Raw genomic sequence first — 71,320 nt, 5'->3', positions numbered from 1 at the left:
ATATCTACTTATATGTTGTAATATCTAAATGTTACCTGATAGGCATTCAACGTCCACATTTGGCTGCTTAACTTCCGCATTTGACTAAGGTTTTAAAAAACTATAATTGCCTGCTGAGTCCATATATGATTTTACTTCCGCCCCATATTTAACGTTGCTGTCAACATTTCGCCCTTTTATGTTATTATACTGTAATAAGATTTTTTCTATATCGTCGTTGTTGATTTTAAACAACTCTAAAATTAAAAAAAAAGGCTCTTTGATTGTTCGTAATACATTCTTCGACCGAAAACTTATTTTTTTTAATTTCTAAGTTTTATGTGCATTTCAAAATCGTCTGCAAAAATGTCTCATTCGACATCGGGCGTAATAGTTTTGGATTTAAGTTAGTGAATTAAATATAAATTGCACAAATTCCAGCTTTAAAAAAAATGAATAATGCTAAGTCAGCCCAAAAAAGGATAGATTTCCGGCTGTTTGATATTTTTTCAGGCTGAAGCAATTTTTAAAAGGATAGATCTATCCGGAAAAAGGCTAAAATGGCAACACTGACGCTGTACGAGTTTGTTTTATTTTTATGATTTTTCCCCCACTTCCCCCCTATGGGGGATTTTCTAGATTTTCCATTAGTATAATCGGCTATATGTCGGAGACTATAAGACCTAGGGACCCGAATTTTAGTCCCACATGCCTTATGTCAATACGCAGAAAATGTGTATTTTGGAATTTCCCTCCCTCCTCCCTCTCCCACGCAAATCGCAACTCTCGTAATTCTTGGAATTTCGAACTCAAATTTGGCAAGTACCTCCAGTTAGTGATTATCCGTATGCCAAGTTTCATTATGATAGACCGATTTAACAAGAAGTTATAGCCATAAATATATTTGCTGCTCAAGCGCTGCTTTTGTTTATGTTGCTGTTTGGTTGACTGCAAACATGCTCACACAGACACGAATAGACGCGCATAGACATTATTCATACACTCACATAGACACAAGACATTCCAGACAAATTTGTAACACTGTCAAGCAAGTCCTGTTTTGAAAATCTATCGTTAAGGGAAATAGTGCGTGTTAAAAGTATGTCGATTTCTCCCTTGTCGAAGAGTTCCAAAGTGTATATGATTTTATGAGTGTGGTCCTGAGAATAGTATTTTTGTTTTAATATTTCATTTAAATAAATTGAACTTTCAATTATCTTACCCGTATTTGTTTTGAAACAGCAGAGCAAATTCGTGACTTTTTTCATATTCGGCATCTATGGATGAATTTAAAAAATGTTCTTTAGCTCGAATTTTATTTCGCAAATTTCGAAAAATATGCTATTTAAAACACAAATTTAACGTCAATGATTTAAAAATAATACAAACATAAAATAAAATGTATGTATGTTCTGACGCAAGACTAATTGGACTAACAGATGAAAAAATGTGTAAACTCTACAAACATTTGGACACGCTGCGTTGAACATGCAAATCCTAAGAATTATTATTTATTCAAATAATAGTTTGCTTTGCCTTGCATTTCTTAAGAAGACTAAGCAACAAAACTCATTTTTAACAAATTAAGCCTGTGTCCAGGTTTTAGTTCTATTTAAACAGCGTCTTAAGAAGAATGAGCTTCGTAAAAGGAATACTCCTTAGTGAAGAAAACTCCTTTTAAGAAAACAAGAGAGAATGCTACAGTCGAGTAAGCCCTACAGTGAAATACCCTGTACCCAGACAAACTTCCGGCTCTGAGTTACAAGTATATACGCCCATAGCAGAAGCAAAAAGTAGAAGACCGAAGTTCATGCCGCAGCTTGTGGGAGTAGTACCGGAGTGAAATAATCTTGCTAATAACTTTTCTTAGAATTGCCCGAGTTGGATAAAATTTGAAACAAAAGTATATAATTGTACCAAGTTTGGTTTATGTAGCTTTGGATATGTGGTCAGTATTAACGAAATTCTGTAGCGGAGGAAGGGGAGAGAATACATTTTTGGGCGGCCAGCCTTATTCCCAGCATCAAAATGACCATTAATTACAACAACCATGTTAGAAGCAAGCCATTTTTTTGAATCTCTCTAGAATTCGATTACAACGTGGCACGTGCGTTTTGATATATTTGGCGAAGGGTTTGACTTTTCCCGATGTCAACATAGTATTACATTAATCTAAGATTTAAACGTTAATTTACTGCAATACATACTGCTTAATTGTATCTTCTGAGCCTTTGTAGCTGCATCCAGTATCATCAAGTTCTGCATGCTCTTATACAAGTTTTGCTGTAATAAACGCGGTTTTTTCTAAACTAGGCTTTCCATTTAAAACGTTTTGCAACGATGTGTCATGCACAAGTTCTTTATGAAACACACACTTGTTAGGGTTAATTACACACAAGGAAAACGCAACACAATTGAACAAAAACACACAGCAATGACAAAATTGTTATCAAACTGTAATTTGTAATACTTGGACTAACGTTATCAATTAAAACACTTTTTATTTAGCTTTTAATTTGTACAGCACACGCACTTAATGTTAGAAAATATTTCCCGCCAATTTAGCAAAACCATATGACACATAATTGACAGAATTTAAATGCGCGCTAACATACCAGTCTTGCTACAAATGTTTTACTTAATAATTTGACTGATCTGGGAGCCACTACATGAAGTCCTCTCTTTTGGCTTCAGGAAGAATTGGCAGCCCTGATTTGGAAGTGTTACCATGAAAATACGAATTAATAATGCTACCAAGTAATTTTTAAAGCAATTTGCCGATAGCCTAATGGCGGTCAAATATTTTGGCAAAGGTCATCGAAAATAAATGTAAGAGGAATCGATAGGCACTGAATAATTTCTTTTTCTTCCTGCAGTTTGTTTTGATGTCAACAGGCGAGCGACAGCGATTCTGGAGTTTCGGATCAGTCCTTTCAAATGATTGGGGAAGAATATCGGTGGTGTGTAAAAAATATTTTATAAAAATAACTTGCTGGAGTGAAATATACATCGATATTTAATTATTTCCATATTTATCAACAGTTCTAGCTTGAATAGAAATGAACACCGCTAAATTGCAAAGTACCGGGGTACTTAAATTGGCTTCCACAGTATGCGACTTGGAACGTACGTTGCTTGGTGGTCAAAGCTTTCGGTACGTATAAAAGACATAGTCAAACGTTATTAATTAAAACTAATATTTGCAGCTGGCGGAAATTGTGCGATGCTCCCCAACCCAAATACTGCGGAGTTGCTCTAAACACCTACTGGGTGCTAGAACCGTCATCTGAACACATAACTTATGAAGCTTATGCGTATCCAACAACAGTATGCGATTACCATACACTATTGTATACTTATCTGCGCGCCGACTTTAATTTGGCAGAGCAACAGCGCAAGTGGGTGAGTTTGGATGCAAACTTTTCTAAATTCGTCAGTAAACCGGTGCGTGTACTTAATCAAGAGCCGTTAGAAAATATCATAAGCTTTTTGTGCAGTCAAAACAATAATATAAAAAGGTATGTAGTACCGGCTTTTTTTTTCGTAAGTGATCCCACCTCTTTTTTGTACCGTAGAATCTCGTCCATGATACAATGGCTTTGCAAAGAGTATGGAATGAAGCTTGGACATTTTCACGGTCAGGATGAATACACATTTCCCACACTCAATGCATTCGAAAATGTTTCGTATGACAAGTTAGCTACTCAGCTACGCTCGGCCAAATTCGGTTACCGTGCTGAATTCCTATCGCGGACGTTGATGTACATCCAGGCACATGATGGCGAGGCTTGGATCGACAAGTTGCGAACAATGCCATATTTTAAGGCACGTGATACTTTATTGCAACTTCCTGGAATTGGTTACAAAGTCGCCGATTGCATTTGTCTGATGTCCTTAAATCATTTAGAGTCAGTACCTGTTGATACTCACATCTATAAGATAGCACAGCAACACTACTTGCCTCAATTGGCAGGCTTCAAGAGCATAACTACTAAGATCTACACAGAGGTTGCGGAATATTTTCGGCAATTATATGGAAAATATGCTGGCTGGGCACAATCGGTTTGTTGATTATGTGGTGAGTGCTAAAATAGTCACGATCATTTTGTTTATCCATAGGTGCTCTTCTGTGCTGACTTGTTGCAGTTCCAGGTAACGGATGCGAAAGTAAATTCAGTGTGCAAGCGTAAAACACCAGGAAATTTAGAAAAGAGCCATACCTTAGGTATGTTTTCATTAGTGAATATTTTTAATTTCAATTTACGTTTTTAGAGTTTATTACCTTTCTTTATTATATAAAATACACAGATTTATCACCACCAAGCACAAACCACGCCCTAAAGCCTTCAAAGACTAAAATTCGAAAAACTCAACCCAAAACTGCATAACATTTGATGTTTGAGTCCAAATAGTAGTGAACGCCTCTGGACATGGTGCCTACTATCCTAATATACAATATCAAATTTGTTATTCATTATAAAGACCGTGTTGATTAGCGTACCAGTCAAAAGTATTCAAATGCATTTTCAGATTATATATATACGTTTATATATACATATATACATTTTTGTTTCCTTGTGCCTTCAATGTTTTTGTGTTTCAATGGATCCAACTTTGAAAAATTAAAGAAACGGAAAGATTTAGGATTGCCTCTAAGAGAAACCCCATAACAAATAACAACATGCTGTTTTTGGTCATCCGGAATCTCAGTGGGAGAGTACCTACCATAGTTATATTCACACTCTCTTCCAGGTTCGCATCATTGGTTTCATGTAAATATACCCAACCTTCATTTTTAGGAATTTCACGTCATACCCTGGCTTTTTGTCTATAATGTTCACGTTAATTACAGAAGACCTTGAACAATCGTAAGTGAAGCTGAATCTCACATCGACTTTTAAAAGCAAAACTTTCCTGATTAGTGGAACTATCTTAAAAATCTATTAAATGGTCTATGATTAAACGTTTAAACAGCTTGTCCCACGAAAAATTTTAATCGATCCGTATTGACTCCTCGAATTGCGATATCCTTCTAGTGTATGTAACTTGGCGTGTTCGCCATCCATATATCCTGTTAATTTTCTTGAAATTAAAACAAACTTCAAACACCAATGTCAGGGATTCTAAATATAATGTTTAGAGTGGACGAAATAAACCCTATTGTCTAGTCAGCAAAAATACGTCCACAACGGACTACAACAGCGGTGTGCCACGAGTTTCGCTTACTTGAACGCCGTCTAAATCTAGTCTAAACTGATCTAGTGTTTCCATCATGAAGTTAGGTAGATAAGCTACCATATCCTCTTTGATCACCAGAAACACTATCTGGAGGCATTTGCCAAACCTGAGTACAAAATTCCAAAAAATTTGGGAAAAAACGAATTGCAGGGGACTGGAGGGTGTGTCAGAATAAAAAATACAAACTTGACCTGCATAGGTCTTGGTCAGATCTGGAGTAACCATGAAAATCCGTTTGCAAATCTTAGCTCAGCGACTCGGCCAAACAGAAGGAAACAGCAGCTGTTAGTATCGGTTAAAAAAAATGAGTTCTGATGCTTATCATAGTATATACGAATACAATGCAGGTAAGTGTATAAGAATACGCTTATGTATGTATGTATAAGTGGTCCAGAAGAATACACTACAAATATATATATTCTTAAATGATCAGCAGAAGACGAATTCAAGTTGTCGTGTCCATATACATATTTGTTCTAAATACTCCTCTCTCGGTCACAAATAGGTTGAGACCGCACAGGTCAGATAATATACATGTTGAGAATGTTGTTGTCTGCCAATAGTTCATCATTTGTGGATCGTGGTAGAGTCTATGAATGAAGAAATGGTTTATATGTGCTGCTCGGATTATAAATAATATATTAAACACATAAGCCCCCCTAACCTTTATCAATGCCAGGAAACTAGTTAGAATAGTTAAGACTCGGTATTTATGTACATATGTGTTCCGGTTTCATTTATTTAATTTTCAACAATTGTATGACATTTCGCTTAATTAGCAATATTAATTGATTAACATTATTGTAGCAGTTTACATTCGAATTGTATGGCTAAAAAGTGTATTTCTGATTCATATGTTTGTACTTTTTACAAAGCGTTTTTGAAAAATTGTATACATTGCCATAGTAGTTGTATATTGAATACTACTCGAATTGGGTGTTTGTTAAACAATACCAAAAAAAAATACTGAACAAAAAATATAAATTATTATAATTACTTTTTATATCATAGAAATAATTATTCAATGTCAAAAATAAGGCATATGCCAAACTATTTTTTACAAATAATAAAGCACATCAACATAAATACTTTGGGTGCTTGTTTTGGAGTTATGAATCATAAACAGAAAAGTGCTCGCACAGTAAACAAAACAAAAAAATAGCTGAAAATCTGCGTCTATTTTAGGAGTGTTGTGTTTCTGCTATTGCTGTTGTTATTTGGTTCTCTTATTTTTGGGATTGAGTTTCTCTTAGTCAGAATGAGTTGACGATGTTGTTGTTACCATTTTAGAGGCCACTATCGAACACAAATTTTGTTGTTGTGACTGGGTTTTGCAATCGATTTAGCTGTTCTTAGTCTTGCAAAAATAAAGCATTTACAACTTTGCGCAGATCTCATTCGTAAACTCTGAGCATTTTGCGCGGCCACCCAAGTCACCTGTGAGGTATTTACCCTCTTTAATGGTTTCGAACGCAGCACGTTCAATGTTATTGGCATGTTCATTAAGCTCCATATGGCGCAACATCATCACTGCAGAAAGCAGTAGTGCAGTCGGGTTGGCTAGATCCTTGCCAGCGATATCTGGTGCAGTGCCGTGCACAGACTCAAAAAGTGCGCCGTTAAGCCCCATGTTGCCTGATGGCGTTAGGCCCAGACCACCGACCAGTCCAGCACACATGTCTGATAAAATATCACCATACAGATTGGGCATCACCTGTTACACAGAGAAACCCTTAAAATATGAGCTGAAATAACTAATGAACAAGTCAACAGTTTCACATACAAGAACATCGTATTTTCCTGGATTTTGGACCATGTTTAGGCATACGGTATCCAAGTAGCGCTCTTCAAACTGTATCTCCGGATATTTCTGCGCTGTGTCACGCGCGCATCGCAGGAAAAGACCGTCCGACATACGCCTTTATAATCAGAGAAACGATATAATCATTATCCAAAAGGCTACACATATAACATTCCTAAATTACATAATGTTCGCCTTGTGCACCACGGTCACCTTTTTGCGATTGTTATTTTTAGCATACTGGAAGGCATACTCAGCGACTCGCATAGACGCCTCCTCCGTAATAAGCTTGATACTTTGAACCACACCGTCAACAATCTCGTGCTCAATGCCAGAGTACTCGCCCTCGGTGTTTTCACGAATTGTGACTACGTCCACGTCATCATACAGTGTTTTATATCCCTCTAGACTGCGACAAGGGCGCACATTGGCATACAAATTGAACTCCTTGCGCAAGGCAAGATTCAATGATCGATGTCCCTTACCAACAGGCGTCATCAATGGGCCCTTCAGGCCAATCTTATTGGTGTTAACTGAATCTATGGCTGCCTGTGGTATGCCAAATTTCCCGTCGGGGCCCTGCATAATGAAAATTAGAATAAAGATGTAAGTGATAATGATTATGTCTGTTTCTCGAGCTATCTTTAGAATGGATTCCAATTATTTATAAATATGAATTTTGTTGGTCAAATATGAACTAAATTTTCCTCCCAATTGTATGTGCAATCTTTGGGGGGGGGGGGGGGGGGGGGGGGCGTCTCCTATAATAAACAAAAAGCCCCTTACTCTTCCCACATAAAAATATACCGATTCATGCTTCTCAAGTGTACAAAAGCACATTTACATAATATAAATGTACATGTGTACTTAATAATTATAAGAATTATATATCCTTAGCTAAGCAATCTATTGTTCGTTGGATAGATAGTCTCAAAGGAAAAGGAGTAACCGATTATATTCGTCCGATACAAAAAAGTACTTACAAAGTTTTCATATTAGGTAGGATAGATAGGAAAACGATGTTTTTTGTTATCATTGTACACATAGGCTTTGTATGTTTAACGAGTCAAGCGCGAAAATCCCGTAAACCGACTTTTGATTAATTGAAACTTTGTTGTGCCAATCATCGCAGATATGTATAAGATATAGTGCACCGATTTGGTTAATACTTCAGATTATTTTCGCATGATCTCATAAGTTTACATAAGATATTGTTATAAACTAAAAGGGGTATTACAAAGATGGTTTCTACACCGATCGTTCCTATGGCAGCCGCCACGATATATAATAACTGCCCCGATTTTGATGAGACCTAAGAAGATCGTGGCGCATTATAATTTATCTTAAAAATACACAAGTTTCTTAAAAGAATAAACAAAAAGTTATATTGCTAAGAGTCATTTCTCCTCCGATCGGTCTAATGGGAGAAGTATAAAATAATGATGCCATAAACTTGAAATAAACTTGTTCTGCCTGTGGATAGACATGTTTGGTACCTCTAGCTGTTATGATTCAAAAGTTATCGGTGCTCATATGAACGAATATGTTTTTATCGATTTGTCTCGTTGTGATCATATACATATGTACGTTTGTAAGAATGTACCTATATACAAATGTATGACATGTGTGCCTCGCCTCCTAGAACTTGTAATAAACAGACTTGTAAGCCGCTAACGCCTCCGTTATGGTTAACCAATCAAAACACAAATATAAATATACAATTCTGAGTTGTATTTTAATATATTTCGATTGGCATATTGCGCAACTTCTCTGATGCAGCTAATATCAATTCAAATACGAGTTGTATATCAGGGTTGCCAGGTTGTACCTATATGTACGGACGACAGTTCATATATACATACATACATACATATGTAGTGAAGAGGCTGTGCTCGTGCTACTTACTCGACAAGTGTCACTATCATACTCACACGGACAGGAGTAACATCAACCGTTTCCCATTCAATGGGCACATTGGCGGCAGTGAAAATCTTTTGCACGGCTGCAGAGATTTCGGGACCAATGCCATCACCAGGTATCAGTGTTACTTTTCTGACACCAGACGAATAAGCGCGATGAGCAGCAGGGGTTGTGTTGACCTTTAATAAATAAAATATAAAAACGAAGAATTTGGTTAGTAAATCTAATGTGAAACAGATTTAGCGATGGGTCGACAGCGATAGTTAGAAACATATACTCTCACATCGTTTTATACATAACGTATGTAAATATACTGATTACATAAGAATAGAGCAACTGACAGCAGAACAGCATCTCACCGGCCGTCAGCAAATATACATACATACATACATAAACGTTAATACATACATAGTAATTATGCTGCATATGTATGCATTAAAAGTTTGCACTGCTATCCCCGCCAATCAGGCTGACAGTAAAATGTTGAGGTTAGTGTGCCTCTGCGGTGTTTGAGACTTTTATGCAACATTAAAAATGAATTAAAATTGAATATGTAAGCACATTTCTAATTTTGTGACGCGTTATAGCACCAGCGACAGAAGCATGATTAGGCCACAGAACAGTGAGCGCAGTACCTTGTGTGTTATGTAAAATACATTTCTTTGATTGATTGCTCTGAAAACATCACATTAGCATATGCATTTTGTTGATGATTGGTAAATGTAGAGTTGCATTTTATTGTCATTTTAGGGAAGCCCAAGCATTACTTTAAGGAGTTTTTTCATAATATACAAATTTGTCCATATTCGAGTGTGGAAGTTTTTGAATTACATACATACTCATGTATGATGTATGATGTACACGTTGTTGAAATAGTGTGTTTTTGTGGTGTAATTTAAACAAAAAACAATGATTTTGACTATTATTATTTAGTATGTTTAAACGCACGAGGGCAGGACTTATATTGTTCCGGTACAAATACTTATGTAGTATACATAACATCTGTCCAATTACGCCAGTTTTTCTTACAATTTTATTTATGAATCTAGCAGCCATTTCTTAGCGTTTACGTATTTTCACTTTAAAATTTAAAGAAATCTCGCCCGCACGTCTCCCTATTCTTAGCCACCTTAGAGAAAACTGCCAAATTTAGATTAAGGTGCAAAAGAAACATCGATTTTTCGATGTTTCGAGTACTATGAATACTCGATATTTATTTACATCGGCCACCATAAAAAGCATGTCAAGATTTTGATATTTGTTGATTGTAAAAAAATTTATTTTTGGTTAAAACCCTTTACAAAGAAATATACATATACTCGAAAATGATAATTTCAATATGATTAAATATGCATGCGTACAATTAAAAACAAGCGAAATTGTCTAGCTTGTCATTTTTATTGGATTTAAAAAATGTTAAGTCCTAAAAGCTTGATAAAAACCAGCGGTGGGCATCACATTTATAATCGGAAGTACTACATCAACAAAAATCACCGGTATAGTTATAAGTAAATCCTACTGGAAATCAAGCAAGGACACCCACACCAAGTGTATTTTATTTTTGCATTAATCTGCCTGTGAGTATGGCTGGCGCCAATTACCAAAACATAACGGCAAGAGTACTAGGAGCCGAAAGAACACCACTACGTGCCCACCATTGCCAACAAAAGTCAAATAAATGTACATATGTACCTTCCTTCATCATACCCTGTACCCAGAGCGTATACTAATGTTAAGGTGGCAGACCCCACAAAATATATACATTACATTCGATCTAGCCATTTCCGTCTCTCTGTACATAAAATAAAACAAGAAAGGAATGCTAAAGTCGAGCAGGCTCAACTCTTAAATACCCTGTACCACCCCACAAAAAAGAAATTAAATTAATTAATTAATTTAATTAATTAACTAAATTAATTTAATTAATTAACTAAATTAGTTTAATTAATTAACTAAATTAATTTAATTAATTAACTAAATTAAAAATAAAATATTCCATACATGCATACATACATTTACATTTACATCGTGTCTATGCGTGTTTGTGTACTTGTACATACATATGTATGTATGTGTGCATTAGGCCTGGTTATATGGCTATAACTTTCTTTCTGATCAATCTATCATAATGAAATTGGTATACGGATATATAATCACTAACTGGATGTGTCTACAAAAAATTTTAGTTCAAAATTCTAAGAATTACGGGAGTTATAGAAAATCTTGAATAGGGGGGGAGTGGGGGGGTACATCGGGAAAAATGAACAAACTCGTCCTTTCTCGGGCTCAGGAGAATCTGCATACCAAGTTTGGTTATTCTAGGTCTTATACTTTCTGAGATCCTGGCGTTCATACAGACAGACAGACGGTCAGACGGACAGACGGACATGGCTATATCGACTCGGCGTGTCATGCTGATCAAGAATATATATACTTTGTGGGGTCTACCAAGCCTCCTTCTGTGTGTTCCATGTACACTCGCACAAAACTAATATACCCTTGTACCCTTTGGGTACAGGGTATAAAAAATACATAAATGAAGTTATGTAGAGTTTCAATAGAAAACATTTACATACATCAACATAACATCATACATAAGTGGAAGCCGTACAGAGTTGGGCCAAAGCATCAACAAGTACGTCAGCTGCGGCCAGAGATTTCACTTATCGCAATCGTCCTCACCTACACATTTACTACTATTTTTTATCTGTACACCTAGCCCTTCTTTAACACGAACTCGGTCTAGTACGATTTTAAATTGTGTCCCCCTTTTAACACGCTAAAAACATCGTTCGTTGAAGAGTATAACGCACTTTTGTTGTCGGAATATACCCAGGGTGTGCAATTAAGACATCTGGATTAATATAGGCCATGGATTAAGTTATAATTTGGATTTTCAAAACATACTACTACCAGTATATTAGACGCACTATACTTGGGATTTCGGATACAACTGAAACGGACTCTATCGATGTAATCAGTGCTGTGAAGAAATCTCCTATTGCCTTAAATTGTTTATTTTATCTCTAAAAGGACTTCGGAAGGCAACCTTGAATGGATATTGGAAGATATTATGGACAGCGGTTACTTTAAACAAAAATACTAAAATGATCACAATATGACAATTGACATTTAATTGAAGGTTTAGGATTCGAAGACATAAATATTAATTATGTCCAAGTATTTGAAGAGAATGGCACGGATAACGAATAATTATTTGAAATTGCTCTGGATGAAGACACCAATTCAAAATCAGATGACAGCAACTCTGAAAAATCTGAACCATATGTTGTTTAACCTTAGAAAAACTTCAATAAGGATTCGCATATGCTAGCAGCTTGGAAAGATCATTCCAGTTGATAAGAGAGTTGGAACAAATACTTTTACCTTATAAGATATGCTACGAATATCCGTTAAAAGCCAATAAAAAATCGCAAAACGTTTTCTTTTGCAAACAAGAGTACCACCACAAACAAACAAAAATGTTGAGCACGAAAACGGCTTATAATTAGATTATATGGTAATGCCATCAAATAGTTCTTAAATTTTATATTAATTTGCTTTAATATTTTTTACGCTTAAAAGTATTTTCCTTCTTAATAAGATTAATCTATTAATAATAAATATTCAACATTTGGAGTAACTGTTTGTTAATTTTAAAAATGCTTTGACCTTTTAAACTGTGGAAGCTACAACAAGAAAATCTTGTTTGTGAATTTGTCGGAATCTAGGAATGTAACGTCTTATTTTGTATGGAGTCAAGGTCTCGTTTAACACGAAGTTTTCTAGGAACGTAACCCCCGTGTTAAATCAGGTCAAGGTGTATTTCAATTATTTTATTCCGTCGATTTCTTCGAGAAAATTTAAACGTGCATCGAAGTTAATTGAAATTAATTCATGTCTGTCTTTTACAGGTATGTTGCGGTATGGTCAGGTATGGTCAATATACAATTCTTCGTACTTTTAAAGATTAATCAGGGTTGCCACAGAAATCTCTTCCACCCAAGTTTCGCCTCAAAACCAATTGTCGGTGGCACAGAAGAAGTTAAAAATAAAATGTATTTTTGACTCAATTATTTTTTCAAATAAGTACCACCTACTGTGTATTAATTAAGCAAACTTGGCAAAAATTGTGTTTCGCAGATTGGGCAAGTCTGTTTGTTAGCGAAAATGTGAATGGTCATAAACTGCCAAAACAAACAAAATGTAAGTACATTTTTGTAATTTCTGGATTCAATTTCAAATGCTAATTTTTGCAAAACATAGATCGCCACAACAGGACGCAATTTTCGTCCAATTTATGGAAGTACACCACGTATTTTCGCGAAACTCCAAATGATGTTATAATAAGTGTTCAATAAACTAAATTTTTAATAAGCAACATTCTTTTGTTGGATCAGATGCACTTTTTAAGCATTTGTGTTGTATTTTTTCAACAATTAACTACCGTTTCCGCAAATACTCGCTGGCTAATATTAATGGAAATGGCACATTTGTTTTTTATTTAACATAGTATGTTACAGAATTTAAACACAATTAGTCAGTCAAATGTACTATTCCGCAGTCAGCTGTTTGGAAGCAGTAATTGTAAAAATTAAAAGAAAACAATTTCCGATGTATTGAAGTCCCTGAATTTAACTCAGCCCATACAAAATTTATATTTCAAGCACTGTTGGGAATTTTGACTTTTTCCCGTCAAATCTGTTTGTTTTTGAAATCGTATTGTCGAAATGCTTGGCTCACTAACAAAAAAGCACTCAAAGTTATGTATGCTTATTTGACTCTTCTACCCGTCAAAAACAGCTTTTCTTGAAAGATGGCAACAGATTTCAAGAGACGAGGATGGCTTACCAGCAGGGCAGCCAATTTCCCTTTTTTTCCCGTCAAATCTGGCTGTTATGTAAGACCGGTTGCTTGAAGCAGGAATTCTGGATTCTTAAGAAATGTGTTTGGCCTTTTTGCCGCTTTTTTTAATTTTGCCACCGGTCATATGAAAACTATAAAAAACTGGCTGTTCATATTTATTTTTATCGATATTTGCTACTGCCCCCACTAATTTAAGGCCAATTATCACCTCAATAGGAAAAGGCTGCGCCAATAGTTACATATGTATTTGTAAAATGACAAAGAAATACACCAAATTCTGTTTTTACACGGTTTTGATTTAACACGGTTTGAAAATGTTATATATTATTACACGACTATTCCATTTAGCACGATTCAAAATAACACAAAATAAATAAATAAAATAAGCTGTGAGCCACTGAATATGCTCAACCGGTGTGCTTGTACATAATATGTATTTTAGGTCAATGCAATTAAAGCCCACTTGTACTTCTTTACATTTATATAATTTTTTTCATTTTTAAAGTTTTCTACTTCAAACGCAGACAATACCACCAATCAACTTCTAGAATTATTCTATATGTGTAAATACAAAATATATTTAAATAAGAGAGAACGCTACAGTCGAGCAAGCCCAACAGCCTGTAGTCTTGACTGTAGACAGTCATAGATCGACTTATCTTGTCGTGATAATTAAGAATACTTTATTTCGTCTGCCACGTCTCCTAAATTTTTCCCCCTCGAAGCATAGTGTAACAATATCGGTGATGCTCGATGTACCGCTACACCCATAGCTTCACATATGTATACATACATACATACATATATGCAAATCGTATGTCATTAAGGTCCTAAGGATAATAAAATTAAGAAACTGTAAGAGATTATAACGTGACGTAGCAGGAGACCTGGACCACGGTTCAATAACGATGTCAGTCTCACTGCAGAATATTCTTAAAATTAGATCTATGCTTTTAATTCAAATCAATTTGCTTATTATTAAAGTTAAGCGGGGGTGCCACAGAAATCTCTTTCGCCCAAATTTCGCCAAAATCAAATCTCTTTTTGGGACCTCTCAAATAATTTATGTTTTGTCTAGAGATTTAATTAACAACACTAACACATAAAATTTAACATTGGAATATAAGCTTTAAAGTTTTTCTGAACAATCTGCAATAAACATATTTTGCATATCCTATGTAAATATTATTAAATTAGAAAATTTTTAAATCTCTAGATAACACTTTAGTATTTACACACAGCATCCAAAACAACTGAACAAAAGAGATGCCCAAAGACAAATTTACATATTTTGAACATCAGATTTTTCTGAGTTAAGTTATATTTTGTGAAACAAAAGGTAAAAATAAAATATATATTGAAATAAGTACCAATACACTGTGTATTAATGAAATAAACTTGTTTTACAGAGAAATACGCTGGTGGTGCGTTTGTATCATCGTATGTGACTTTTTAAGAAAAAATATATATTACAACGCATACTATCAAAATCTAGATTTTACCACATTCCTCACATCGAGTTTTGTTCTTGAAGAAAAAAATTACCTCATAGCACATAGTATGTACTTCCAAAATCAAGTTTGTACGAAATTGAAAAAATTTGGCTACCAAATAATAATTTCATATCTAATGCTTCAATGGCAAAACCTTTTATAAAATATGACTTAACAAACTTCTCAAGAAATGTCATTCCCTCTGTTTTCCATTGTTCCGAAATTGGTAAGTTCTTTATGTTGCTAAGTTGTCGCACGCAAAAAAACTAATCAAGGCTTGTACTCGTTGGAAAAGTATCGATGAACATTAAATTTTTCCTTTGTAGTGTCCCCATATTGTGTTGCGATACTAATTCGTACTCGGTACTTATTTATATCGTACGTATACATTTATTAAACCAATAATTGTTTTTACAAAAATATTCGGTTGGTTTACACAAGCTAGTTTCTTAGGGACGATACAAGTAGAACTACAGGTAATTATCTAACCAGCATGGCAACAATTTCCAAGGCTAAACATACTTATTAAATTTAACTTCATAAATCTATATATGTATATATATGCATGTATTATTAGTATTAGTAACAGTTACAAATATATCGGAAACATCGTATATGCAGTGTGCAAACAATATGTATTAAATTTGAATTGTGGCGCAGCAAAGGTGATCTATCGGATAATGTTATCGGTGCAACCGTAAACTCGGCATCGATATCGCTGTGTCTCTTACATCTCCACTTGCTACAGGTTCAGTTTTTAAAAATATATGCATTTTTCTGCTAATTCCACAAATAAGGTCCCGGTAATTAAACAAATTCTGTAAAAAGACAGATTTGCGAGAGTGATTTGGTTTATTTCTGCAGTCGTGTCTGTAATTTCGTGTAATACTCGAAAAAAAAAACGTAGAACAAAGCTGTTCTACGGTCGTTATCAATAAAGTGTGCTGTTGCTTGTTCGAGCAGGGAATTGTCATCGCGAGTTTTTTTTCGCGTCTCAGTTTAGATTTTTGATACCAGCGCGAAACAACCCCGTAATTTTCTCTGATGTTTCGCGCGATCTCTTGTGGAAATAACACGCTTAATAAAAGCGGAGTTGTCTAGATGATCATATTGTTTAATTCTGGATCTGTTTTGCCATTGCAAGTTGCTTTTTGATTGTACAAATTGTCTGATCAAAGGACCGAAAGCATCGCATCCGTATCCGAGTTCCCGCTTGTATCAGTTATCGCGTGTATTCAGGCTCTACGAAGGCCAAGTTACACCTTTAAAGGTAAGTGCCGTGCATGTGTGAGAATATAATGTTAATTTCATATAATTCGGGATACTTTAACAAGCCAACAACAGCGATTTTTAGTACTCATACATAGGTATAAACACATCATACTTGCTATGCAATACCAATCGCACGTCTTCGGCCGCAAGCTGTACGGCCGTTGCTGGGAAAGTGCGACTCGTTTGGTAAGGGCTCATACGCTTGCCAAATGCCGTGTGTTTGCTGCTAAGTTAACTTTTTTTTCAACAATAATACAAACTTCAGTCCTTCTAGTTTAGATAAATGCGTGGCTCGGGCCACTGGTTAAAACTGTTAGCTGCGTAACATAGGACTTAGTTTGTAAACCCATCCACCTTCATATGTACGTTTGTATGTATATATGTATGTACATTTGTGTTGTACAATTAATTATTTTCAGCGCTCGGACCATAACTGGTTACCGCGCCACCGTAAGCGTAATTATCACACTGGAGAAGCAAAATAGACGCGTGCAGCTTATCCGGGATAAAATGGTGTTGGCCGAGCGCAACACCACGGAGTTGGCACGCAATGGGCGTCGTTCACGCGGCCCTAGTCCCAATACTCATGCAGGTGGTGGAGGCACAGTCAATGTGAATAGTACTGGTGGTGGTGCAAGCAGCGGCGCTAGCAGTGTAGGTGGGAACTCGACAAATGTCACAGCAAATGAGAAGGCCAGCAATGTCACAACGACCGTACCGGGTGCGGGCACACCGGAGAGCTCAGACGATGATAACTGTAAGAATAATTAACTGATTCAGCATCTGCAATGCAGCAAACTAAATCTGATGTTTTTCGTTTTATCATGTGCAGCAACGAAACGTAACGGGAAATCAAAGGCTAAACAATCCGAGTATGAAGGTAAGTTCCGCAGCTAGTTTTTTGTTGTGTTCTAAACTCTCCCTTTTTCCATACAGAAAAGATTCGCGTTGGCCGTGATTATCAAGCGGTGTGTCCACCGCTCATACCTGAAGTAGAACGTCGCCCTGAGCTTATGAATGAGCGCGCTTTGTTGGTCTGGTCGCCTACTAAAGAGATACCGGACATGAAACGTACGTAACAGATGCGTCGATTTTTATATCTTTTAACATATATATTATTTTTTTCTTGCGTAGTGGAAGAATATATTTCTGTGGCCAAAGAAAAGTACGGCTACAATGGTGAGCAGGCATTAGGAATGTTATTTTGGCACAAACATGATCTTGAACGTGCTGTCATGGATTTGGCTAACTTCACACCGTTTCCCGATGAGTGGACTATGGAGGATAAGGTTTTATTCGAACAAGCATTTCAATTCCATGGGAAAAGCTTTCATCGCATACGCCAGATGGTAAGTTCCTCAGGCCTACATTTCAGCAACATATTAAAAAAATGAATGAGATTTTAAAGAATAAACAAATAAAGTAAAGAAAACAAGATGAATCTCTGCCCGGTGAAGGAATTTTTTAGCTAGTACGGCAAGATATGCCCCGTACCACAGTTTTGTGTGATCAGAGATTTCGAAGATGACTGAAAAGAGAGGCTATTAGAAAGAGTGTTCGGTTGAGTGCAGATGAAAATGGTTATAATAAATAAAGCATAATGGAAAGGATTCTGCAATGCATTACCCCCCTTGTACATCTATTAGAAATAAGAGAAATATAATTTCTTACTGTTCTGCAAGGAACAGAAATTAAGTTGGAAAGGAAGGATGAATAGAAAGTCCCGACAATCAAATTGTTAAGGAAAACAAACTCCAAGGGCTGTCGCCCGATCAGTCAGCCAAGAAAGATTATTGAGCATAAGTCTGCTTGAGTAAGGAGGCAAATAAACGTTCAAACCACGAAGAGCAAAAAGAAGAATATGTTTCTGAACCGAGTCAATCCGATCTTGATGTGTATGAAATATTAGTAATATCGCGGGACGAATAGAAATTTTGAAATATACTTGTACTGCGTACTCAGCAATTTGGTATCTTTCGCTCTTATAGTCTCCAAGATCTAGACAGACGGAAAGTTTTGTAATTGTGTTTTAATGTCTTTGGCAGCGATATCTATAATTTTAATGCGTCTTTCCTTGCCCCAAAAATAATGTTACAGGGTAAAACAACAATATCCCGGTAATAATAAGAAAGAAAGAGATAGAAACATACTTATTTCTCTCACGTACATATGTAAATATAAAGACTATTGTGCTATCATTGCTGCAGTATATAAGTCATTTCTCTAACCCTTCGGGTACAGAGTATAATGCAAATCAATACGTAATTCATATTTCGTGCTTAGAGATTTTGACCAGGAAAATTAGTCAGAAATATACTGCTACAGAGTATGGAAATTATTTGTAATATGTTTAATAATTATACCAAATACCAAATTTGTCTTTTCATAAACAGCTGCCAGACAAATCAATTGCCAGCCTGGTCAAATACTACTACTCGTGGAAAAAAACGCGCCACCGTAGTAGTGCCATGGATCGCCAGGAGAAGCCTATTAAAACAGCAGTAAAAGATGGCTCCGAGAATGGCAGCGAAGTGGGCAGTAATGAAGAATCTGATAACGATGACAAGGTAATTATAGACATAACTCGTCAAAGCAAGACCACACCTTACATCATCCTAAGAAATACTTACACAATTACACACACATAACATAATTAATTATGTAATTATGTTTCAAACATTATAAAAATACGCACACAAAAGACGACGTACTCACATACCCCTTCACTCACCATACATCACAAAGCATCTTTTAAGATAATGGCTTCATATGCATACAAAATATACATCAATTTTTGCTCTACTAACTTATTACAAACAGTTGAAAAGAAATGCGTCAAACTATTTTAATATTAAGTTCGTCTTAATAGGACTCAAATATGCATAACGCTAAGTACAACAAATATAAGTGTTTCCAATTCGAAATAAAAAAAAGATGCTCTGCCCCGCTCACTAGCTTTGGTTATAGCCTTGATTGTAGTGGGTTTCGGGTGCTTCTTTAAAACCCTGTATAAAATCCCGGTTTTTTTTTTTTGGGGGAGCCATGGAATAAAATCGCTAAGTTCACTAGACGACTAAGGCATTTTTTCAGAACTTGTTATTAAAATATTTATCTTCAAACTTAATATTGGAAATATAGGTTTAAAATCATTCAAGATTCAAGTCAGATATCAAAAATGCAAAATTGGTACTGTGCTCAAAACATCTCAAGCCGACAGCCTCATACCAAAATGATCGATTTATGATTGCGTATATTAAAATAAGACGCAGTTAGAAACCCAAATACTATACATTGAAAATCATAATCTACATATTTATAGTTTTTTTTTTTGTTGAATGTTAGAAAAGAAAATAAATAGGTACATATACTTGTATTCATTTGCTTGCAATTTATTTACTAATACGCTTTTAAATAATTTATGAGTATATCGTCATGATAAAGTACCTGTTAGTTATTTGAGATAATTGTCCGATTTCTGTCAAAAATATATAAAACCACCACATCGAACTTGGTTGAGATAGTTTTAAAATCAAAGGATCGCATATCTTAATATTTTACCTTTTGTGCTACCACTTAGCTGCATATATTTATGATTTTCGTTTCCAAATGACCATATCCCCACTGATAATTCTTAGAAACTTCTCCAAGCTCGAAGGCAAACAAAAAGAATTTGCTAGCATCTCACATACTATTAAACATAGGTGATTAGTTTTTGGAAAATTGCATTTTTACATGTTTTGTTTGGGAAGAACAATTATGTATGTGTACTTTTAGTTCGCATTCATTTTTGTTTTGGGACTTCTTCCATAAAAAAATGATAATTACAATCAAGAAGTATGTGTTTCTCGTTGAAAATATATTTTAAAAGCCATTTAGGAGTAATATTGATTAATCTATCTTTTACCAGAAAATTGTAAAATCGGTCGTATTCATATAAGAACAAATTACTCAATTTATAAACAAAACTTTTCCAATCAAACCTATCGATTTGGTTGAGATAGCCTTTAAATAAAAGAATTTATAGCAAAGTCGCCCAAAATTATTTAAGCTTGCAGTATAGGAATATCTTTATATAGAATGTATCTTATATACCATGCTTGGGCAATGTGTGCTAAGCCGTTTTCGAAATCTATGCCGATCTTGCATACATTTACGAAACAAGAAACTCCTTTATGAAGTAAGAAACTTAGTGCGAAAGTAAAATTGCAACTCAAACAAACAGTTTCAAAAGTTTGAAGTCTGATTAATTATATTACTATTGTTTGGTCATCCGGCCAAAAACTGCCAAAACCGACAGCACATCATAGTTAATAAGTAACGTAAATAACTCAATACAAAGTGCTCGTTTTCTTGTCACTTGCTTTGCATAGCAAGCTGAGCACTTAACGTTTCCTTTTGTTGCTTGCCATAAATTTGCATAGGCTGCTACGCAGCCGCCACATATGTACTAGTTATTGTCGCTAACTCTGCAAGTTAAGTTTTTTCGTTATCGAATCTGGTACGGAGAAGCTTAGCTTTCCGTCTACCAGCATAAACTTTGTAAATCGCGCAAAACACACAAAATCGTAGTCGGTGATCGCTACCTATGCAAAATAAACATTTGTGAACCTCTTTTAAATTGAACACTTTCGTTTTCGCTTATTTTGCAATTATTTCGCCAACATAATTTCGCATATTTGGAATCATAAAAAAGCTTATGATTATACAACTATAAAAAAAGAAATCGAAAACATATATTTAAATATTTATTTTAATGTTTTAACCATTTGTATTAACGATAAGAACATTAAAGCCGTGAATGCCCTACAGTTATACAGTTTTGGCACTAAGATTAATTTGTACACCGATCGTTCCTACGCCAGCTGGGTATATGGTAAAGTGCGCCGATTTTGATGAATTTAAAAAAAATATCTGTGTTTTAAGAGACAGGCAGAGGTCTTAAACCACGCAAACCTACAAGCTATTGTTATGCCCTTCAGTGTAAATAATATGATGAAAGGCACAGATATGTCGAAAGCAACCATTGTAGATCACTATATCACATAGCTGTGATTTCAAAATTTTTGAAATTTGCATGACCAAAAAACCTTTATAAACAAAAATATAGTACGTACTACAAGTACGGAAACATATCTGGTTGAGAGCTGTCAATAACGATGTTCAATCGCAGCTACGGTGCGCAAAATACGTCCCAATTTCGGTCGTTATCAATTGACTTAGGAGATGTCTGTATGCAACTTAATCAAGAAGTCCCAATAAGCTGGTTCAGCTCATGGTGTGAAGTCACCCCGAACGTTCAATGAATAATATCTCAATAAAATAGCTTCGGCTTGTCGGTTACAGTCAATGGAATGTGCTACGAAGGCAAGATAAGCTATTATCTGTAGAAAGTGATCGAGTATATGGAGATAAATAGGCGACCTTTGCCTTCAACAGGAAACCACAAGTCGCGAAACAATAGAATTTATTTCACAAACTTTAATAATTGTGTAATTAAATTCCCGTCTTAGAAACATAAATTGATCACCTATGTAGGCTATTAATTTCCTTTTTACGAGTAAGTTCGAACGTTAAAGCTGCCATTGGCCAAATAAAGTTATTATAATACTAATACAAATTGGGAAAATAAGTCAGCAGAGTAGATGGAAGATATTGTGTTCCATATATAATTACCATATGTATATGTATTTTAATTCAATTAAATCTGAGATATATTCCATTTTTTCGTCTACCTCGTCGTACCTCACAGCAGGCAGAGGGGAAAAGACGTGTTCGTCAGCTACCAGATGAAGCAAAAACAAACAAAAAAATTCCGCGATGGTCAACAAAATTCGAAACAAATGCTCTTAAACAGGGAAAAGGGATACCTAACAAATCTTCACCAACTGGATAATTGATAATTGCGTGGCAAAGTCAATCCCCAATTATCCTGTAGAAACTTGTTGACATTCAATATCGAATCATTAAGAATAATGAGGATATGCAGGCTATTAAATATGTTTGTTTTACTAATTCAGTGCAAAGCGAGACTAACGAAACTTCAAATGCAATCACTGATTTTCCATAACTCCCGTATTTCTCGGAATTTTTAATTGAAATTGCCCAGTTAGTTATTATGATTATAGTCCGTATGCCAAGTTTCATTATGATAGGCCAATTTACCAGGAAGGTATAGCCATTTATAAAACCTCAGGCCAAGCACTACCTGCAGCTGTTGTGGTTGTTGCTGCTTTGCACAGGTACATACACACACAAACACGAATACAGTCACATAATTATTCTACGCAGAGTACAGAGTATTTCAAAGTCGGGACGACTTTAGTTTCTCCACTTGTTATACCCTGTACCCAAAGGGTAAAAGTTTTGTGCGAATGTATGTAACACACAGAAGGAGGCGTGGCAGAGTACACACACAAAGTATATACTATATATTATTGATCAGTTTGTGAAGACGAGTTGATATAGCCATGTCTGTCTGTATGCAATTTTTATCAGCATTACGAGAGAAACCGATCTAGACATGTCCGTTGGACTGCCCGTCTGTTAAACTGCAGCATCAAATTCGCTCTTATTTTTGCTTCTGCTATGGGTGCATATAACGAAGTGCCGGTAGTTTGTATCGATGAAAGGTATTTCACTGTCAGGATGCTAGACTGCAGCTTTCTGTCTTGCTTAAAATGAATTTTAAACTTGTCCTTAATATTGTCCTTAATCTTTCAGGTTATAAAAATAATCGAGCTAAAAAGTTATATTCCTCTTCGGGAAAGCTTTATTTTATTCTCTCCGCTGTGTTTTACAACAAAATTGTGTTACAACATACAGTGGTGGAAAAAATAATAGAAACGACATTCCACTTTTCACTAAAAGCTCCAGTCGTCAATTTCTGGGAAAATTATATGGGTTTCTTTTACTATGCACGATAACTGGTTAAAGGTACTTCATTGTGATTTCCTTTTAATGCGTATTCTGGCAGAAATATTTGCTGTGTGCTCTGATTTGTTAGGTGACTACGTTTTTAGGTTGGAAAAAAATATAAACGCATATACTTTTTGTAATAATATTGCATTGTAAAGCGCCCATTAAACTTATTTTGGTAATATTTTGACATTATAAATAAAGGGTAAGCTCAAAATAACAATTGTTGCAAAATAATCCTCTTAATAGTGGTATAAAGATAAGATTAGGTCGGGGATATCATTTCACAGCTACGAAAAATTTCATAATTAAGCTTAAAAGCAAATCAATGGCTGTAATTGCAATATTATCGAACTGAACTAAAAATAAGGTGTTTTTTTGCGGTTCATTTTGAATCAAAACGGTATAAACGAGGTAAAACGCACACTAAGTCTAAACAATTTTAGAAACTTCTTTTACGGCAGTCCAAAAAATACCCAATTTGTTCATCAGGAGATCTATGAAAGCAGTTAAATAGACTCGTTTCTAGTCGTACAATAATAAATAGGCTAATGGATGCTGATTTGAAAGCACATTCTGCAAGAAAAGTACCACTACTTATAAAAACCAAAATTTCTCGGGACGCATTCCTTTTCCAAAAGGCATTTAGTGCGAGCAAATTGCAAACCCATGCTTTGAATAGACCAGACTAAGCTAAGTTTGTTGGGATCTGATGGCAAGACGCCCCCAAAATCAAGCTCATGATCCGGAATACACTATAAAAACTGTTAAAGATTACGTTAATATACTTAACAGCATATTGCTTCCATATTCCGAGGAGGAAATGCCGGTAATGTGGGAGTTTTTTTAAAATAATAACCCTAAACACACTTGGAAGTTTCCAAAAATAAGGTTCCATGAAAACAAACGTTCTTTGATAGAACGGATTTCACAAACATCCGACATGAATCCCATACAGCACCTATAGGTGATATTAATAAAGAATATATTTGGGCTTAAGTCCAAAAACAGAGACGATTTATGGAAAAAAGTCGTTTCTCTTTTTTTTCCAACCCAAAAAGAAACAAATACGTTTTTTTCGCGATCTAAATTTGGAAAACCTTATCTTTTTTTTAAATTTAAACATGTAATCTAATGAATATTTAGGGGAAAAAATACATTTTGAAAGAAAACATTTGTATGGGAGAAAATTCGAATAAACGAAGAAAATTTTGTCGTTTCTATTATTTTTTCCACCACATCGGTGCAAAGTTTCTAAGCGGTAGCTCTCCGTAGCAGAATTAGTGATTGAAACAGGCAGACGAACATCGAGATTTGCATTTGTCTCTACATGCTGATCTGTACTTATACTATGTACCTATAACATGTCTACCTTTTTCCTTCTGGGTGTTACAAAATTGCACACAAAAATAATCAATTAGGACCGTTTCCACCCCTTAATAATTTGAATTATCATATTGTTAAGTCTTTTGCGCTGATATTTAGCGCACTCTCCGACTGTCCAATTTAATTTAGTTATACGTGTATTATACGTTCGGAAATTGTTCATTTAATTCATTGGGCTTAATTTATTGTGTGTAAAGACATTCTTCCATCCTAATATGGCTTTTTAAAAACTCGACCAACAACGAATATTTATTTTTGTTTGATGTTTTTATATTGAAATTGTAAAAATACGAGCTCTTAACATCGCGGTCTATTCTGCACAATTTAAAAAACTAAAAAACTCGGAACTAGGAGACTCTGGATACCAACTTTGGTTATTTCAGCATTTATAGTTTCTGAGATCCTTGCGTTCATCCAGACGGACGGACGGACAGACAGACGGACATGTCTAGATCGATTTCTCTCGTCATGCTGATCAAGAATATATATAGTTTATGGGGTCGGCGATGCTTCCTTCTGCATGTTACATACTTTGCACAAACCTAATATACTCTTTTTACTCTACGGGTACAGGGTATAACACTGTCGTCCTTTTCGGGTCTGCCACGCCTCTTTGTGGGTATTATACAATATACATTCATAAGATTCTTTTTTACCTGACTGCCACATTTATAATACAAAATTGAAATGAAATCCTATTTAATATTAACATTACATTCCAATTATGTATGTGGATCAAAATTAAGCATTAGAATTAGCTATTAATTGTGCAACACATTCACATATACATATATGTACATACACACACATCTGGTTCGTTATTCTTTCAGATAATCACCGTGCCTGCCTATCTCTCATAAGAAACCGAACATACACACGTATAAAAATGCTCACACCCACATACACTAATACCAAAACACTGACCATAATTTTAAGTAACTTTACTTTATCAATTTGTATTTTTGTATTTTTTTTTTTTTGTTTTTTGTTGTTCATTTCTATGAATTCCAAATAATAAGTTAATTTACATTTTATTTTATTATACTTGTATAAGGTCCGGTTTCTCAATGTGAAGTTAAGAGTCCCAGAGAGTATATTTGACAATTTGTTATAAATACGAATATCTCTGGTGCGTTATACTATACTTGCTTGCTTGCAGAGAGCACAAGATTTATAAGGTGGCAACGTAATTCATCCTTTAAAGATAAGTCGCACAGCCAATGTTCATTAGAATTTGTAGTTGAAATTCACATGTAAACGAATTCACTTTAATTATACAATATCTCATTGGCTGTTTTCAGTTATCGTTTACAAAGCGCTGCACTGAGAGATGGCGTTCCAATTGACTGTTAGTTTTGTGGAACCGAAGTTTTGTTATCTTTGAAGTTAACTGACATAACTAACCATTGAGAAATCTGCACTAAATCAATCTATTTATTCTTACATAAAAACAATAAAATTTAAAATAAAGATGAGAGAAAAATAAACAACATTAAGTCTTTATCTGTGCTTTTTGATATCATCATCAATATACGAGTACATACTTGAAACGCTAAATATTTGTATAAATTACTAAACCATATCAATGGAAAAGAAAGTAGTGTATGTAGAGGTAATAATAATCACGCTTAATACTAATATAATATCTTATTTTCGAGAAAGTTAAACCAATTTTTTAAATTAATGACATATTTTCAAGCTTAGATCACAAGCAATATCAGTGCTAATTTATTTCCACTGACGAAAGTCACATTAAATACTACTGATCAATTATTAATATCTTGAAGTCACATTTTAGTGCTGTTCCATATTAATTTTCACAAACTGCGATTCCAGTTTAAATACTCGTATACCAAATTTGAAAGAGTTTGCGTCAGTCTGGAAAACTGTTAAAAAAGCCTTAACATTAATCGGTCAATATAATGAATGGCTTTAATGCCGTCATTCGGATTGAATAATGAATGGTTCAGTATTTTTGTAAAACGCCAACGCATTTTTTATTGGTAATGTCAGAGTCCCATTCATAATGCAGAAATGCAACAAAAATTAACATGTGTGATTGCGATAGCAAGCAAGCAAGTTGAATAACCCGCGCTTCTTTTGATAGATGTTCATCATTCCAATATTATGAAGGGGTTACATATTGTGTCAGTGGAATACATTAAGGCACCAACATTTTTTAAATATAGCAAACACATATTTGCACTCAATGCACACAGTATTTTCATTTTTGGATATTTTAAAATTTTATTCGATACGAATGGTACATACATTTATACTACTACTATAAACATTTTCATAAATATTGTAATGAAAAAATCATATTAATTCTTTTAAGACACAAATCAGCTAATTTAATCAACGACAATTAAAAGAACAGACCCGTTACAAAAATAACGGTTTTGGAACTCTCTTTTTCTTTATTAATTAGTATCTGTAGCTAGTATATTAAATGAACAACTGATCCTTAAAAACTAGTTGCAGGAATAACACAATTTTAGAAGTTATAACTTAAGTACTTACAAATAGTTTTATACTGACAAAAGAGATTTTTGGAAGTTGATAACCTCCAATCTTTGCTCAAATGCATGTTTTTTTTCACCATATGATTTACCACTATTTAACTATTGAATATGATTTTGGATATAATTTTCAAATCCTTTTTGATATAACATAATATGTTTTATCGTTTTCAAAGTAATCCCCCTCAAAAGCAATGGTTATATCACACACAACTTGTCATGCTGATCAATAATATATACCATATAGTATTTTGTGGGGGTCTACCACGCCTATTGTGAAAAATACAATCGCACTTAACTAGTATATCATTTTATCCTTGGAGCACAGGGTATGCAAACGTGGAAAATCTTTAGTTGTCTGTAGCAGAAGCAAATAGAACCCATCCACAATATGAAGTACAACTTTTGTTAATTAAAGATTTATTTAGGCTGCACTGAAATCAAAAAGTTTCCTTTTTATAGCTTGTACCCAAAGGGTGAAAGGCTATACTAGTTTTGTGCGAATGTATGTAACATACAGACCCCACAAAGTATATATATATTATTGATCAGGATGACAAGCCGAGTCGATATAATAACGCAAGGATCTTAGGAAGTACAAGAGCAAGAATAACCAAACTTGGTATCCAGATTCTCCTAAGTCCGAGAAAGGACGAATTTGTGTTTTTTTTTTGATACACCCCCCACTCCCCCACAATTCGTGTTTTTCATAACTCCTGTAATTCTTGGAATTTTGAACTCAAATTTGGCATATACATCTGAAGAAAGTTATAGCCATAGATAAAATCGCTGCCCATGCTCTGCCCGCAGCGCTGCCAGCAGCTGTTGTTGCTGCTTTGGTTCAACTTTGTGCTGCATACATACACGCATATAAACACGCACGCAGTACACGAGTCTGATGTAAATGTATGCTGTTGAAACTGTATTCAATTTAATTTGGTGGGAGGTACAGGGTATTTAAAAGTTGTGTCTGCTCGACTTTAGCATTCCTTTCTTGTTAAACAAAGAAAAACGGTTGAAAACACATTTGGTTAAATATTTTGGAATTGTTACATTTTTGAAAGAAACCTTACCGACGCACTAAGTATTTGGAAATGATTTTTCACAAACTGTAATTGTCTTATAAATTCGAAACGCACTGTACTTGTTTTACATACGAGTACGTACAGTTGTTTTCTATTTGTAATAATGACGGCTTTTGTATTGAGTAATATTAAGGTGATTATTGATACATAACATTGAGCATTATTTGATGCGCTTGTTCGCAGTGAATCGATAGTCGGGTCTACCGATCTTTGTTAAAGACTTAAAATGAAAAGAATACAGACAATATTCTCAAAGTTCAAATATGTTTTTTTTTTATTATTAATTTAGTCCTGTTACACAGATGCTGACACAATACGTATTTATAAATACAGGGTGCGCCATCTTTTATGTCGGTATGTAAACATTGAATATCTTTGAAAATAAACAACCGATTTTCAAGTATAAGCTATTTTTATTTAATTTGGTTCTGTACAATTTCTTCAGACTAATTTTTCAACACTGGTCTACTCAAGTCAATCGGTTCACTAATGACAAAGTTATTCAATATTTACATACCGACATAAAAGATGGCGCACCCTATACTTATATAATTAAAAACCAGTTGATTTGAATACTTTTCGCAATTTTTGCATTTGTATACTTGTAGATACCCTCACATAGATCCTTTTGTATACTTACTATGTACATATGTATATACGAGGCAAGTCCGAAATGTTGTGATTAATCGTCTTTTTGTGTGATTCCGCCAAAATTTCATCCATATCGATAAAATAGTTGTTCGACAATCGATTAACTATGTCGATATCGATTTTTTTAAAATAGATAAAGTTGAATATCGTGCGGTCATAACATATTTGTTTAGGAATGGCAATACGCCTACGCAAATCAAAAACGAGGACGCTGTCTAGTGGAGCTCTTCCCCATCGTTTGCGACTGTTGAGTCCTGGGCAGTTAAATTTTAATGTGGCTGTTCGGGCTTGAAGATGAGAGACGTCCGAGGTGCTGAAGAACTGTAACCACGGACGAAAAATCGCCACAATAAAGCAAATGGTACTGGACTACCGCCGAATAAAAGTAGATGTCTAAAGACAGCGTTTTCCATATTTTAAACTATGATTTGGACATATGTTGGGTGCCGCAATTGCTCACTGTCGATCAAATGCCGGATCCCATTCATCAGCAAAAATCCATAATTTACGCTTTGGAGGGTGCTGAAGCAGTCCCTCCTTACTCTCCAGACCTAGCCCCAAGTGACTTTTTTAATTCCCTAAACTCAAAGTTGTGCTTGGTGGAAACAAATTGTCATCACATGAAGTGGCTATTACCTTCGTGAACAACCATTTTGCTGAGCAGAAAGGCGAATATTTGTTTGGGTAGGGTTGAAGAGGTCGCTGAGAAATGTGAGCTGACTTAGAAGGAGACTATGTTGAAAAAAAATTGTTTTCTTTAATGTCAGACTTGAAACATTTCGGGCTGCCCTCGTATCTTAGAAAGTAATATTTTTAACGTTTTCTACTAGTTGACTATCGCTAATGACGACTTTTACTTCTATAGTTTTGAAAATACCCCTGCGCCTTATTCTTTATTGTTTCTGAGACAAACTTTTCCTATTAGGCAATCAACTTATGCCTCTAATGAATATTATATACAAGTATAGCAACTCGTCTTTGCTTTTTAAACTGCATCGCTAATAGCCCCGGTTGTTGGTCCATTATACTGAACCTTGGATTTTGCAGTATATGACTTAATACGTTACTTCTTAATTAACGAATCTGTTGGAAATTTAATTTTTAATTACAAATATTGTATGTAAAAACCTGCATTCGTAAATATTAAACATGTGCACAGACCAATTAAGAAAATCGGTAGAATGCCTGCCCTTTAAACACCCCAAGCTACTTGTAGTTGTAAACCTACAAAACGAATTCTAACAAGTATATTTACTATATTTGCTTCATGTACATTTATAATATATTTATATACATATGTATACATGCATACTGCGTTTGAGTTGTTATAATTTTATTCGTGTAGTCGTCGTTATGTTGAAAAAAATATAATAAAATCATTGGTAAATTTACCAAAAAAACGCAACACTTAGAAAATTTTGATTAATTTGTTTCAATGATAAAGTTTTGCTTAATTGATTGAAACTTGAGAACGTGCAGAGAACCATTTACAAAAGAACAATGGGAGAAACAGACTTGTATCTTAGTTGAATTTTTTTTGCCAACACCCAATCACGGACACACACAAACACACATAATTAAAAAGTGCTTAAGGACCGTACGCATTACAACTACAAAAAAAAAAACTACATTTTAAGTGCTACTGTCAACAGAAGCAATTAAAGCAAAAACCAACAACGTCTTTTTTCTCTTCTCTTTGCATTTTAAACTGTCAACGTACACACAAAAAATACAACTGCTGAAATATGTTAACTTTCGTGAAACAAAACTGATTTGTCCGAAACAAAATAATGACTGAAAAACTATAATATAAATAAATTGCCGCTCTTTGCAAATTGGTCTGCTGTGCTGCTTCCAAATTGTTTATCTATTTCTGGCTAGTCGATGCAGAAGGTGCCAAACAGCAACAACAATCACATCAACACGAACACCACCACCACCAACAACAACAACAATGCTGTTCCTGGACTATTACCTGTAAATCATAACAATGAAGCTAATTTGACTGCAGCCTCTACAATCATCAACAATAACAACAACAGCCATAGCTATGCAGCTGACAATGACAACAATGTGATGAACAATAGCAACAACCATCATGTCAAGAAAAGCAATAATGTAAATGACATGGACGTTGATCGATTATGCATATATAGCAATGCCAACAATGATGAAATGCTCGGCTTTGGTCTGCCCGGCAGTGTTGGTTACCCTACCACCGGTGAGATGGCAGCTACTACAACAACAGCAACTAATGGCGATGCCAATGGTGATGCCAACGACGGCGGTCAAGCACGTGTGGTTGTGGGCGGTTTTTGTAAGAATTGCAACGTCGTCTGTTACATTTTATTTGATTCCCCGCTGGGACGAATGTGTAAAAGTTGTCACACACACTGGAGGTATATATATTTCTATAATCTATAATTATTATATACATACATACGTACATGCAAGTCAAGTTGTTCAACCTCAAGCTAATGCTTAGTTTTTCTTTCTTTTCTCTCCCACCTCCCATAATATATGTACATAAAAATATAAATATAAACAATGCACTTTATATATATGCATATATACTTTTATATATGTATATACGTATATATATAAAATGTAATAATTATATACCTTGCTGGTAAAAAAAATTAAAAAAAAAAAAAATAAAACAACAACTCGCCGCTACTACAAAAATTCATAATTTTTGGGCACTCCTTTACCGTATTCTATCTCCCATTTATTAAATTAATTTCGCTTGGCTGGAAAAATTATAAACTCGATTCCACTTTTAATTTCTCAACAACTTTAATGGGAACGTCACACCATCTCAGCCGCACAGGCATTCGCCGTCCTATTTCTGGGCCGGAGTGCATTGTGCCCAAGCGTTCCACAAACAACAATGCCGCAGCAGCGGCCGCCGATCGTTCCAAGCGCAAGCCCCCAAAGGGCATGTATATCAATCATGACGATATCACCGCATTGGCAAGTTGCAAAAATCCTTCTGAATATCTTGCCGAAGGCGATCGGAAAATTGCATCCCTCATGGCCGACGTAAGAAATAAGACTAATTTATCTACCTTTAATTTTGGTTTACTTTTTGTTTACATTAAGTATTGTTTTTAAAATGCTTTATTATTTTATTTGCGTTAATGTATTTGTTTGGTAATGTTCTGTTGTGTTTGTCCGCACTACAAGTAAAACAACATGCATTTTGGTTCGTTAGGTTCGACTAACCGTAATTTGGGATGTTGTGTGTGTGTTTTTTTTTCTAAATAGTTCAATTTCCAACACCATTCTTAATATAGGGAAATCATGTATTTTTAGAAGACAAGATATAAATTATTGAATATGCGCATGTTTTATTAATTGATTTATTAATCAAAATATACACCGAATAAGTCTACTCCGAATTCCAAAGACATGTTCATGATCATTTCTTCAGTTCAATTTTTATATTTTCTATTATCATTAAATCGGCTAAAATCGGATGGTTTCCCATTGCGGAGCAACAGAAAAAAAAATATTTTCACAGAAAATAGATAACTGTGTAAAATATTGTGGTCAGAAATATTGTATTTTCGAGATTGGAAAACTATGAAGCTTTTAGCAAAAATGTAGTAAGAGCATACAAACAAAGAAGTGGCCGTCATAGTTTGTAGCTGCATTGTGTTTTTATAAGCACCGCAGCATACAATGTCCCACCTCTTCCAAATGAGACTTATCACATATATCCAGAGGTTAAGGTAGCACATTTGCTAAAATATTGAAAGCAAATATCAAATTATCAATTAATTTTAAGTACTTATAGATGCTTAAGACTTAAAACTAGAGAATAAGTTAAGAATGCTAGTAGTCCGAGTGTTCAACTCTCTATATGTACATATACGTGTATACATACATGTATGTATACTGCTTCGCAATATTTGAATGGATCATATTTATACACTCTACTTGAAGAGCAAAGCGCCCATTCACACAGATATAAAAAAAATTATACAACAAATATAAGCTTCCAGTTTCATACATAAAGAAAAACGAATCTGGATACCACATATTAGGATTATAGCTTTAAAAGTTATTGAATATAATGATATAACTAAAAGTTTTTGACGGCAAACGAACAGCCTGCTTAAGACCGTATGAAGACCGGGTTCCATTCATGTGCTGTGCACTTAGATTAATTATACTTGTATGTCACTTCAGGAGTTGTAATCCAAAAGTCGGCATTTTAAGTATAAGTTGATTACCGATTTATATGCATATGCAGGTTCTCTTATTGTGCTCCAAATTTTATGTTGTAATACAAGTATCTTCAAATGGTGTGCTTCTATTGATCTTTCTGGCTGCTGAAATTAACTTGGTCGCGTCTTCGAAAGATAGATAAGACTGTGTATAAATTTTTTAAATGGGCTCTCTGACTTTAAAAAAAATCTGCATTTAAACGCAGTAGAATGAACTTTGAATTCTTCAATAACAAAATTCATATATTACTTTGAGCATCAGATGCTTTACTGGTTGGATATATCTGTATTTGTTGTAGGAAGCTGGTATATGAATGCAAAATCTTTGTCATAGTTGAAATTCCGCGCTAAAATGGTTTAATATCCCTAATACTCTAAAATGCTAGAAGTTTCTGATTCCTAAATAGACTAAGGTATTGTTCTTTCTGTTTCACGGCTGTAGGATTCGTGACTTTGTGGCAAAACTTTAACTTGGTGTTGTTTTGTTGAAGTTTATTTTTGTTTGGTAATGTTGTCGCTAAGCCAACTTAAAAATTTGTGCTGAACAAGTTGAATTTCTAGTTGCGTGAGCAGTCTGACATAAACGAGGGATGAGAAACTAGACAGGAGTAATGCCAACTACAATCTAGCTTTTTTTAAATGTTTTAGCATTTTTCTGTCAAAAATTCCGAAATCCATGTGGTTGGTTTACGTAACATTATAATAGTAACAATTCCCGAATTCATTTGAAGCCAAAATGAAAATAGTAAGACACTACATACGTACATGCATTTTTGTACTCTGTACCTGAAACGTACAAGAATTTTTTAGGTTTATTTAAAGTGATAAATTTAACAGGAGGCGTGGTAGGCCTCACAAAGTATATAGACATGACGAGCTCTGTAGATCTCACAGTCCATAAGAGCTACTAAGAGAGATACGAAATTTTGCCACAGAAGCCCTATATGGATTAGCAGTACAAGTGTATGTCAGCCTCCACGGCAACTAGTGATATTCCCTATGATATCAGGGGGATATGAAAAAGGGATTTTATAGTTATCCCTAATTATTTGCTGATATTTTATATAAATTGGGGCCAACATCATTTTTTTGTGGGTCAATTTGGGATCTAGGGAAAATAATTAAATTACACATATGTATATTCTGTTAATTTTGCCAAATCGTTCGTATGCAATGACTCTGTTTTCTTCCCATTTAATTTATCACAATTTTTGATTGATTACACTAAGTAAGAACAAGATAGAACGCTACAGTCGAGCAAGCCCGACAGTAAAATAGCCTGTACTCTCCACAAAAAGGAAAAATTAAAAAAAAAAAAATTTTAAAAAAATTAAATTATTAAAAAAAATGAATGAATTAATTAATTAAAATAATTAATTAAATTAAATTAGAATACATGTTTATGTGCAGTTTAAACAGCATACATTTACATCACGTACCTATGCGTGTTCATATGCGTGTATGTATGCAGCACAAAGTTGAACAAAAGCAGCAACAACAACAACAGCTGTGGGCAGCGCTGCCGACAGAGCTGCAGGCAGCGCATGAGCAGCATTTTACTTATGGCTATAACTTTCTTCAGAATTGACCTATCATGATGAAATTTGGCACACGGACACATTAGTACTAACTGGATGTACCTACCAAAATTGATTTTTAAATTCCGAGAATTACGGAAGTTATAAGAAAAAATACGAATTGCGGGGGAGTGGGGGGGTGTATCAGAAAAAATAAACAAACTCGTTCTGCCTAGGGCTTATAGGAACCTTGATACCAATTTTGGTTATCCTAGCTCTTGTACTTACTGAGATCCTTGCGCTCATACAGACAGACGGACAGACGGTCAGACGGACAGACGGACAGACGGACATGGCTATATCGACTCGTCTTCTCATCCTGATCAAGAATATATATACTTTGTGGGGTCTGCCACGCCTCCTTCTGTGTGTTACATACATGCGCACAAAACTAGTATAGCCTTTCACCCTTTGGGTACAGGCTATAATAAAGTATTCCTCCTCCCGAACTTAACCTGCTCGTGAGTACTAGGCCAACCAGTACTAATTTGGTCTAAATCCCAATCTGTAGTCGACTGGGTGATCAGATTTGAAGTTACAAGTATTTTTATTGGGTATTTCCTATATGCGTACTTGAATTTCAAGCATACATAATCAAATCATATAACACATCGGTTCTTAATACGAGATAGGCATCTTAAGGAATAAGTTGTGCCGCGGCTTTTAGAAGTCGATCTTGAAATTGTAATTAATTTGCAACCGTTTTAGCATCACGTAAAAAATAAACAAATAGAGAAGCTACAGTCGGGTGTTCCGACTTCTGGACACATTATCGACACATAATTAGAATAATAATTATGTGTGTGTGTGTATGTTTCGTGTGCCTGTACAAAGCAGCAACAACAACTTGGGCAAGATAATATATATGGCTCTGACTTCCTGGTCAATCGGCCTATCGTTATGAAACTTGGCATACATAATCACCAACTGGAAGTATTGAGTTCGAAATTACGGAAGTTGTGTAAAATCGCTCATTGTGGGAGAGAGGGACAGGGAGGGAAATTCCAAAATACACATTTTCTGTGTAATTACATCAGGCACCTGGGAAAAAAATTTGGTGTCCCTAAGTCTTAAAGTCTCTGAGATATAGGCTATTATACGAATGGGAATCCAAAAAAATAAACCAAACTTGCACAGTGTACACACATAAGGCATATTTGTGCAAAATTTGGTGTCTCTAGCTCTTGTAGTCTCTGAGATCTACATAGGTGTTCATACGGACAGATATACAGATAGACAGACAGACAGGGCTAGATCGACTCGTCTTGTCATGCTGATGAAGAGTAAATATACTTTGTGGGGTCGTTGTGGTTAGTATAAGTATTTACACTCTGTACCTAAATGGTAAAAGAATCCCTCCAGGTAGTGATTATTAGTCCGTATGTCAAGTTTCATATTGATAGGCCGATTTAACAGGAAGTTATAGCCATATATTTCACCTTGGCCAGAGCATTGCCCGCAGCTGTTGCTGTTGTTGCTGCTTCTTTACACAGGCACACGAGACATACACAAACACGCTTAATTATTCTACACATATGTACAGAGTATATCAAAGTCGGGACACCCGATTTTAGCTTCTCCACTTGTTAATTTATTGTATTTATTCCCAAAATTCCCCCGCTAGGTCATTGTCCATAACGCCATTTGTGTAATAACCTATATCTCGAAGGCTATGACACCAAATTTTAGTTCAGGATGCTTCATATGAATACACAGAAAATGTGTTATTAGTGATTTTCCATAGCTCCTGTAATTCTTGGAATTTTTCACGAATGCATTCAGATATCGTTTCATCGTTATAGGCCGATTTTTAAAGGAAGTTATTGCCATAAATGTAATCTCTGCTGCTTTGGCTCAGCCATATAATGCGCAGGTGCTCACGTACAGACACGCATAGACATACATACATAGGAACAGAGTATTTCTATGTCGGGGCATCCATCTTTAATTTTTCGACTTGTTTTGAATTGCGACTTTAAACTTTTTTGCGAATTTTTTAAGCGGTTTAATTTTGATTTATTGTTCAGCGCATAAGTTGTGAATTGTAAACTGTCAGCATAAAGCACTTACATTCTTGATATAGAGTGGTACAATAGATAAACAAAAAATGTAGTATTATGAAATGAAGACTAATTGGTTGAGGCTTAGGAATAAATCTTTAAAAGTATGGGGAATTTTTAATCAGTGCCAAGACAGTTTTGAAACGCATTTTATCTAGAGAATTATTAGAATCATTGCCTAGTGCCTTATGTATATAATATGTATACCATATGTATATGTATGCATGTAGTTTTGGATATGTTGTTATAGTCCCTTCAAAATATCTGTTAAATTTTGCAATCAAGGAGAAGTAAGTTTCTTAATTCAGTTATTAACAAAATTGCATGTTGTTTTAGTACCATAGATGTATGCTTTTTTACAGATACGCCTAACCTATAATTGTATATAATACTTGCATGCCTTTTATTTTTTGCCGTATGTTGATTAGATCGATCATGTATATTTATTCGATCAAACACACACACACACGTCATGTACATAGGTACAATTACCAATTTACACAAACCCTGCCACATACATCCACTTATGTAGACTGTTTGAAAAGCAGCAAATTGAGCAAATGAAGGCTATTTAAATATCAACTAAATGCCTGCATTTCAGATACAAAAGAATAAACAAATCATGGAACAGTTGGAAAAGGATTGCGAAGCCATTAACATTGAGGATGCCGCCAATGCTGGTAAACCAGGGGCCAGTCCCGAAATAGCTCAGCCGCGTATTTCGGCACGTTGGACACAAGATGAGATACAGATGGCTATTTTGGCTTTACGCGACTATGGCAAAAACTATGCAGTAAGTAGCCGAAAAGTTTTTATGTGGCACTGCTCCCTCAAACTAAGTAATTTTCACCCCTCACTTTTAGATGATAGCCAAAGTGGTGTTGACCAAGACGGAGGCACATGTACGTAATTTCTATCTGCACAACCGTCGTCGGCTCAATCTTGATCAGATTGTTAAGGAGCATGAGGCCTTAATGGCCTGTAAAGTAGATCAAGTAGGTGGAAATGGATGTGGCGAGGAACCCGCTGATGGCAGCGACGTTGTATTGGTAGATGGAACACCTGCTATCAAAACCAGCGCTGACGAAAGCAATAACAGATCTAGCCAAGAGCAAAAAAAGGATGAGTTTCTTTCGAAAAAGACCAAGGAAGTGACGGCTGCTATAAAGGACACCGAGAATGACACAGTTGTTTCCGCTGTAGCTGTTGGAAGCCCAACGACAATACCTACTTCGAGCAGTGCAACGGACGCTAACATTGCTGCTAATTCCAGTCCTGTCATTGGGAAGAGCAGCAAACTGGTAGTATTGACACCATCTACCACTTTTACCATTGTGGATGAATCTGACACTACTACGAACTCGAGCAGCGATGCAGCAATAAGCAATAGCATCAACAATGCTCCTGGCACATTATCGTCATTGTCCTCCTCCAGCGTTAGCGTTGCTGGCAAATCTTCACCTAGTAATCGCAGCAGCGAACGTGACAGTGAGGAGTCATTTCCAATAAAATCCGGTGTGGGTGGTGCCAAGCGCGATAGCTCCGTTTTGGTATGTTTATTTATTTATTTTTTTTGTTCCTATTTGCAGTTAGGATAAAGGACACTCACGGTCGGCCAATTTTTGTCCACCCAAGGGGAGTGTCAGCTTAAGGGGATACTTAAATTTTTTACACCGATCGAATGTTTTAGAAAAAGTGTCCGCCGAAGAGAGTGTCCGGATAAAAGAGGTGTCCATCAAGGGAGTTTTCACTGTATATATAAAATAACAAAACCACACGTTGCTCAGAATTCGAACACTCAATGTAGTTATCCAGTGTGATATCCATTATAAATCATGATCGCAATCATTTTGTGTAGTATGTGCTGAATAAGCTATGATCGCATCTCCGCCACACACACTTGTGGGCATAATAATAATGTTGGAAGAAAAGCATATAGTAAATAAATATACATACTTACAATTGTAAGCAAATATGGGTAAGACCTGTTAGTCATTCATTCTTTGAATTGAAAACACATGATAGTGTTGAATTGAAAATTAAATAGATGGCTCCTGTTGGATAATATATGCTTCATCTTTTGGCACCTAGCAAAGTAATGTGCTACTATATCGTAGAATAAAGAAAAAAAGCTAATAACTTTTCTTAGAATTTATTGATGTGGATGAAATATGTATACGATTTCCTACCTCTTACCGTTTAGGCTGTGCGTTGATCATCAATCAGTAAGTCAAGACAAACTGTTTAGGAACTTCTAGGGTTATTTAGGTTTTAAGCATACACGTGCATTTATAAATTGTTAATTCGATTTTTTCTTTTATTACAGCAAAACACCGAGAAGTCAGCAGCCAAAAAAATTGCGATCAGTTCCGAATTCTATGAAAAGTAAGGCAAAGCTATAGCCTATACGTAATTCAATACTTTGCGTCATATACATATACTATATATGCATGAGCTGCATATGTAAAGCATGTTACGTCTCAAATTGATAAAAACCTGGCGCTTAGTTGTGGATTTGCATAAAGGCTGGTCAAATTTAATTGCATTTCTCAGTTGTCTTATATAAGCCGATCAGCCTTGGGGTAATACCCCAGGGTTCTCTGATCAGATTTTTTTTTTCTTTTGTAAGAACACATAAACAAGAATCACTTAATAAAAACAGAGCCTTAAAGACGTTATAATAAATTAGTTTGATATGTATAGCAATGAAGTGTATTTTATTATTGATACATATTCAGTTTTCAGTTTAATTTTCCTTAAAAAATGTCGTATTATCAATATTACATCACGGTTATAAACATATTTCTGGCCTGTGCGTATAACATAAAATTAATTTTATAGATTTGGTAAAATATTGCGGCAAAAACATTATGTTGGATGCTGGCAAACATACTAAAAAATATAATTAATTGAAAAAAACATATTTAGCGAGAATGTAATGTAAGGAAAAAAATAATTTGTATCTAAACATGTAAACGTAAATGTTACAAACCCTAATTGTTTTTACGTTGTAATTGAGCATATAAGTAAAATAGTTGGGAACATGGAATGTTACTGCGCCGCCCATTTGCTTAAGATAACATAATATGAACTATATAACTATATACGAGGGTAATCCGAAATGTTTTTAGCCTAAGTATGATACAACAATTTAAGTCAACACACTTTTCCCGGCGATACACCATCCTCTTCAACACCTCCAAAGAGTATTCGCCGTCCTGAATTCAAAATGGTTGCTTTTGATAATAACTTCTATCCCCCAAGCGCAAACTAGAGACACCAAATTTTTAAGAAAAAGAAAACTATATCCATAAATGGTGTCTCTGATCAAGCTCTGCATGCAGCTGTTGTTTTTGCATTTGTATTTCAATTGTGGTAATTTAAAAAAAATTTTATAATTATTCTACACATAGGTACACTGATTTTATTTGCGTAAGCGCATTGCACATCAAAACAAATATCTCATGATCGCCCGATATTCAACTTTTTCCACTTTTACAGAAGGTTGTTAACGGCTTAGTCGATTGTTGAATTATAATATCAAAACGGCTAAAAATGTTGGCAAGAACATATTAAACGATGCCTTATCACAATACCACAGTTTGATTAATTTATGTAGGAGGTTGTCTTCATGTCCCGACTAGAAAGATTTCGGATTGGCTTTGTATAAAGTTGAATTCTTGAGCGGCAAAATTTGAGTTGTGACGTTTCTTATTTATTCAAGTTTGTTTTTAAAGAAAAGTTATCTTTTAATGAAGATTTCATTTCTTGCAGAATATAAACATACATACATTAAATAAATGCTAAGATCTGCTTAAATATGACATTTCTTCATAATATAAGTAACAATATAAACACAAAAGCAAACATGTAAGTGTACAAAAGAAAAATTGAAATGAATAATAAAACTAAATATTATTTGCAAACTTTTTAAGCATCTTATGATGGATATAGGAAACTTGACAAATCTGATTAGTCGAATTCGCGACCATGGTTGAAAATGAACTACGAGCTTGTTAAATACATACATTAAATTATTTTATTTTAACTATATGGCTTAGCTACGTACAACTACTTGCGGAGAAGATGTAAATCTATTCACTCATTGAATTGTTTATTCTAGCTCTTATACTTTCTTTGATCCTTTTTATATTCAACAGGTCCGGTAATAAAGGCGGGGAATGTGTTCATAATCAGGTTCAGAAATGGGGGGCCTGACAGGTTGGGCGGTGTAACCGGTGGATGTAGTTTATTTCATCCATAACTGCCTTTAAACCCACATATTAGCAAAAGTACCAGATTTTTATGTCCTTTATCCAAAGGGTAAAAGGGTATATTAGTTTTGTGCAAGTGTTCATGTAAAACATAGAACGACGTATGGTAGACCCCACAAAGTATATATTCTTGATCATCATGACAAGACGTGTCGATATGAGAATGTCCGTCCGTCTGGATCTAAAATAACCAAACTTGGTATTCAGATTCTCCTAAGTCCGAGGAAGGACAAGCTTGTGTTTTTATACTCTGTACATGAAATGTCTGTCTGTGTGTCCGTATGAACACCTGGACAAGAGCTAGAGACACCAAATGTTGCACAAAGATGCCTTATGTGTGTACGCTGTGCAAGTTTGTTTCCCACTTTCCCCATATGGAAGATTTCCCGATTTTCCATTCGTATAATCGCCTATATCTCGGAGACTATAAGACTTAGGGACACCAAATTTTAGTCCCAGATGCCTTATGTGAATACGCAGAAAATTTGTATTTTGGAATTTCCCTCCCTCCCTCTCCTTCGCAATTAGTGATCTCATTTCATTTTGATAGACCGATTTAACATAAATATAATTGCTGCCCGCAGCTGTTGTTGATGCTAGTGCTTAGGTTGACTGCAAACACGCTCACACAGACACCAATAGTCACGCATACACACACACATAGACGCAATTTGTATGTATCTACATCAATGTGCAATTATACACCCTTTACGCGAGCTCGAATACCGAGAGAGAGAACATCGATTTAAATTTTTTTAATTTGTATATAAATTTTCTAAACATATGTACAGAGTATTTCAAAGCCGGGACATCCGACTTTAGCTTTTCTACTTGTTGCTGCTTCTAGCTTAACGGGCAAAAAACATAAAAATTTGCAAAAAAAAAAAAAAAAAATGGTTTTACCAATTTATTTGTTGTAAGGTGATATTTAAAATGCTTTTTACATTAACTCATCCAGTTCTGCGAGGTTCGCATTCGTACGACACTCGTACATACATAAAACATATGTAAGTCTCCACTTATGTATGTATGTACATTTGTATTGAATATTTTTAATTAAATTACATATTTTATTTAATTAATTTAACTTTTTTAAATATTGAAACCGTTTTTTTTTTTTTCATTCTTATGGGAGTGTAGTGTTTAAGAGTTAATCCCGCTCGACTCTAATATCTCATTCTTTATTTAATTCTTAATATGCAAGGAACCTTTACAAGTAATTTCATTGACATATAAACTTAAGTATAAACATCATTAAATTCAAGTCAGTAATTTAAATATTTGTTTTGGGGTGTGTTTAGTCCAACCTCAGTTTTGACTGAGACAACTAATTGCAAATATCAAAACTGAAAACATTGTTTTTAATTTGACTTTTAATATTGTTCCATAAATTGTTAACGGCACTTACATCTGGTCTGGACGATGGCCATTCAAGAATACTACTACAGTTTTTGTCCGACAATTGTTTTGTTCTTTGCGATTGCTGTGTTTCGAAGTTCGACGAGTTCTTTCTTTGCGTGGAACATTTTCTGTGGAGTTATATTTTCCGTAATGTTTCTCTGTTTCGTTTGGACTTTTGTGGTTATAGAAAAGTGGCAAGCACATAAAATGAATATTTGTCAACAGCTATATTTCATAGGTGAAATTTGATTAGTACAATAATTTGACTATTGGCTTTTGGATCTGTTAAAGTTTGATGGCATGGATGATTGTAATTTTCCCTTTCCTCTGTAAATAGTTTATACATCGCTGAAATTGGATATATATTGTGCATTTAAAATATTGCTTTTATCAACTATTTTCCCAGAACTACAGTTAGTATTGTTGTTAACTTTGATATATTGGACCCTAATCTTGTATTAACTGTGGACAAAATTTTTCCAGTAGTTCGATGTTGGCTTGTCTTAATTATACCCTGTACCCGTAGGGTAAAAAAGTATTATTAGGTTTGTGCAAAGTATTTAACATGCAGAAGGAAGCATCTCCGACCCCATAAAGTATATATATTCTGAATCAGCATGACGAGAGAAATCGATCTAGACATGTTCGTCCGTCCGTCCGTCTGGATGAACGCAAGGATCTCAGAAACTATAAAAGCTAGAATAACCAAAGTTGGCATCCAGACTCTCCTAGGTCCGAGAAAGGACAAGTTTATTTTACTTTTTTTATCCTAGGTCTTATAGTCTCCGAGATATAAGCGATTATACGAATGGAAAATCGGGAAAACCCCCATAGGGGGGAGTTTTTGCTGCTGCTATGGGCGCATATAACTCAGTGACAGAAGTTTACCTGGGTACAGGGTATTACACTGTCGGGCTTGCTCGACTGTAGCGTTTTTTTATTTTCCGTTTTAATGATCTTTTCATATTAAACACAGTGAAATTATGATGTAGTTATGATTGAAACTAAGAACAGCTAGTTTCTTACGTGGTGTAATAAAGTTAAGTTTATTTTTAAGCTTTTTTAAAGAGTTTTAGTCTGATATTTATAGCAACTGGGAGAAGGCGTGGTATGTATTTCACATGTCAATCCAAAAATAGCTACATTGTTAAAAATTGTCTCTACTAATATATACAAAATTCGAGTGTTTCGATTGACATACATACATAGGTATTAGCCATTTCGATTTATGTAGCCAATAAAAATATAGTGTACTCACACCATATATGCTGGTGATTTTGCCACTTGATGGGAAGACATCCATGGTTATAAGACAACCGATTTCAAACCAAAGTCAAATTAAAATAATCGAAGTTACAAGTTTTCAGACGTTTAATGCCCATTTGCTCAAAATATATCGTACTCATTAGATATTTACAGTTGTAAAATACATTTTAAGCTGATTGCACTGTCATAATAAGTTGGACTCGTTGTGCTTCACCCTTGACGTATAAACATCATAGCCAAGACTAATGATGTTGTCGTAAAATATGCGATATTGTGGCGATATCCAGTAAAAGTTAACAAATTGCGCCACTGGCCACACTGTCCATTCGGCAGCGTACAACTTCCATGCTTTTTCTTTTATTTCCTTAACTACTTCAGCTCTATCTTTTTGTTCCAATATTCCAAGCGTAACAAAGAATGCGGTTATGTAAACGGGCGAACAAATCAACTGGTCAAGAATAATCTTTTTGGCCACTACCCGCATGGTGCGTCCAGGTAATTTCTTGTCAAGAATTTGATACCAATAGTGACAAATAATACCAACACTCACGCCTGATGTAGCCATGTGACATGTACGGGTGTTGTCGAAAGTCTTAATTTCGCCATTGTAGATCTCAAATTGCTGTTCCAAAACATCTCCGGCCGAGCTGAGAGACAGGGAGATTCCTACATTTGTAAATAGCAGAAACTTGCTGCTGAACGCGCCTGCATGCCATTCACGCAGTTTCCTTAGGGTTCTGGTGGCCTCTACCTGGCGTTTAGGATTGAATTTTGAAAGAAGTGTTTGCAGCGTTTGACGCAAAGATTGCATTATGCGTACATTTGTGTTTCTCGTCTACTTTGTAATTAGTTCTAGATAATATTTGTGAAAACCCATTTCCGCGGTCATTGGGGTTGAAAATGTTTTAAATATCAGTTGGTTGAGCATTTAACACATGGTAGAGATGAAAAAGTCATCGATACAACGGAGAAAGGGAAATATTTTAACACGTGCCACCGATAATTTTCGTATTTATTATAATCGCAATGTATCATTATTTTGGTAAAGTATTGTGAATGTTATTGCAAACATGTAGTTAGTTATTGTTCCCCGAAAAAGAAAACATTTTTCTTAAAAATGTCGAGATAATATCGATGCATTCACAGAATCACGTTTTGGGGTATTCCCTTAAAATTCAATTTAATTAATGTAAAGACATATTATTCTTTTTTATGCAGATTCGAATATGGAGTGAAATGATAAACAGTCATGCTCCCATTACCACAAAAGTTTTCTAACGTGCGACAATAAGATGATTTAATTATTGCCTTCTTCGAAATCCGGAAAAAAATGTTATCGATTGTAAAAACAGCTGTCTGTGCTCGAAAGAATACTGATCGTTGATATGTATGTGCGCAAAAATAACATGGCTACTACGTAAACTTGTTTTCTTTTAAAATGTGCCACAATGCTAAACTAGAAATACCAGTAGCACCAAAATGCGAATGCATGCACCTAATTTTATTGTTGTCAACAGCTAATGCGCTAGTTTAATTTGAGGTATGGCTATAAAATAATTATTTTCAGTGGTGGGTTTAGCATTAAACTTGCACCTACAATTTACAAAACTTGCATTTAGATAAATAGCCCCCTGAACATACATTTATACCAGGGTTCGAAAAATGCGAGCACGACCCATTTGGACCCACGAGAAATTCTGCTGTGGTTCGCTGCCGACAGAAGCCGAAAGTCGTATGAGCCGACCTGCAGAAGCCATTCGTACCTATGTATGTTTATTTTGGAATTCCTCTCTCTCTCTCCCCCCCCCCCCCCCTCTTCCACGCAATTGGTGAAATTCTATAACTTCCGTAATTCTTGGAATTTTTTACTTAAAATTTGGAAAATAAGTGATTATGAGTCCGTATGCCGTCCGTATGTCCGTTTCATCATGATAGGCCAATTTTAAAGGAGGCCATAACCATAAATGTAATCTGTGCCCAACCTGAGGTACTGCTATGTGCCGGTAAGCTGAAAGAAAGAACGCGTTATAATTGTGCCCAAAGCAGGCAAATATGGTCACGTACAACTGAAAGCTTACAGGCAAATAGGTCTCACCTAATTTCTGCTCAAGCTTACGTACTGGAAGCTTATGTAATGTGAGCAGCACCATCACGCCTATACCCGAGGGAAATCAGTGGAAACGACGCTACACTCCCTACTAGATATGTCTGTCGAATTTAATAGAACTAAAGCACCACACTCTACAGTCTAGGCTGGGTTTCAAAACCGGGTGAGCTGCAGTCGACTCAGCACAGAACACGACAGCACAGAACAAGAAGTTACCTGAGGATTTGATAAAGGCATTCCCCGCTGCACACCATGTGGAGGAGAGCGGTCGAATGGCACCGGCCATGCCCCAGGGCGAATGCGAGCCGCCAGCGGCGTACATACGAGCGATGCACCGGCTCATGTCGCACCCTGGAGGTCAGAAAAGTAGTTCAGACTTCTCCACAGTAACATTTGGCCATCAGCACACAGCAGGGTCCGCGTCGCGATCGAGGAGGTCCGAACGGTATCTGAGTTCGCACTGGTCATAGAGCGACTGGAGAAGTTAGGACAATTGGTCTTGCCGGCGTTAAGCGGAACGACTGGCGACCCCACACAGGAAAACTACCCGCAGAACGCCCCTTACCGATGGTGGTTAGGGTAGACTGCGATGGACTGTCCCTCGACGCGTCTGTGGATACCGAAGCCACACGTAGCTTCTGGGACTAAATTTGGTGTTCCTAGGTCTTATAGTCTCCGAGATATAGGCGATTATACGAATTGAAAATCGGGAAAACCCCCATAGGGGGGGAGTTTTTGCTGCTGCTATGGGCGCATATAACTCAGTGACAGAAGTTTACCTGGGTACAGGGTATTACACTGTCGGGCTTGCTCGACTGTAGCGTTTTCTCTTTTTTTATTTTCCGTTTTAATGATCTTTTCATATTAAATACAGTGAAATTATGATGTAGTTATGATTGAAACTAAGAACAGCTAGTTTCTTACGTGGTGTAATAAAGTTAAGTTTATTTTTAAGCTTTTTTAAAGAGTTTCAGTCTGCAGTGCTGGGGTGGGATAATGAGTTCACGTTGCGTTCAGACTGTAAACTTAGTTCTCTGAACGGTAGCCATTGGTGGCGAGAGGCTGGAGGCACGAGGTGTGCATGGGTACAGGCAGCTGGGAGTACAACAGGTGTGCCGAAGGACCCGTCGGCCCAGCTGACAGAAGAACAAGCTGTTTTGTTGGCCATTCCTAGGCAAAGAGCTGACCCGCTTCGAGAGCGTTGTCCTCTCATCAGTGGCGACCCACAAAATTTCTATAAAGAGTGAAAGGCCTATTAAACAGCAATATTACCCGAGAAGTGGGCAAGCCGCAAATACACCGCATTCACAGTGTCCGGTCGGGTTCAAGGGTGTTTGATTCCATTCAGGCTGCACTCAACCCCAGCCATCTGGAGTGCGTCATCGGCCCAGACATGGCATTCACAGACCTTCAGCGTCTATATAACCTAGATACCTCCCACAGTATCCTCACATGGTGAACCCACGAGAAAACCAGGATAAGTTTGAGTTCATTTGCAAATCTATACGTTACTTGGGGCATCTGGTAACGAAGGAAGGGATACAAACAAAGCCGGAAAAGGTGGCAGCCATACGTGAGATAAAGCATCCAATGAATATGAAGTAGCTGCGCCAATACATCGTATCAACTTTCGCGACGAAAGTCGGTCTACTCACCGAACTGCTTGAAAAAGCCAAGAAATGGGCGTTGCACGCACCGCAACAAGAAACGATCATAATTACCTGGAAGGATACACGTACAGTACACGTTCGGTGTGCAATATCGCAAATGGGAGTACGCAAAAGATATGCACGTGTCGCAGACCACTATCACTGGAAAGGCATGTATGGAGAAGTCGCTAATTTCAGCTTGGAATCATAAAAAAGGAACAGGCCTAAGTGGGTCGGCTAAAAAAAAATTAGCGTAATTCGGGGCTAATTTCTGAAGCAGCATTGAGCCGACATCTGAAGCATAAAGATCGCGAAATGTGTTTGCAAGATATTCACCATGCTTTCTACAAAGTGAGAATGGCTAGTTACTAGACTTAAAGACCCGTTAGTACTGCTGATGAACTCTTATTTTCCACACAGTATAACCCTCATGCCCAACTCAGAGGACATACCAAGGTATCATGGACCGGACGGCACCATCGCGGCCCTCATGGTTTCAAGTAATGCTCAAGAGGGCTATTGAGGGCTACTGCGTTGCAGATGAGCTGAGGGAGGGCATTAAAGCAAATTAATACACGGGGTCAACGTAAAAAACAAGAATCTTCCCTCGTATAAGTGTATTAGTTCAACAGTTTTAACGCAAGCTTTAAAGTAAGTAAAACGATGATATAATATAGAACATGATTTATTGTTTAAATACAAACATGGTAATTTGTACCGAAACAGTATTGTCAAGTGCCTCCCTAGGAACTAAATGAAAGTCACTCAATATTTTCACACACGTGGTACAACGTAAAACAAGAAGGAATGCTAGAGTCGCGAATGGGCTCAACTCTTAAATACCCTGTACCCACACCCACAAAAAAAACAACTTGTTTTAATATAATAAAAAAAATTCCTAAATAAAATTAATTAAACATTAATAATAAAATCAAACATTAATAACAGCTAGAATTGAGCTGGCTGAACTCTTAAATACCCACAAAAAATAAAATAAATCTTTTGAAAATATTGTTTTAATACATTTTTTAAAAACAAAATTAGTTGAATAAAACTAATAAAACAAATATAAATAACACGTACATAGAGTCGAACAGTTTCAATAGAATACATGTGTTCGTGTATGTATGCGAACAGAGTTGAGCCAAAGCAACAATAATGACCACAGCTGTAGGCTATAGCTTCCTTTACATATGACTTATCATAATAAAACTTAACATGAGGACACATAACTAAATGTAATTTTCGAATTTAAGTTATGGGTGTTATGGAAAATCACTTGGTTGGGGTGCATTAAAAAAACACAAACTTTCCTGGACCCTTTCTTGGACCTACGACTCCTTCTGCAGGTTACACCGTTCACCCTGCACAAACCTAATGCATGTGTATACCCTTGTATATTTACATATACAGTTTAAGGTTTAGATAATCTGGAAGGGCTATTAATATTTATGCCATCTCACATGCCCCATACATTAAATTCAAATACAAACTTTGATTTATCCATGAACAGTTTTTGACGTGTCGCTTTCTCAAATTGTGGGCTAATAGGAGCACGTAGAGTATGTCAAAATATAAATCTATTTATGCTTCCTGTAACACGAATTTTGCTTATATATCAGATTAAATAAATAATACAATATTATACAAATTTTTCTCCATTTCTCATTGAATGACATTTATGGATTACTATTTATTTTTTGTGAAAAAAGGAAAAACTCGTTTGGCGAGCGAGTAAGTTATCACAGCAAAACGAAACAGAAGTTATGGATATATATAATTGCGAACATTCTTCGCCTTCCCGCCCACAATTTAAAAATTATAATTCACAAAAATTTTGTTAGAGAGAATAAAATAAACATGCCCCTCAGGTGTGCCCCCTGGTAGCTTGAGCCTACTTGTCTAACTATAACAATAACACAAAATTAATCCAATGAGTTTTGGCCAGCACTATGTACATCTATCTCCGTGCTTGAGATGCTTGGCGATATTGTTGTTGCATTCGAATTTCCAGATCCACGATCCAAATTATAATATTGTACAATACGCGCTGGCGGCCGATTCGAGATGACTTCCTGAATTTGCCCTACAATCCACTTGGCAAGTTTAATAACGGCTACGTGAGCAGCAAACTGCAAAACCATGGCACCAAAACCTTTGTACAACCCAGCAAAACCCTCCGATATTATAGTCGTTCGATAGCAATCTATTGCACCCTGATAGTTTGTTAATATAGGTACTACCGCATATCCATTATCAAGATTGTCGATGATAGTTCGGGTGCCCTGCAATTGTATCCGATGTAGTATGGTCTCGAAAGGAAAAAATATCACCTCGGTGGTCAGCATAGCAATCAAATTGGCATAGATCTCGGCATTTTGATGCTCTAGCGCATCATCGCGAAACTTGTTGCCACACTTATCTTGCATTTGTGAAAGCCTTCGACGCATAATACGGGAGCTAACGCCTCGGATAACGAGGTTAAACAAATATTTTGTAATACCCAACGAAACGCTGGGACCAATTAACGCCCAAGCTGGCAGCATGCGACCTTTTTGTGGGGAGCTCCAATAGAACAAACGTAGACTTCCTTCACGAAATACATCAAACAGTCCGGGCTTTTCGCTGGCTATGTCACTTTGGACCGTCTCTACAAGCGAGGCAGCATAGAAAGGCACGACCAGTCCAATGCTAATGCTAATAAAGAAAATCCTTATTAATTATGGCCGAAATTGGATAATTCCCACCTACCATTTAAGTAAGATATGCTGTAGAAAGCTTTTTAGTGACGTGCGACTGTCTACCTCCTTAGGCCAGGCAGTAAATTTTGAAATAGCATCATCCACGGCTAGTGACATACCGCGGATTAGCAAACAGCTTCCTAAGCCCTTCCACAGTGTTGTCATGCCTTGTCGTCTATGTAGATGCACAATGCTGGGTAACAATGTGAGTGGTTGCAGATGATAGCTCTGTGAAGCATTGTACACCTGACATTGGCGTCGTAACACAATGAACGGATGACTTAGCAAATTCTCGGTAACCAGAGAGACCCACTGTACGCCGAAAACGAGGTACTTACGTAGAGATATATCTGCAATGATATTATAACGCAAATTTCCATTTATAAATATATAATAAGGGTCCACAAACGGTATGATTGAATAAAAATAACTTTCTTGAATATTTGCAAAATTTGTTTGTCTGCATAGCTTTAAAATATGTCTTTAAGTTGTTGCAAATCGCATTTAAACAGCCACCAAGTCCACATAGGCTGACAAAAAAACATATTTCATACATTCATCCAAGCAGTCGTTTGGCATGAGCATTTGACTTGACGCATGGGAAAATTAAGCGATGATTTTGTATAAATGGACAGCTTTGAAGAATTTTAAGCATTCAATATCTCAAAAATTATTTCTTAGTGTTATTACTTGATAACACCCACCATCCTCCTGACTATCAAAAAATTTATCCAGCACTTTATGTTTCTCCAATGGCAAAGATAGATCTCGATCAGAATTGACATATTTGATTTTGGTAATAGCGTCCTGGTCGGCATTTATTGTTTCCACATAGGCCTTTTCGCGATCATCAATACTAGGGGGGAAAAGTGGAATGAAATATGAGATATTTTACATAACTCCGTGCGCCCTATTAGCGTGGGCAGATGTGTGCAACTTACCTGCGACCAAAATGTGTAGGCTTTATTAATGTAGGCGGCAAATTACCTCTGACCTCACTTTCCTCATAAGGTTCACGATTAGCCGCATACCTAAAGTGTGTCCGGTTAGTGGGCAAGACACATAATTGCACCATACTTACATCAAAGTAGAATAATTGTTGATGCCTGCCATTTCGAGTAGTTGCGTGTTTTTGATGCCCCAGATTTCGATATATTGTGTATCTGCCTACTTTACCTATCTGTTTGCGTATGCTTTCAAGTAAGAAACATTAGTTTTTGTTTTGCTTTGAGCAAATAAAATGTTTTTCGATGAATATTTGTTGTTGAATAAAGAGATAACAGTAGTGCTGCAAAACTACCAAAAATCGATAGTGTTTACAAGAAGCCTTTTCCATTGGGAAACATTAACTGTAGACCAATTATCGTTAATGCGCATTCCAGATTTAAAGATATCACAGTTTATGTGTGCTTTTGGTCCTTAGCTTATTGAATATGCGTAATGGGTCCATTACTATAAAATACTATAAAAATGAATGGCTTCTTCATTCATTTTAAAAAGAGTGTATGTATTTTTTTGAATTGTTGCACCAATAGCTGACTGATATAACAGATGACTGATATAACAGATCAGAAAAACAAATCTATATGTATATTTTTTGAATGGTATTTGATCTAGCCACATTTCTTACTTATTTTTGTCCTCGTCTTAGTAGCATTGATAAACATACATACATATGTCCAAATAATATGGCTCTCGATAGATAAGCATTATTTTGCTTTTTCCTTCAAATATTATCTCTCGATATCTTTTATAAGTCAATCGAAATACAAGTATCTCAATATACATATATTTATAGCCTGTACCCAACGGTTGAAAGGCTATACTAGTTTTGTGCGAATGTATGTAACATACAGCAGGAGGCGTGACAGGCCCCAAAAAGTATATATATTATTGATCAGGATGACAAGCCGAGTCGATATAGCCATATCCGTCCGTCCTTCCGTCTGTATGAACGCAAGGATCTCAAGAAGTACAAGAGCAAGAATTACCAAACTCGGTATCCAGATTCTCCCAAGTCCGAGAAAGGATGAGTTTGTGTTTTTTTTCTGATGTACCCCCCCACTCCCCTGCAATTCGTGTTTTTCCCATCATTCCCGTAACTCCCGTATTTCTTGGAAATTTGTACTCAAATTTGGTTAATACATCCATATACTTGTAGTGTCCATATACTGATAATGAGTTTGTGTGTCAAATTTCATCATGATAGGTGATGAAGAAATTTATAGCCATAAATATAATCTCTTCCCAAGCTCTGCCGGCAGGGGTTGCTGCTTTGACTTATTTTTTTTTTACTGCATACAAGCACGCATAGACACGATTTTGATGTAAATCTATGCTGTTGAAATTGTACGTAAGCACTTATGTCTGTATGCATGTGTTAAATATTTTATATTGAATTAAATTAATTAATTACATTTTTTTTTGTTTTTGTGTGGTGGTAAGAGTTGAGTGGAATTTAGCATTCCTTTCTATTTGTTTAACAATGGATTCCAGAAAATCCCCGGCATTTTGGCTGTGGCACCGGCTAATGCCCCAAGTTCCAGATCTATTTCTCTATCAGGAAGGCAGTATGGTTAGAACACCATTTCCACAAGGGCATCTGTGCGGTAGCTAAGAAGTTTTGCAGTTCCTGTTGTAGTTGAAGGGCGTCTTTTACAGTATCGGCTACGGATAGGCAATAGTTGACGTTAAATTCTTCTTGCAGTGCCCGAGCTCCCAGCAGGTTCGTACTGGCTGCTTGTCATGCAAGTTCTTGAAAGGATGTCGCTCTACAGGTGATGCGGTACTTGTGAAGCCGTAAAAGAATCGTGAATAATGACGATTCGACCTTCGGTCCTATATGTAGGGTGTCGTTGAGTGAGAGTCCTGATGCTGGCTAAGGCAACGAAGACTACACGTAGCTTCGTGGTGCTATCAGGCTTGAGCACACAGTGATGAGTCAAGAAGTAGTGGTAGTAGTAGAAACAGTGGGTGGTAATTTGAGACATGTGCCCCACTGCCCCCGTATTGGTGTAGGATGAACACGTTCTAACGCAGGAGATCTGGGTTCTTCAACAGACACCGCTCGACCAACCAACCCAGTTTGGTGTTTTGTAGTATGGGCTGAACATTTCCAATAGAGAACTGTTGGGGTCGCATCAAGGAGTGGTAGAATTCTGCCTCAATCAACAGGTCTATCCGTGTAGAGCGGTAGAATACCGGACCTGCTAATATCAACTCTGGGGGATTTTATACAAGGTCCTTATTCAGGCTGTTCAGCATCGATGCTAAATCTGTATAATTTCTTCATTAGTGTGTATAGTAGGATACTGTCCCACCTTAACTTGACTAGGCTCAGATCTTCCTTGGCCTAAATACAAAATTACTATTAAAAATAAAATACATATTTAAAGCAATCCTTGTTTCAAATAAGTACGAAATAACTGTGTATTAATTAAACAAACTTGGCGAAAATTGTGTGTCGCCGAGTGGGTAGGGTCCGTTGTTACAAATGTTGTGCATATCAAAGCTGTCATGTGAATTGCATAGCTTGACGGAAAATAACTTTAAATTTATATTGATGTTTTTATGAGTTAAGCGAGTGCCGCTTAATTATTTAAGGAATTTGTTAATAATATTTTAAGTTATGAAGCTAATTTACTAATTGCAAGGTTAGGTTAGGTTGTAATGGCTGGGGTGATTGCGCTCACCCTCCCGCTTAGGCCAATCTCTCTATTAATCTACCCTTAGCTACCCGGCTTAAAAATCTAATTAAGTTCACGAACTCTATGTTGGTTGCTTCAGAGAGAACAGTTAGAAAGGGTTTCCCTAGGGTAAATAGTCTACGCCTGCTCAGTTCTGGGCAGTAGAAGAGAAGATGCTCTACACTTTCTTCCTCCTCTTCATCTCTGCAGCTTCTGCAGAAGTATTTATTTGGTATTCCCATACTCACAGCGTGTCTGCCAACCGCGCAGTGACCCGTGAGCACCCCCACCACCATTGAGATTTAGTTTCGCCACAGTTTTACAAGCTTAGAAGTCCTTCTTGCGTCAAGGATTGGTCAGATGAGCCTTGTTCTTTCAGCGTTGCTGTGCCATAGACCGCGCATGGCTGCGTGTAAAAAGCCGGAAGGACGCTAACGGCATGCCCATTTCTTCCCTATCTGGAGGGATGCATGCGGTAGTTCCCTTCCTTGCCAGCTCGTCTGCGATGCAGTTTCCCTCGATGTCTTGGTGCCCTGGCACCCATGTGAGGGTGATACTGAATTGCTGGGCCATCTCATTAAGAGATTTGCAGCAGTCAGTGATGACTTCCAACGCCTTAGGGGCCTCTTAGCTATCTAAATAAATAAATAACTGTCTGCCATCTACCATATTAGGTGATATGTGCCTAGTGACCTCATGTATTGGAGCGACTTCTGCCTGGTAGACGCTACAATGATCTTGGGGGCGAAAGGACAATCTTATGTCCAAGTCCGGTGAGTAGACGCGTCCACCAACGCTCTGATCTTGCATTAAGAAGTTGATGGCATTGTCTATCCAGAGTGGGAGAGTTTACCAATCTGTTCGAGTGGGAATCCTGCCCACGTATTTTTTTCCAACAATAAGTTTGGGTATGCAGTAGTTCGTGCGGGCGGGAACCCTGGGGTGCAGACGGAATATGCTAGCACGTCCACTTGATGAGCTCTTCAAATGTAGCGTGCATTCGAGGCTTTCTTCACTCGTTCTGCTATGTTCTCGTTCCAGTGCAATTTTCTATCCAGGATGACTCCCACATACGTTGCACTTCGACTGAATTTGAATGGGACCCAAGTTCCGGGATCTTGTACTTTTTGGTGAAGAGTATTAGCTCCATTTTTGTGGGATTTACTCCCAGATAACAAGGGGACGGGGGATGCAAAAGCGTCGATAGTGCCGTCTTCATTAGGTGACACAGCAACCATAGTAGTGGGGAAAGGACTCCACCCTGTGGAGTGCCCCTGCTGACAAACTTTCGGCAGGACCTTATTGAAGGCGCACTCTATGTCCAGAAAGACTAGCAGTGAATACTCATTAACCGAAAGTGAGTTCTCTATTTTAGAGACCAGAAAGAACACGGCAGTGTCAGTGGACCTGCCCTTTCTATACGCGTGCTGATAATTCGACAGTAGAACCGGACTAATCGTCTGCCTGAGGTATACTTATATTAGTCTCTATAGAGTTTTGGTTGCATGTGGTCAAATCCTAGGCAGCTTCTGAGCATTGCCAGGAGCGGCGGCATGATGTACGTCAGGAAGTGTTTGGCGTTGGGCCGGGACGAAGCCGTCTGACCCAGGAGATTTTTAGGGCTGGAATGTTTTTATAGCTCAGCTTCTGCGGTGTTCCGTAAAGATATTATATTTCATATGCCCAGGTACCCCCTGTTCTGGGGTATGGATTGTACTGATAACATCGGTACAACCTGGGAAGTGTGTATTAATGAGCAGATCGAGCGAGTCTCTGTTGAGTCCTTCCATCTGTCGTCATCTCTTTGTAAAAGGGACGGTGGAGAGGGGGACTTGGCCAGCAGCTTCCGCAGCCTTGATGCTGCAGATGTGGACTCGATGCTCGTATAAAAGTTGGCCCATGAGGCGAGCTTGGCTTTTCTAATGGCCGAATTGAAGGCAGCGAGTTTGCGCTTATATAGCTACCTGGTAGGTTCTGTGCTACTTCTCCTAGGTTCGTTGTCTTCTGCTCTCGTAGCTGTCGCTGCTTTACTATGCTGCAGGTTGACTTGAAGGACCTGCAACAAAAGATTTATCCGCTCTCTCCTCTGTGAGTGTTGCGTCGGCGACTTCGCTTGTGTCCCCGGGAAGTTCCCGCTCCGTATAGAGCCGACCCAGAGCATTTCCGTAATCGGATTCTGATGACATTTCATATCGCAGATCCCAAAAGGTGTCTTCCACATCGAACTTCATCTCGTCTTCACTGGGTGGCACTATGGTGTTCAGATTATCGGTCAGTTTGCTTATCGCTCCTGCATCCGTAGATGTTGAGTTTTATTTTATCAAACCCGTAATTGACTTAACCTTCCGTTGCGTTCAGCTGCTCAATGCAATCATTATTGAGAATTATGATGACCTGCATAGTCGCTCTTTTCGTCGCCTCCGTCTTTAAAACTCTCCAGCCCTGGGTGTTCATTTCCGGGTTGAACAGCTGAATGAGCTCTAATATTTTCGTTCGCTTCGTGGGCTTTGCCTGAACCCACGCTTTAGCTCTCTGGCGGGATGGTTAATCCTGACCTCCCATAGTAACATCAAACTATTATTGAGTCGGACATCAATAAGGATTCCACTTCCGTTATTATTATTGAAATGGAAGGATACCTATTCAAAGGAGTTAAAGGAACAAGTGACAAATAAGAATGACAAGCCTTCAGATTGGAAACGTAGCTAACACCAAGGTGGATACCACCCGCTCTGGGTGACGCTTCATAGAGTTAACAGACTCGAATGATGACCAGATATATCCAATGTACCAACCTGCTCTAGAGAGTTCATCTGGTACTCGTGGAATTCTTAGATGAGTTAAGAGTATTTGTGGCTTTCAGTACATTCTTCGAGACTTTGTCCTGACAATACAATTTCCAAAGACAGATGTCTTTGCTGCCAACGTAAGCCATATCGCTTACTGTGAGTAGCGTGTGCTCCGAACTTTTGTTCTTCCTTCCTTATGAGGAGTATTACTTCCATTTTAAAAAGTTTAACTCCTAATCCACTTCACAGTGTAGCTAGTGCGGCGTCCATTAGATTGCATAAAATTTTCGGGAACTCTCCGCGAGAGTCCTTCCCCAGGGCCCCACCTTGTGGGGTGCCTGTGCCAACGAACTTGTAGATATGCCACAATTTTGCCATTGGCCATTGTCGTTGGAACGAGTGATTCCAAAAGAAAATATGGTATTTAAGATGCCATATAAACCAAGAACGCTCTCAGGGTGCTTTCTTTGATGTCAAGTGATCTGTCTATTTTTGAAACTAGGGAGTAAAAGGCTGCATCGGTGTACCTGCACCACGGAAAATGAGTGTTGACTAGTAATTCTGATGAATTTTTGTGAGAGTCCAGACATCCGCCATCTTCACTCTGCAGAAAGGAGGGTGGTTATACCAGTAGCTATTGCACCCTTGAGGAAAGTAGCCCACGATGTGCACTAGGCCACTCTGATAGTAGACTTATAAGTGGTTAGCTTGCACTCCCAGCTGCGTTCGAGAATAAGGCTTCTAGCTTCGGGATTTTCATTTCAACAATTGACGCGAAGTTTGTCCAAATCAGTTAACCACCACGGTGTCATAGTCTAATGGTTTACACCGTAATCCATGTTCGGACAAGCCTTGTTAAAAGTATTCGTAAATACACCAACTTAGTTATCCAGTTCCTATCCCATGTCTAAATGTGACACGGATGATAAGTAGACGTAGTCCTCAGTTTGTTTTATTGCGTTCCTGGATTTTACGGAAACCAGGCTTAGCCTGAGTTGAATAAAATTATGGTGCGAGAATGAATGCTCTTTTGGAACTCCCACGAGTGACTTTTCGTAACAAAGGTTGAGTCATTACCTTTTTTGATGATAATTTAAAGGACCTCCATCCTGCTTCATATCGCTATCCTCACTTCCATAGAGCGCTGCAGATTGGAGGGGCTAGCTTCAAAGCTTTTATTTAAATTGTGTTCCTCCGACTATCCTTTTGGATCTGAAAATCAGCTTTCGAAAACGGATCCGCCACGACCCGCTGTGTGTTGGTCATTTTAACCGGGTTTTGCCGGTTATAGTGGTATGAAGCTGCCTGCCCTCTTCAGCACCATCGGTTTTCCCTTTCGCCCATTACTTTTCCACTAGTTCTGTGAGCGCACTGGTGACGTTTTGGGTAGGGTTGGCCCTTTAGTAGGGGAGAAAATAGCCAGCTTAGGCTCAGTTATCTTAGGGTTCGCCTGTTGCCCCGAATGCCTCCGTTTGCAACTAAGCTAGTTTGGAGGACCCTAGCCCGACTGATCTGTGGCACAGGTCCTATGACAACATGATCCAACCCTTAAACCCATGAAAACGTGACTATAGGGAGAGGTAGGCTATACGACTGTGTACTCCGATCATAGCTGGACATCGTCAACATAGAAGCTACGGGACTATTGTAGTACCAATACCAGTCAGCAGCCTTTCGCCGAAATTGACTGTTCACGCCGATCAAGAAAAGATTTATATACCTTCAAGGGCCTGTTAAGGAGTACTTGTCTTAAAAACTTATCAGTGGGTGTTATGGGTACATGATATAAAAATATTTTTTATACCGCACGGACTTTAAGCATTTTAAAACAAGAATCGAGTGGTAGAAATCTAGTAGGCTCAACTCTTAAAGGGTATTCTCACAAATACACCTTTGTGCTATTTTCTAAATTCATTAATTTTTTGTTAATGAATTTAAAAAATATAAGCGTTCATAAAGTCGTACAGATTCAATAAAGTAGATTTACATCAATATTGTGTCTATGCGTGACTATATGTGCAGTACTGATAACATTTTCGTTTTCGCTTTTCTGTCCCCTGCTGAAAATCTGCTGTAATATATATGATGCAATTTATTGCTCCTTATTTTCGTCACATTTGATGTAAAATAACACCCGTATTTTGTTTCATCATCTAGCAAGAATAATTTTACGGGCTTATTGTTTGCGGTAAGTCAATTTTTCATTGTAGTATATACTGTAACGAACAAAAGTATTCGGTTTAAAAACACTATTTCGTTGGGATTATAGAAAAGAGATTAATTAAATCAAGAAATATATTTCAATTAGTAATTCTTGTTTTATATTCGTCCATTGTAACTATTATATGTATGTTAAAAGATTTAATCGTTGATTTATTAATGCGTTAATTCGTTTCAGCGTCAATTCGCATTATTAAGCAGTATTGCTTATCGGAACTAATTGCTGGAATGGTCTATTGTGTGGACTGAAAATAGCGTTTAGAAATTAGTAATATTCTGGGCAACAAAACGGTTTTGATTTGGGAACTCTTTTTGTGTGAAATTGTGTTTTAAGTACTCGTTAAATAGGGTAAGATTGGCAGCTCACGACCGCAGCACAAATATTAATCCTATATAAATTTATTGATCAGAAATTTGATCGAATCATCAATTTGTGTTACTCATTTTTGTATATTCTCATAGAACTGCAATTGAACGTTTGTGGCCTGCATTACTTGAAATGTGTTTAGGCGATACTTGTATGGTCATATGTTTTTAATAATCGGTATTCGCCATATTGGCTTATCGATAATATATGTGTATTAACGAGTTTGCAAGAACGTTTTCGCACCTATTTTCCTGTGTATAAAAAGAGCTCTTTGTGGATTTCATAGTGATTAAAAATTTTATTACCGTTTAATTTGGATTGCTTTTAACCATCTGTGTACATTTTGCGTAAAAAAAGGGGTAAATTTTTAAAATCAAATACACAACCTCAAAAGTAATTTGCGTGGCTACTGTTTTGTGTACGTGTGTAAATTGCCTGTGCCATTGTCAGTATATTTTTAAATTGTGTGCAATAGTTATGTCTTATTTATTATTATTGCGTGTGCATGAGATTGAATTTCGTGTATATGTAGATATGTATGTATGTAATGTCCAAACATAAAGGCATGATTATGTATATATTCATGCTGCTTTTGTGCACGTTGCTCTTTTTTTCTATAGAAAAATCCAACAAAAATAACAACAAATCTATATGTTATACACGTACATACTGTGTACTTATATGCATGCATACCTACATATGTACATACATGCATACATGCTCATCAATATATACATATGTATATGTATATGAATGTATGCATATTTAAAAGAGCTTTAACAGCAACAGTTGTTCCTGTGAACACACTGACGCATTTGGATATGCATGTAGTATGTACATAGCTACTTATTTCCATATGCGTGTTTCTGTGGATGTACATATACATAGATGTGTTGACTCTGTTGTTGCTCTTGTCCTTACAAATGTGAACATCATTTTGGTTCTTTGTATTCGTTTTTTGTTCTTTAAATTCATTTTTAGCTGATTGCAAAATACAGTACAATAACAGTTATCCTAAAAGAATCACGATTTGAGGCAGTTGCGTGAGACTCACGTGGCCAAGAAAACGCCACATACCTTTGAGCATATGTATATATATACATATCTTTATATATAATGTATATAAAATATTTTTGTAAATACATTTTCAGTTACGCTTTAACCTTGTACGTTTTGTTGCATTGTATTGGAGAATACAGCCCGACGAGATTAAGGAACGACTTCACAGCTAAAGTGGTATCTATTTTGAACGCATCGTACTTTTCCCCTCTTTCAAATCTTATTTCGTAAGCTTGTATTGCGGCACCCCAAGCAGGGGAAACAATATCTTATATGACTTTTGAAAGATTAAGTGGTAAGTAATCGATTAGTATAAGTAGTGTAAATGTATGAGCTCGCAATGTTTTGCATAGACGTACTAGATGCGTACATATGTATGTATACACATACTCATGGACAAAATAATCGGTGTAAAGCGTAAAATTTGTGTTACATAGGAGTGTTTACTTACAACTGTAGCTGAAGTAATTAAAAAAGAGTCATATTTTGTTTCCGAAGGTAATGTGTTAACGAAAAGCAAGTAAATAGGGGTTCAATTATAATTATGGTCGTGAATGTCACATCAGTGCGGAAGTTCGAAAGCTGCGACGGTCATAATATTTTTTCCCTAAAACTCTGAAATCGGAAAACATTCATTGAAACACCAAAGCACTTTTAAAACCATCATTGTTGACCGATTGGAAGGATTTTCCGCAAAGTTCAACTTATTTAATCCACAAATTTTAATACTTATGAGGAAAAATGTTGGACCACAAAAACGTTGCGCGAATCGGAGGCTGAAAAAATAGCGTCGGTGTTGATCTGATGGCATTATGAATAGATTGTATTCAGGGATCTATTTGACACGGCCATGCGATCACTAATTTTAATCCCCAGACCTAAATTCCATTACGAACGTCTGGGCAGATTCGAGAATTCGCACAGATATTGGAAAATGTACGACAATTTTGGTACAATATTTTAATGAAAAATTGTAGGAACTTGATATCATCTATGCCCGGAGGATTGGTTGAAGTGAGTCACAATAATGGTGGATATACGTTAAATGCATTATAATAAATTTAATAAGAGACGGAACACTAACTGGTTATATTCCAATGTTACTTACTTACTTTGTTAGGTAAACTATTTTAAGTGTGTTTTTTTCACCTAGTTGTATCCGATCCCTATATCTTAGTGCATGTTAAGATAGTTTACTAATTAGTTCCGTTTAGGAGATCTATAGTCTGTTGCATATTCATTTGATTTTTGTGTAGATGTTAGGAATGCATATTTTGAAAACTAACTGGTTTCTGAAGGAGTTATGAAGAAATAAATGAACTATAATTATTTGTATAAACAAAGGAACACCTCTTATTTTGTCCATAAGTGTAAGTGTATGAACCCTTGCCTGTATAATTTTCTTTACAGCTCACTAAATATAAAATTTTAAGTTTATCCGCAATTATTTTGATAGTATGCAAAGTGCCAAAATAAATTGAAAATTGCATCATTACATCATTACATGGCATCCACCAGTTTCCTGGTGTTCTCCTTCTTCCTGGTGTTAAAAAGGAAAATAATCCGAATATTGAATTTATTTATTCATGGGTTTTCGGGAACCATAAAATAGCGATAATGCAACCGTAAATGCCATTGATACTTTGTCTCTAACATTCCACAATAAGAGACCCACATTAGAAGATAATGTCATATTTTATCGTATCACACAGTAATTGTATATTTCTTATTATAGCCTATACTTGGCTAACAAGTGTCATCATTTTAAGTGCGTCATAAGGATGTCACCGTAGAGTTATATATTGTGTGTATCAAAATTATATAACTCATTTTCAACAATTTTGAAATTAAACAACTAAACAAATGATAATATTTGTTGTTTTCGGATGTATTTCAAATATTTGTGTATAAAGATAATTTATGTGTCCATCGAATACCCCTTAGTGTAGCTTTCTAATAAAGTTTATAATCAAAACGGTTAAGGAGATAACTAATAAACCAAAATTGAACATTTTTTGGTGTCCCAAAGGCTTGTAATACCCAGAAAGAAGAACATTAGGCCACATTGTGATATAGTGATGTCCACCTATGTCGCTTCTCTGTCCTGACAAATATTTGATAGTCACTGCTGAATCTTTCCATCGGGGCTTTTTGACAAGATTAGTGTACTTAGTGGTTTAAGACGGTAAAATTATAACAGGAAGTAAGCTCTATATAAATAAAGTTTTTTAGAATTCGGTTCTAAAAATTCAATAAGAATTAGGCTACCTACGCTATGAAGAAAAGAACAATTTGCACAATCCCATAGAGACCACACCAAAAAAAAAAAACAAAAAAAAAAAAATTGTTTTTAATATGTAGTTGATTAAAACTATAGTCCTACACTGAAACACGATTTTGGGAGAGCACAGAATGACCTGCGCATGACAATACATTTAAATTGATGTAGCATCCTTGTGAGCAACCCTTGAACTGCATTATGACTGCAATATGTGGCACTGCAGCTGTTTTGTTTTATGTCAGAGCATATACATATATTTTAACATTTACATACATATTTGTAAAAAGCACTGAAATCATCTCACCTATAAATTGAAATGGGGTTTTTTTTTGCAAAAAGGCAAAATTACTCCTAATGAAACTTATGATTATGATTAAATATTTTAGACTAATGTTGAATGTAAAACACAAGATAAGTAAGATATCAGATAGAAAGTTTTACATATCTGAAACATTACATTTAAAAATTCCATCAATGACTTCACGGATTTCACATTCACGTTATGTGACCGTCTCTAATGCATCTTCAGTTTCTACTGTTAAATGCCATAAGTCATGCGCATTGAGCGTCGTATTCTCTTTACTGCTCTCTTTGCTGTTACGGGGGCTGCCGTTTCTTTTGGCCTGCAGGACGATGGTGGAAGCGCACCCGAAGTATTGCTTTTACCAAGCATCGGCTCATGGTGTTGTCGTCGTGTCGTCAATCGTTTCCAGCAAATTTATTTATCAGTGTCGAACAACGAGAGCTTCAACTTTTTCGCATTTTCTCAGCGTGAAAAATATTCACACAATTTTGTAAAAAAGCAAATAAAATCTTTTTCGTTAAAAAGGAAATTTCCAAAATTTGCTGCTTAATTTTAAAATGTAAACCTGATATGCAAATGAGTTCTTTTTTGCCTCACATTGGCATTAAAATTATTGAATTTTCAAGTGTCCGTGTGTGTACGCAATTTGTCTTTTTTTTAGAGAACGTTTTGTTTTTGTGAAAATGGTATTAATTTAATTTACGTTTTTAAATTATCGTACAGCTTTTTATAATTTACAAGTTGGTTCAAAAGTTCCTTTTTTAAAATTTCATCCTTTCCCTTGATGTCTGTAAAGTGTGCATACTACACATATGTAAATAAAACATGTGTATTATATTTCATTTAAACTTCATTCAAATAATGTACTTATTTTATGTACTATACAGAAAAGTTACAATATATATTTGATAAATGCACGAAATACGCAAATGAAACTGACAGCTAAATTAAGTTTATCATCAAGTTGGCCAAAAAGTGCAAAACACTAGAATTCACGATACAAATTCATACCATTGACAGCCTAAGACCAAGACACAAGTTGAACAAAGATAGAAAAGTTGTGGTTGAAGAATTGCATTAGCTTGGAGTTTATAATATCTAACGGATTTCCTTATTTATTTGCACGCTTAGTTGAAACGAGTTCATAGCCTCGTGACCGCATCCAAAACCATTCGCTGCTGTAACTTACTTGCAATCAATCGTCGTTTGTTTGTTTTATTTGCTTTCATTCTCGATTTGTTTATGTCAACGCGCGGCGTGGAACGTTGGGATCACACCAATAACAACTTCAAATACAATTATCAATTTAAATTGGATTCGCAAAAATATGAAATTGCAGACGCCACAATTGAAGCTAAATCTGTGACATCACAGCTGATATCGGTCGACGCCTATTTGCGTGTTGCTACCTTTATCATCAGTACGTGCAGTTGTTGGTCATCGCCGTCACCAGTATATTTCAGCAAGGTATTCAAATTGAGCTTTGCCAACCTGTCGCTGCACAAGCAATCGCCGTTCAAACTTCTGACCGTGCTCCTACTATTGCTCGTGACAACGTGTTTTAAGAGCGATCTCTATCATATGCTGGGCAATTTTTTGATCAAACGACAAACTGTGGCCATCACCTATGACCTCAGCGGTAAGTATGATAAATGTAAACTTTGACTGATCCATAGGTATTTGCGATAGTTTGACTTTAAAATTGCTGTGCCCACAACAAAACCCCATTTCATTTTAATCACAACTCCTACAGACCATTCAAAAGTTTCGGGAGTTGGAATTAAAAAAAGTCGATATACGCCGATATACGGTATTTTAAATACCTTTAATAGACTAAAGCGGTGGGCACGAAATTTTTAATCGGGAGTACTACAATAACATCATATTATGAGTGAATTTTGCTGAAAATCAAGCAACGACACACGCACTGCGTGTATTTTGTTTGGCTGGCGACCACTGCAAGTATTTTGTTTTTGTAAGCTGCTCGCGATCGGTACTTTTCTTGTTTGAGTGGCTTACGCCGCTTACCCAAACCTTAACAGAAAGAAGACTGGGAGCCGAAAGAACCACTACGTGCCCCCGTTGGACCAAACCCTCACATAAGGTTTTTATTTTCTTTCAACCTCGCTAGAAAATGCAAATCTTTAATTGAAATTGTTTAAGCAGAACAATTATATACGCTATACATGTTTAAATCAATAATTTATCAATGCAATTTATTATTGTCAACGAGTGGTTTTTGCCACGACATACGAGTACATATATACGATATGCCAAGATCCAGTATAAACGTTTGTGTCACAGGGTTGAACTCCAGTTATACGCTGGTGCACAGCTCTTTGACCATCCTCTTCGAAGCGTGTTTTCTCATACTATGACCAATTCGTCCACTGTGGTTATCCCTAGGTTGGCTAACCACACATTTTGACAAAAGAGTACGTGTGGGTAGTCTTCTTGGAAAAAAGTGCCAGAATGCGTCGACATGATTATATATTTTGCTTTTTGAATCTAGCACAACTTGATTCGTGGCTCAATATACCATATCGCTTTATGCTGTTGTGCATTATCGAGTTAGCTATCCTGTAGTCACTGCATACAGCTAATTTTGTTGACATATTGGCTGCATCGATCAAGATGGACAAGATGCCAATAGATTTGTTTTGTCAATTTATTTGACCGATTTCTTATTGACTGGTTTTTATTTTGCTCTTGTATACATTTCTCTACATTAAAATTTGTTTCGTTCATAGCTTCATTCTACGTTTGTATTTTTTGGTTAGTACAATTGTTCTTCCAGAAGCTCTACTATTGCTTATACTTCTGATTCAATGGGATCCTTCTCATTTCCACGTCGTTGTTCAGATTGTGGCAAACGTGGTCCTTAGACATCTTTGGTGATCACAGCAATCTCCTCTTACTTTGATTCGCCTTTCATCCAAAAACATTGAGCAGAAAAATTTACCAATTTTGCGTCTAGGGGCAATGCTTTATAGCAACCCTACATTCGGAAAAGGCCATATCGTCGATCAATTCGTCTCGTTGTCTCATATCACGAATTCGAATTTTTAGTAATCTTTTCCCATTTACGTACCGCCGGGTATTGTAAATGGTGCAATTTTTTCGGTGGTTTTTTGTTTACTTCATTTTCATTTTCCAATGATATTCTGCATATTCAAATTAGAGAATAATATAATTTAGATTGACTAACGACAAATTGGATGTTTACTCATTAATAGAAACATGTCTGTTTAATATAAATTTCGATTGTTATGATCACCTAAAGCAACATTTCTGCATGAATGGTCTATGTTGTTATGTACTACTATATATATACACGTATGTATGTGGTATGGCTTAATTAATATTATGGTTAATAGTATTTGCCAGAGACTTTGGCGATAATATCTATTACCATTGAAAACAATTACTTAAATTAAAAAAAATATTTGCTCTTAAATATCAACACAGTTGAAGACATACTATGCATATGTTTAGGTACAGCTTCAAGAGCATTCATATACATCGGTATTGTGTCTATGTGTGTGTATGTGCCCAACACAGGGTTAATTCAAAGCAAAAACCACAACAAAACTTCGGGCATAGATTTATGCCAATAACATTCTGTACAATTTGCCTGTGGTAATAAAACTGATGAGGGCATATTGAATCTAACTGGATGTACCTCTCAAATTTGTTTAATAGTTCTAAGAATTGTGGGAGCTATGCAAAATCAGAAATAGGTGGTGGGTTACTCGATCAGACTCGATCTGTCCAAGGTTTGGTTATTTAACATCTTGTAATTTCTTCTTCCTGTTAAACTGATAATATAATAAGAAAATATATATTCTTCTGTGTGTTACACACATTCACGCAAAACTAGTATACTAGTATATAGTTGTATGATGGGAGTTTGTGTCTTTCCTTTTATCTTCAATCTTGAACTACATAAAGGAAACTCTCTCTATGTAAAAAAGGGTATTTGTTACCAGTGGGTCTTAATTTGTCAAGACCGTGATAGTAAAAGCGTAGATTTTTTTTCACACCAGTAAAGGCTTTGATGCTTTACCGAACTAGACTGCATTTCCCTAAATGTCATTGAATTTCATTTGAAAATAAACTATGCTCTAAGCTATACTTTTAAAATCAAAACAGTCCAAATATTAAAAACAGATCTACCGAAATTCTCAGTGTAAAACTCAAATTCGCAGTAACTTCTTTCTCTCTCGTTGACAAAATACCAAAAAAAAAAAACTCAAGTGCACGTAGAAAATCATTTTTGCACATTACAATAAAATAAGAAACCAAACAGAACAAAGACAAAACAACATTGTGGTTAAATTTGATTAATACGCTGCCAAGAAGAGAACGGTTGCAGTTTAAGCTAGCAGTGAGGCGGTATACTATGCCGAGAGAGCGAGTGAGCGAACAAATTCTTATATGTAAATTGAAAAGCGGTGGAAAACTTAACAAATTGGCCTTCCTAATGTTGCAAAACTTAATTTACCTTAAGCTAATGCTGCAATAGCTGTAAATTGAAATATTGGTAAGGGAGAGAGCATTTATTTATTTTACATAATTGTGTTACTTTATTATTTCAGAAGCTCCAGCAAAAAAAGGCGCACCCCCAATTCAACAAAAACGGAGTAAAGGCTTTGAGCTGTGCATGAATTTAAAGAGGCGAATTATAGGTCATCGGTAAGTGCCAATGCAATGCAAACCGTAGAAAAGGCGGTCAGAACAGCATAAAAAACATCTATAAATAACAAAATCAAGCATGTTGCATTTGAGATTGATGCGTGTAACCACGACTTCATATGTTTGTTTCTAAATTGTTTTATTATTTTTTGAAACCGTTACAACAAATTGTGTGGCAAGCTTTTATATTTCAAAGGAAAATTATTTCAATACCTTTTTTTGTTTTGTATCGAAGATGTGCCAAAACGAATTTATATCAGTTAACGAAATTCTTTCTTGTCACCTACCCTGTGAAACCTTGCTCTTACCGTTTAGGCTGCGCGTTATTCCCCAATCTGGCAGTCAGTCAGGACAAGCTGTTTTATACATGTATATAAACTGAGATATAGCCGATTAATATTATATGCCTATCTAATTGGGCGCAGCAATATTTATATATTCTTTATGACGCTTTCTTAGACACAACCACAAAATCATGAAAAAATATGCTGACTCCTCAATAAAAGTAATAAAAAGATTTTAAATTTTTTATTATTACTTAAAATTTTTATTGAAATTAATACAATAAATTAAATCACCACGGAGTGGAGCATAACATAAGCTAATATATCATGTGCATTAATGATATGAATCGAAAATGGTGGTAAAAATGTTTAAAATGTTTTTAAATCTCGAAGGCTGGAATCAAATCGGTTTCATTTGTACTTGTGCTTTCCCACCTATGAATTTGTAACCGTTGTGGAATTATAAATTTGTTACAATTAGCCGATATGACACAAACACAAAGGTTTTTGGCTTGCGGCTGTAGTTAGTACATCATTTTTGAGGTACATCGTGCATCCTTATGATGCTGTATGCATTCAGAACAATCTAATATGTGCCGCCTTTGGGCATTAAACCTCCATTTTAGCGCAATATGATATATGCAGTCTCAGATCCTTAGTTAGGCTCTGTATATGATTAGGTCAAATAAATAAATTACTGTAAATTGATAGCACTTAATACCTTCTTTTTTGCAGGACTTCAAGTAACAGACACCGGAAGCTGCAGCCATTCAGGTACACGTGAACCTATAGCAGTGTCGTTCCAAAATTATTTTGCTAACAAAAGACACCACAAGCAAACAAAATTTAAACTCTCATCGGTAATAAGAAACTAAAATTTCGTACATACACCTACAAAGACAATACGCCCGCATATGCATATTTAAAAAAGAAATTGAAGCAAAAATAAACAAATAAAAAACAATAGTCTTAGAAGCAAAAATACATAAAATAAAATTCAAATGCAAGCCAATGCCCAGTGAACGAAACAATACGAAGTCGTGGACAGTTTCCAGTTTTAAACGTAGCGTATTTACAATATCCATCTCTAGTTAGATTGTTAAGCATAAAGTTGAGCCAGTGGCTAACGCCAAAGTGAAGCAATTGCCACAAGTAACAATAAATACAAAACGCGCATAGAAACGCGAGCGAACCGTGAGCGAATCAAATTTAATGAACGGAAACGAAAAATCAAGAAATTGCAAAATAGTTGCAGAATTCAACGAATTGGCACAACAAGCTGCCGCACATAAAGCCCTTAAACATTCAAAATTAGGAAAGTGGTGAAGGTCTCCCGTCCCCATTCAGTTAGCGGCCACCACGCCGTACAACAATAGAACTCGTAAGAACCGCTCACTCACCTAGTTATCGTTGCCTTAAGGGAGTTGCTAAAACATCACCGACAACAGCTTTAAGATGGCCACCGTTAATGTAAACCGAAGTGTGACGGATATTTTCTACCGTTACAAAATGCCGCGCCTGCAGGCCAAGGTCGAGGGTAAGGGCAATGGCATTAAGACCGTGCTCGTAAATATGGCTGAAGTTGCGCGGGCTATTGGACGTCCTGCCACATATCCTACCAAATATTTTGGTTGCGAATTGGGTGCCCAAACGCAATTCGATCATAAGGTAAGTGATTATATTTATGTGATTATTTATTATTATTATTATTTGTTGTTGTTGTAATATTCCTCAACTTATAGTCTAACCAAAAAATGTAGAATGCTTGTTACCACTGACACACTGAAGTTTATATACATATGTACATATAAAGCTATACTTAAGCCCTTGCTAATGTTGTCATAAATGGCAATTCTATACCGAACTGGGACCAGAATATAAAAGTTATTCCTATGGTAGCTTTATGTCATGGTATTTAAGTTCTGGGCACATCTGAGTTGTTGTATTTTATAGAATTCTACAGATACAATTTGGTAGGAACTTTTTTCACATACTTTGCGTAACCCATGGACCTTAATAGTATTAGTATCCGCACCACATGCATTATCGGCAGACCACTCGGTGCTTAGTGACCATGCTTCAACGTGATAAAAATTGAAGAAGTTGTCATCTTTTATTGTTATCCAGTTGGGCAGTGACCTCAACCCACCTCTACCCACTTGGGTTTGTTGGCACGTGGGAACGTTTGTTTCCAACGTTATTCACTTTCTTTGACTTTACTTTTTGTAGTCTGTACATGAGATGTACAAGATTATATTAGGTGTGCGGGATGTGAAAAATATAACAAGCAGAAGGAGGCATGACATTCCCCACAAAGTATATGTATTCTATATCAGCATAAGTCAATCTAGTTCTGTCTGTCCGTCCGTATGATCTCATAGAACTCAGAGATTATATGAGATACAGATACCAAATTTTGTACACAAATGCCCTATGTATGTAAGCTATACGAGTTTGTTTTATTTTTTTGATACACCCCTCGCTTTCGGAAACGCCGTTTGTATAATCACCTATATCTCGGAGACTAAGATCTAGCAACACAACATTTTATTCCAAGTTACCTTATATGAATATGCAGAAAATTTCAGTGGTTTTTTATTGTTTTTGTATCAAGGCAACCAGCTGTCATTTTTCAAAGAGTAAAGCAAGTAGTAACTGAAATAATTTCGAATGCTAGCTGCGTGTTAGCGACGGGGAAGAATTATTAGCGAAAAAAAAACCGACTAATTGTTTATTCAATCAATATAAAGGTGTGAAGACTATTATTTATAAATCAGAGATATAGATAGCTTTACGGTACGATCACAACATTATTTACATAACTCTGACCTTATTTCGAAATATGTACATATAGAGTAGCGTCGATGGAAGCCCATGATTAAGTAGGAAATAACTTCTTGTTATAATACAGGAAGGAACAGCAGTAGTTGACTTGACTCATTTGCTACCAATATGATCACCTATTTGTTTATATAACTTATTTTCAGAATGAACGTTTTATTGTTAATGGTTCGCATGACGTCAATAAGTTGCAAGATCTTTTGGATGGATTTATTCGCAAGTTTGTGTTGTGCCCGGAATGCGACAATCCTGAGACCAACTTGAGCGTATCGGCCAAAAACCAAACCATTTCCCAATCTTGCAAGGCATGCGGTTTTCACGGTCTCCTTAAGGTGAATCACAAAGTCAATACATTCATT

General features: G+C 36.2%; 7 protein-coding genes across 20 annotated transcripts in view; 4 read left to right on the top strand and 3 right to left on the bottom strand.

Moving 5' to 3' along the window:
* Positions 1–2,853: 2,853 nt before the first annotated feature.
* LOC115629145 (N-glycosylase/DNA lyase) lies at positions 2,854–4,537 on the top strand. 2 transcript variants are annotated; one of them, XM_030525500.1, is made up of 6 exons: positions 2,854–2,939; positions 3,022–3,133; positions 3,186–3,497; positions 3,555–4,041; positions 4,099–4,204; positions 4,288–4,537. In XM_030525500.1, exons 2-6 carry the CDS (start codon positions 3,039–3,041, stop codon positions 4,365–4,367), a joined length of 1,080 nt encoding a protein of 359 aa, XP_030381360.1. In that variant the 5' UTR covers positions 2,854–2,939; positions 3,022–3,038; the 3' UTR covers positions 4,368–4,537. The 2 variants fall into 2 exon arrangements, with proteins under 2 accessions (XP_030381360.1, XP_030381361.1); XM_030525501.1 differs by lacking the exon at positions 4,288–4,537 and having other exon boundaries at positions 3,555–4,057; positions 4,126–4,204.
* A 1,673-nt stretch (positions 4,538–6,210) lies between these two features.
* LOC115629102 (probable isocitrate dehydrogenase [NAD] subunit alpha, mitochondrial) lies at positions 6,211–10,075 on the bottom strand. 2 transcript variants are annotated; one of them, XM_030525423.1, is made up of 5 exons: positions 9,968–10,075; positions 8,950–9,117; positions 7,203–7,597; positions 7,001–7,136; positions 6,211–6,931 (listed from the first exon to the last, which is right to left on the bottom strand). In XM_030525423.1, exons 1-5 carry the CDS (start codon positions 9,992–9,994, stop codon positions 6,593–6,595), a joined length of 1,065 nt encoding a protein of 354 aa, XP_030381283.1. In that variant the 5' UTR covers positions 9,995–10,075; the 3' UTR covers positions 6,211–6,592. The 2 variants fall into 2 exon arrangements, with proteins under 2 accessions (XP_030381283.1, XP_030381282.1); XM_030525422.1 differs by having other exon boundaries at positions 9,887–10,024.
* Positions 10,076–15,668: 5,593 nt separating this feature from the next.
* LOC115629119 (REST corepressor) lies at positions 15,669–40,816 on the top strand. Of its 8 annotated transcripts, none has more exons than XM_030525448.1 (12): positions 15,755–15,773; positions 16,442–16,567; positions 16,989–17,326; positions 17,402–17,449; positions 17,506–17,640; positions 17,704–17,918; positions 18,963–19,136; positions 31,010–31,527; positions 31,951–32,170; positions 37,599–37,790; positions 37,861–38,547; positions 39,324–40,816. In XM_030525448.1, the coding sequence occupies exons 3-12, from the start codon at positions 17,080–17,082 to the stop codon at positions 39,384–39,386; spliced, it is 2,499 nt and encodes an 832-aa protein (XP_030381308.1). In that variant the 5' UTR covers positions 15,755–15,773; positions 16,442–16,567; positions 16,989–17,079; the 3' UTR covers positions 39,387–40,816. The 8 variants fall into 8 exon arrangements, with proteins under 8 accessions (XP_030381309.1, XP_030381308.1, XP_030381307.1 ...); XM_030525447.1 differs by lacking the exon at positions 15,755–15,773 and adding an exon at positions 16,021–16,045; XM_030525449.1 differs by lacking the exon at positions 16,442–16,567 and having other exon boundaries at positions 15,669–15,773.
* A 3,209-nt stretch (positions 40,817–44,025) lies between these two features.
* On the bottom strand, positions 44,026–44,886 carry LOC115629137 (mpv17-like protein 2). The gene has a single exon (XM_030525482.1). It carries the CDS (start codon positions 44,747–44,749, stop codon positions 44,123–44,125), a length of 627 nt encoding a protein of 208 aa, XP_030381342.1. The 5' UTR covers positions 44,750–44,886; the 3' UTR covers positions 44,026–44,122.
* Positions 44,887–49,339: 4,453 nt separating this feature from the next.
* Positions 49,340–51,684, bottom strand: LOC115629116 (solute carrier family 25 member 46). The gene is made up of 5 exons (XM_030525445.1): positions 51,517–51,684; positions 51,377–51,466; positions 51,140–51,291; positions 50,446–50,785; positions 49,340–50,391 (listed from the first exon to the last, which is right to left on the bottom strand). The coding sequence occupies exons 1-5, from the start codon at positions 51,546–51,548 to the stop codon at positions 49,620–49,622; spliced, it is 1,386 nt and encodes a 461-aa protein (XP_030381305.1). The 5' UTR covers positions 51,549–51,684; the 3' UTR covers positions 49,340–49,619.
* An 8,043-nt stretch (positions 51,685–59,727) lies between these two features.
* On the top strand, positions 59,728–68,992 carry LOC115629093. Of its 4 annotated transcripts, none has more exons than XM_030525408.1 (5): positions 59,728–59,856; positions 60,649–60,851; positions 64,481–64,780; positions 67,743–67,836; positions 68,856–68,992. In XM_030525408.1, the coding sequence occupies exons 2-5, from the start codon at positions 60,830–60,832 to the stop codon at positions 68,902–68,904; spliced, it is 465 nt and encodes a 154-aa protein (XP_030381268.1). In that variant the 5' UTR covers positions 59,728–59,856; positions 60,649–60,829; the 3' UTR covers positions 68,905–68,992. The 4 variants fall into 4 exon arrangements, with proteins under 4 accessions (XP_030381268.1, XP_030381267.1, XP_030381270.1 ...); XM_030525407.1 differs by having other exon boundaries at positions 67,740–67,836; XM_030525410.1 differs by lacking the exon at positions 64,481–64,780.
* A 555-nt stretch (positions 68,993–69,547) lies between these two features.
* The window catches only part of LOC115629092 (eukaryotic translation initiation factor 5), a 3,746-nt gene continuing 1,973 nt past the window's right edge, over positions 69,548–71,320 (top strand). For both annotated transcript variants that reach the window (XM_030525406.1, XM_030525405.1), the window contains exons 1-2: positions 69,548–69,788; positions 71,108–71,320. The exon at positions 71,108–71,320 is cut by the window's right edge and continues 270 nt beyond it. In XM_030525406.1, the coding sequence (XP_030381266.1) occupies positions 69,576–69,788; positions 71,108–71,320 (426 nt within the window). In that variant the 5' untranslated portion in view covers positions 69,548–69,575. The remainder of the gene's footprint in view (positions 69,789–71,107) is intronic.

This window comes from Scaptodrosophila lebanonensis, unplaced genomic scaffold, assembly GCF_003285725.1.
Source record: "Scaptodrosophila lebanonensis strain 11010-0011.00,11010-0021.00 unplaced genomic scaffold, SlebRS2 tig00000136-arrow-arrow-pilon, whole genome shotgun sequence".
NCBI classification, from domain to species: domain Eukaryota; kingdom Metazoa; phylum Arthropoda; class Insecta; order Diptera; family Drosophilidae; genus Scaptodrosophila; species Scaptodrosophila lebanonensis.
Note: the sequence above shows the minus strand (reverse complement) of the source record. Positions and strands in the feature narration are given on the sequence as shown.

Excerpts from the sequence above, each read along its gene's own strand:
- LOC115629093 (XM_030525407.1), top strand. The coding sequence starts at position 60,830 with ATGACTTTTGAAAGATTAAGTG. Across the intron at positions 64,781-67,739 it reads CATCACCTATGACCTCAGCG|AAGCTCCAGCAAAAAAAGGC; the intron begins GTAAGTATGATA and ends TTATTATTTCAG. Across the intron at positions 67,837-68,855 it reads AGGCGAATTATAGGTCATCG|GACTTCAAGTAACAGACACC; the intron begins GTAAGTGCCAAT and ends TCTTTTTTGCAG.
- LOC115629102 (XM_030525422.1), bottom strand. The coding sequence starts at position 9,994 with ATGGCTGCTAGATTCATAAATAAAATTGTAAGAAAAACTGGCGTAATT. Across the intron at positions 9,118-9,886 it reads ACAATATAAGTCCTGCCCTC|GTCAACACAACCCCTGCTGC; the intron begins GTGCGTTTAAAC and ends TATTTATTAAAG. Across the intron at positions 6,932-7,000 it reads CAGGAAAATACGATGTTCTT|GTGATGCCCAATCTGTATGG; the intron begins GTATGTGAAACT and ends TCTGTGTAACAG.
- LOC115629116 (XM_030525445.1), bottom strand. The coding sequence starts at position 51,548 with ATGGCAGGCATCAACAATTATTCTACTTTGAT. Across the intron at positions 50,786-51,139 it reads TTTTGATAGTCAGGAGGATG|ATATATCTCTACGTAAGTAC; the intron begins GTGGGTGTTATC and ends ATATCATTGCAG. Across the intron at positions 50,392-50,445 it reads CAGCATATCTTACTTAAATG|CATTAGCATTGGACTGGTCG; the intron begins GTAGGTGGGAAT and ends TTTCTTTATTAG.
- LOC115629119 (XM_030525449.1), top strand. The coding sequence starts at position 17,080 with ATGGTGTTGGCCGAGCGCAACACCACGGAGTTGGCACGCAATGGGCGT. Across the intron at positions 17,327-17,401 it reads GAGCTCAGACGATGATAACT|CAACGAAACGTAACGGGAAA; the intron begins GTAAGAATAATT and ends TATCATGTGCAG. Across the intron at positions 17,641-17,703 it reads AGAGATACCGGACATGAAAC|TGGAAGAATATATTTCTGTG; the intron begins GTACGTAACAGA and ends TTTCTTGCGTAG.
- LOC115629145 (XM_030525500.1), top strand. The coding sequence starts at position 3,039 with ATGAACACCGCTAAATTGCAAAGTACCGGGGTACTTAAATTGGCTTCC. Across the intron at positions 4,042-4,098 it reads ATGCTGGCTGGGCACAATCG|GTGCTCTTCTGTGCTGACTT; the intron begins GTTTGTTGATTA and ends GTTTATCCATAG. Across the intron at positions 4,205-4,287 it reads AGAAAAGAGCCATACCTTAG|ATTTATCACCACCAAGCACA; the intron begins GTATGTTTTCAT and ends TAAAATACACAG.
- LOC115629137 (XM_030525482.1), bottom strand. The coding sequence starts at position 44,749 with ATGCAATCTTTGCGTCAAACGCTGCAAACACTTCTTTCAAAATTCAAT.